General features: G+C 41.4%; 2 protein-coding genes and 1 long non-coding RNA gene across 8 annotated transcripts; 1 reads left to right on the forward strand and 2 right to left on the reverse strand.

Moving 5' to 3' along the window:
* Nucleotides 1–2214: 2214 nt before the first annotated feature.
* ALG12 (ALG12 alpha-1,6-mannosyltransferase) lies at nt 2215–16818 on the reverse strand. 5 transcript variants are annotated; one of them, XM_055807719.1, is made up of 10 exons: nt 16596–16818; nt 12373–12542; nt 12089–12221; nt 11403–11576; nt 10052–10246; nt 9442–9545; nt 8742–8965; nt 7838–8007; nt 7567–7642; nt 2215–3550 (listed from the first exon to the last, which is right to left on the reverse strand). In XM_055807719.1, the coding sequence occupies exons 1-10, from the start codon at nt 16717–16719 to the stop codon at nt 3319–3321; spliced, it is 1602 nt and encodes a 533-aa protein (XP_055663694.1). In that variant the 5' UTR covers nt 16720–16818; the 3' UTR covers nt 2215–3318. The 5 variants fall into 5 exon arrangements, with proteins under 5 accessions (XP_055663694.1, XP_055663695.1, XP_005244060.2 ...); XM_055807720.1 differs by having other exon boundaries at nt 12373–12562; nt 16596–16742; XM_005244003.4 differs by lacking the exon at nt 16596–16818 and adding an exon at nt 15166–15189 and having other exon boundaries at nt 12373–12562.
* A 181-nt stretch (nt 16819–16999) lies between these two features.
* Nucleotides 17000–30167, forward strand: CRELD2 (cysteine rich with EGF like domains 2). Its single transcript, XM_055807723.1, has 10 exons — nt 17000–17324; nt 18346–18428; nt 19357–19467; nt 21867–21958; nt 23002–23178; nt 24348–24446; nt 26104–26181; nt 26992–27087; nt 27946–28086; nt 29599–30167. The coding sequence occupies exons 1-10, from the start codon at nt 17172–17174 to the stop codon at nt 29655–29657; spliced, it is 1089 nt and encodes a 362-aa protein (XP_055663698.1). The 5' UTR covers nt 17000–17171; the 3' UTR covers nt 29658–30167.
* Nucleotides 27097–40189, reverse strand: LOC129784719 (uncharacterized). Of its 2 annotated transcripts, none has more exons than XR_008747733.1 (3): nt 40076–40189; nt 38446–38537; nt 27097–27719 (listed from the first exon to the last, which is right to left on the reverse strand). It is a non-coding gene; the product is annotated as an uncharacterized LOC129784719 (long non-coding RNA). The 2 variants fall into 2 exon arrangements; XR_008747734.1 differs by having other exon boundaries at nt 39864–40185.
* Nucleotides 40190–71447: the final 31258 nt, after the last annotated feature.

Raw genomic sequence — 71447 nt, forward strand, 5'->3', positions numbered from 1 at the left:
GATGGGACAGTGGTCTGTTTAACTCTGTTTTGAAGCAGCTTTCACTTTCAGCATCCAAAAACGTCCTCCATCAGCAAGTTCCGCAAGTTTTTTCATGCAATTACTTTATTCAGTTTTACAACGCAGAGTATCCTAAATCTCAGGCTGTAAGACGATGACTATTCACCATCTCTGGCTGAAATGACAGGGTGACATATTTGTGTCCAAAAAATTTGTTAGCCTTGCTCTTTACAGGAACAAACACTGCTTGTAAGAAATTAAGTCAAACTTCAAAAGGCAATCCATGATGCTATGCAATGTGTCACCTTGGGCAGTTTAACAACACATCCTAAAATTAATCTCATTTTACAGCAGCCCTGTACATGTGAAATGCATTTTATTTACAACTGTATTCTGTTTTATGTTACATTATGACATTTATTTATAGATGGGCGGCGCTATCTGTTTTTTTGCTTTATTCAGGTTAATTCGATCCCCAGTTACTTGAATACACTCACCCTATTTCTGCTTTTATTAAGAAAATCTGTACTCAAGTTAGGGTTGTCTGTAATCAGTCAAGACAAGAGGAATTTTTCCTTTGAGAACTTGAATAGTCATGAGAAATTTATTGAAGTCTCTTAAAAAAATCCACCAAGTCAGTTTTCAGAGCATCTGTCTTACCTGCACCACTCATGTAGTAGCTTGAGGCCTCCCTCTGCTCCCCAAACACAGAATTTGTAATACCCCACCTCAAGTTCGTAGAAGATGTGAGGAAGGGACGACTTTAATGCACTGTTATACCTAAGGGAACTTAAACCTTCGTGTTCTTTCTTCCATGGAAGAACAGTGAATATTAATCTATATTAACAGAGAAAATAAGGTCTGTGTTTCTTGTGGAGCTCAAGCAAGGCAATAGAGGACTTGGAGATGAGAAGATGCAGTTAAGAGAAAGGAGAGGTGGCTTTAGTTTCTATTCCAAGGACTTTTTGTTTATTGAAAGCAGCCTTTGGGGAAAAACTACAGTAATCATCTCAGTTTCACAGCTGCCCCTTCTTATTCTGGGTGTGGGCTACCACAATATTCATGGCCTGAGGCAGGGAGGGGGTTACCCCCGCTGCCACAGAAGTCACAGCCAGTGGTGCCGTGGTGCCACGTGCGCTGTGTGGTTCATGATCTTTGTCTGCAAACCCAACCAGGCTGCAGATCTTCGCACTTTTCAAGAACCCGTATGCAGAGCAAGATGAAACAGGTCATAAACCTCAGTTAGACACTACTCAAAACTACAATCTAGTATCTCTTTCCTGACTCCTTCTATGTGTTTTACCTTTCTCTTTTTTTTACCCCAAACACACCAAACAGGCCCACTGGAGCTGCTGATAGCTTCTGTTTTCATCAGTAGTGAGGCGGGGGGCAGTACACACTACTACCAAAGCTGAACACCATCACTGCTTTAAGGCCAACAGGTAGCACTCAGACACCAGAAGCAAAGTCTGTGGAAGGACCCAGTCAGCTACGTGTGTCTGACACACACGTAAGATTAAACTTAAGCAACATTAAACTCTTCAGATGCCAAATGCCACTTCAGGCATTAGCTTGAGATGCCTGTGTTACAAGCAGAATAGCCCTAGGTTTTCTCTGTAGTTAATATGAGTTTCTACAGAGAGATTCTGACAACCAGGGATTTGAAAAGCAGGAGTAACTACACCTAACAGCATTGTAGACATCTGTCTACAGTAGGGCAGAATAAATTTTAGTTTAGGTTCTTGAGTTGTGGATTACAGTGTGGGGGAGTTACATAAAGCCAATGATCAGGCTTAACGTAAGGGCCTCTATCCTTACTCAGAAATTTTCCTTTGCATTGTTCCAAATTGTCAGCTATTTGCACATGTACTTCCTTCTGTCTCATGTGAATTGTTTGACGTTCAAATTGGCTCTGGAGGAAGCTGAGTTTTCTTCCAAAGACAAGTCAAATAGATAATACTTGAGTGATTTCAATTTCAAGGAGAGCCAGAGACTGGACCAACAAGTTCTGCAGGTTGCCTTTGCCAGGTCTGCTCAGCCTGAGGAAGCCTGCGCAACAGCACCAGCCACCCACGGGGAAGCAGGCTCCACCCCACCAATACATAATCTAGAGGATAAAAAGAAAACACGGTCCTAAAAACTGAAACATACATAGGTAAAGGTAGATCCTGAACAAAGTATATTTTAAGAGTGAAAAAGAAAAAAAACCAACCAAACAACCAAAACCCACTTTATTCGATATGAACTTTTTACTCAAGTTTTCAGTCAACAAGGAATAATTTTATGCCCATGACTATTTCAGCAATACTGACTTTTTTTTTTTTTTACACTAATGGAGCTCCTGTCATATTACAACTGGCCCTAACCAAAATTCTTTTTTTCTCCTTAGTTTACTCCTTACTTCATTCAAATCTAGGCAGACATCCTTAACAAAAACATCTAGTAAAGAAGAGAATACAGAGCATGCTATCTTACTCTAGTTTACAGAATGCAACACATGGCACATTAGATTATTCTTCTCCAAAGGGACTAATTAATAAAAAAATGAAAGCAGCACCTGTCATCTTAAAGTGTATTCAAGTGAATATTTTCATAGGTAAAGTTTTGCACTGCAAATTAAGATATTATCATTACAGCAGAAGAGGGAAACATTTTAAAAACTCTCTTTCCTATGAAATCAAAGTTGCTGCTTATTCATGAACTGCTGGAATAAAGAAAACCATCCTTTCATACTCACATCTGTTATGAGACAGTCCTTTTTAAGTGAATCTTTCACTTTTAATTAGTTTGGTAGCCTACAGGGCACAATTGGGTATTGTGATGAAGCTACAATGAATATGGCTTTCCTATGTTGATAACATCATTAAGTTCCATATAGGCAATCTGACAGCTGAGGGGGTTACAATCCTGCAGATACATCAAGTAATAAGTCTTTGCACACACAGATTACATATCAAATTACTGGTGTAGCACAAACTGTTCCATTGCGTATCTTATACAGGACAATTAGGACATACCCGTGCTACATTATGAAAGAGACAGCTACCCAAACCAAGTAGACAGGTTTTACCACTAAACTTGTAGGTAGCCTCTCTCAAACATTTAACAATACAACTCAGTATTTGAGTACATACTGACTAAGAATGCATTGTAGTATTTATGTAAGAAACAGGACGGAGCTAAATACCAATTGGTACAAAGATTTTCCGTTGCTTTCCACAGAAGCGGAACTGCAGTGCTGCAACGACAATTTGCTGCCATCTTAAATTATTAAGTCATCAGCAAAATTACATCAAAAGACTTACTGAAAACTCACAGTCAAGACGACAGAGGAAGTTTTTCCAACAGTACTAATTTTGGTTTCAAGTTTAAAGTAAAAGGAGGTAGTGCAGTAAGGTTCAACCCAATTTTACTAATGCCAGGTATATTTGCCAGTGGCCTGTGGGTTGTCTTGTAATGCGATATTTGAAGAGGGTTTGTTTCCATCAGTATGTGTGTGTAAGAAAACATCAGCTGGTCTCCTGGTTTAACATCTTCTCTTTTGTCATACCTGTAAAAAATAAAGGCAACTTATTTACATTCCTCTCTTTAGGTATTAAACATCTCCATTATTGCAAGGGCATGTAGCATCCAAAATGAAACACAAAAGGAACGGTAACGTTCTCAGCTATACCTCTTGATTAAATTAACTAGTACTGGAGGAGGAAATCGTATTTTTTAAGAGTTTAGGGAACCAGTCATTCCATGCAAGTCTTTCTGCTGCTGTCGTATTAGAAATCAGGACTCCTAGAAAAATTCTCACTAGTCCTCTGAGTAATGTGGAAAAAGGACACGAAAGCCTAAGACTGTAGAAAACTGGACTCATTTTTGTTTTCCTCTACAGGAACTGTGGCTTGGATAAGTGTGGGAGTTTTTTGGTGTTTTGTAGGTTTTGGTTGTAGTTTTTTTATTTTTTTTTTTCTTTCAGCGTTTGTTTGCTTGTTTGAATTAAAGCACTTCGGTAGAAATTCTTCTGGTAGGCGTACACTAAAGTATGAGCCTCAGACAACAGTAGGGAGAAGACTTCCTTGAACACTTTAGGAAAGAACAGTCTTGCAGTTATAGTACCAACTTGACACTTGTTATTTCTGGGTTCAATTCCCCATCTACTAAATGTCTGGGTAGGTCGCTTTGGGTCAGCTTTTATAGACCTGTTTAGGTACCTACATACATATAAATAATGTATTAAAAGATTATATGAAAAGTAACTAGTAAGTTCCAAAACTATTTGATATGTACACTTAAAAGTTATTTCTTAAAAGGAGTTACATTCCTCATGAAGACGCTGTTCTACTTCACAATAGTTATTTATTCATTCACTGAAGAGAGTCAGGTGGAAACTACAGCCCAAGAGTTAGGATGCTCATACTGAACATGGCAGCCTGATAAAGTCCTTAATCCAACAGCTTCAAAGGGAAAGAATAAGAGAAGTTCACCCCAAAACACTCTGTGTGATTCCAAAGAGGGAGACCTGGATTCCAATCTTTGCTCTACATCCCAGAAAAACATTTTACACCAATGCTAGCTGTGTAACAGTCCAGAAGACAGAGGTTAGGATGGAGGTTACTCACCTTTAGTTTATAACAAGACAGTCTTAGGCATCTACCTATAAGACCAGGGGTGCTCAAACTACGGCCCGCGGGCTGGATACGGCCCCCCAGGGTCCTCAATCCACGCCCCTGGTATTTACAGACCCCCCCTGCCACCGGGGTTGGGGGGGGAACCAAGCAGCCGCAGATGGCTGCCTGCCGCTTCATCCGCGCGCTGGCCCCTGGTTAAAGAGTTTGAGGACCCCTGTATAAGACTGTCCATGCTCTCCAACCCAAACCAAGATCAGTGCCCGGTTCTTCACCCTTTCTGTTGCCCTTTTCCATGAACTGGTTTCTACTAGCTTTTGGAGCTCCTGTTTATAGGCACCTGATTCCTCCCACGCACTCCACGAGCAGCTTACTCAGGGATGCGGCTTTTCTTACAGGCATGGACACTGGCAGTTAAGTGGTGCAATCCCAACCCTACATACCCTTAAATGCACCTCGGAGTAAATCCAGGCTGCATCTTTCAACATATGTGTCTTTGCAGGCCTAGCCTCTTATCTGCCTGAATTCTCTCTGAAAAACTGGAAACAATCTCAATTCCTGTTATTATAATGCTCCACGACATAGCAGTCATTAACATTTCAGATATTTAAAGCAAGTACTTTACAGCAAACTAGAGGATTTGTGTGGATTGTTAACTAAAATTATGGCAACCCAGAAGAGACCCCAGGCTCAGAGAATCCAGAGGTGTCAATAAACACACTGTATAATGCAGAATTAAACTTTGCACACTGAAGTGCTTTCTTCTAAAAAAAAATAAATACTTACACACCGATTTCATCTGCTACTTCCAAAAAGATCACAATACCACTTAAGGAGCTATATGAGTCCAAGCTGGCAGAAGGAACAGCATACTTTGTAACAACTTTACCGACTACTAATTTTGCATTTTCTTCATCAGCAAATAAAAGGGCCTTTCATCTGGCTGCAAGCATTTCTGAATTTTATTATTTTAAATGCTTTAAGCTTACACAGCGTATTTATTCCTGGTTCAAAGAGACTGCACTAATTGAAGACAAGATTGTAACACCTGTTCTGTGTAAGAATCTGCATCAAGCTTCTTTTAATCATCCTTTGAAGAAAAATAATGGATCACTTGCATTTTTCTTGAGGCAAATAGATCTAATCTGAGCACACCAGTGAAAGCTGTTAACTTCAAGACACTTTTATTTATGGATTGTAGCTATCCTGATGAATCATCAGCCTTCATAGCCACTCCATCCATAAATCTGTTTTCACCTGATGTACATAGTCTATGAAGATGGAAAGTTGGTTCTCACCTATCTGAAAGGCTGTCACTTCCTTGGATGAAGGGAAAATGGACAGCTGGTGCCACTAAACTCTGCATTATTGTCTGTCAGACAAAGCGGTAGTCCTGTGTAGGATGCTCAGTTGAGGATTTTCCCTGATTTTTTTAATGTGAAACTTTATGACGAACCAGCCCTCTCTTGAGGTTTTTTTTTATGATGAGTAAAGATAAAAACGAGAGAGACAAACTGTTCTGTAGCTGCAACACTATGAAATCCATCAGTGACAGGGATATTATTCATTTGCTTCCCAATCCCGCTACACTACAGCCTTAGAAGCCCAACACAACCCAAACGCCACCACCTCAAAAAGCTCATTGAAATTATGCACGCATTCAGGGACTAGAGGTGTCTTCAGAGTAACACGTGTACTTAAGTATATTCAAAAAAAGAACGACTGGAACATTTTATCTATCATGTATGTTCTACCACTTGTACTCTAGCAGTTCAAAGTCTTCTCCTGACTGTTGGCGGCTTAAGACTTTTCTCTAGATTGAACATGCAAAAACCAATTTGGAACAAACACTGGATTGGTAACTGTCAAAGAAATTCAGCTTTAAACTGTCCATATCCTCACAACATTATCAAGAGCACACAGAAATAATACAAGGCATAGCAAGCTCGATGATTTTTGTAATTCCCCCAGAAGCACACTTTTCCCTTCTTCCTCTCTGTTTCCAAATACTTTTATCTCTAAGCATACCAATAATTAAATTATGTTTGTTCATCTGATCCTAAAGAGTGTAACTGGCAAAAACAAACTCCACACTCAAGAGTACTTCTTAAACCAGAATCTGCTTGTATTGCTTTTGTTTTGTGCGAGTATGAAGTGAGGCTTTCTGTCACTTTCTGTTGAATTACTTTCATTAAGATGACAATTTAAATTAGGAACCTACACTTCAGCTGAAGAGGTAGGCCTAAAAAACAGAAAGGTGCTTTTTTTTTTTTGGTCTGCAACCTGGAAACTAAACAATGCCACCCCATAAATGTCTCCTGCTATTAATTTCAATATTTTGATTCTTAAAACTGTATGTCACTGCTGGTCATGGTAACAAAGCACTCAAGTGCTTTCTGAGAGCTAATGAACGTGACTGATAGCCCACAACAGCAGCTTCAATGCTACCTATGTGAAGGATGTTCCACATAAAAATAAAGACTTTGATGAGTATTAATATGCATAAGTCCCACATTGCCAGACATCATTCAAAAACAAACAAAATCAGAAGATACACCCACAATTACATACACTGCTATGCCAAGAGCAGAAAAGCGTTCATATACAGCTGTGTTTTACAAGATCTAGTGACATATCAAACGTAGCTGCATTAAAGATATTGGTGTTTTAGTAAGATAATGTTTTGCACTGTTTCTGATATCCTTAAAACATTCTATGCTATTCGGGCATAGAACCAACCAAAATAATTTAAAAATACTGTAGTGCTCCACTTCTGAAATGGCAACACTGCATACATCAAAATTTTCTCAAGATTCACATTGTTCTTGACCTGGCTTAATAAATACGCTATACCAGAAATGGTATCTGTGATGCCTGCCTCTCTGCATATACAGAAAAAGGAAAAAGCAGGTTCCTGTCTTCAGATCAAAATATTTCATTCGTAACATACCTCCAATCTGAATTGATTTCTAGAAACCGAGAAACTCCTGTTTGCGCTGCAGCCACGTCAATATGAACAGAGACGTCTACACAAATGAAGAAAACAGAATTGTTTCAAAATAATTCTAAGAACACTCTGATTAATAGATTAACAAAATAGTAACAGAAAAGATGCATTTAAGCAGTGTGAAGAAGTAATATCCAATACATGTAAAAATACACTAACAAAAGAACTCTGCAATTGAAATTTGGTCAACGTACCTCAAGCCAACTTTACGTACCTGCTGTTGAAGGTACTAACTCATGCAACTTCTGAATTGCCACTCCTCCAGGATAATTGAAATGTGAAACATATAAAGATGTTCCTGAATAAGCAGCATTAACTAGAAGATGCATTATAACAAAGAAAGATCCAAGTTTGTACAGCCAAGATTTCCGGTGGTTATTCAGACTGTTGAGGGAGGAAAAAATGAGTCAGAATAAATTTATTTTTCTTTCATACTGGTCATTGACTATCATGACAGAACTTTTATGAAAACCCCACTGCTACATAATAAAGATTAATGCACACTTTACCACAATCGTGTGTATGGAATGCAATTACTATCCATTTCTAAAAGAATAGCTTCTAGCGACATTTAAATTAGAATATTCTCATTAATAAAGCTAATGCAAGCTCATCAATAAAGCTAAGTATTTCTGTGTTTAAAACCTTTAGTTACAAATATATTCTCTTTGAAAGAGGTTCAGAGTTCAATTTGTTTACTCAATATACCCAAGTTTAACTATTTAATACAAACTCCGTATTTCATGAGCCCCACCTGTGTATTAAAACTATATCCTAAGGTAAGTTACGTTGACAACACAGTCGTGCACTGGAATGTGTCTTTTTCTCTGTTGGATAAAACAAACTGAATTTTAACAGCGTAACAGTAAAATCAGGGCTCTGTTCTCAAGACTGCCCCAGAGCTGCCAAATGGTACCGTCCATTTAACTTTTCTGTGTCTCCATTTCCCTCATTAGTCGAATGGGAACAACGATACAGACCTCCTTTCTAGAACATACGAAGATCTCAAGATGATCCAGATTCCAAGATTGAAAGAACCACATAAAAATAGCAGTAGTAGTTTTGGTTTTCTTTTGCATTTTCAGAGACAAAAAAATACAATAGAATTTTGAACTTACATTCGTGAGCACATTTTAGCAGCCACTATGTTGAAGACAGGGAAAGTATATATGATGAAACGCAGCTCTTTGTGTGGGAGAAATGAATACAAGAAAATAAAGCCCAGCGCTGGCAAAAGTAATATCCGAGTTCTCTTTTCTGCTACACCTAAAGGTACAAATACAATGCTGCATCCCAAAGCACGAGGCAGGGCTGAATAGAAATACCACAAGAATGGGGAAGTCTTCAAGGTGAAAAGGAGAGTTAAGGATGTTTTCACTGCTAACAAGCAAAGTAACTATTTTTTACAGTAGTACGCACAAATTTAGCAAATATGTAGTATACTTCCTGTGTATCACATTATTTCAGGCATTTGGTTTCCTGCCTTACCCTTTGAGAAATAAAAGCAATTGCCTAACTACATTCACATCACCCAACAGAGGCACATCAGATGGCGCTAATGATGGGCAACGTGAAAAAACAAGGGGAAGAAATCTGGCTGTACATTCGTAGAACACAAAAAAGCAAGAAGAAACAGTCAAGCAGAGGAAAGTTAACATTCACAGAAAAATCTAAGAAACTGACATTGTCTCATAACAAAAAGCTAGCTGAAAAATAGAATTTATCAGTGTAACTGAGACTCAGGAATAGATTACGTCAAGTCTTCGCTTTGGCTGGTAGTGTTCAATAGATCTTTTCCCTGGATGTTTCAAAGGATACTCCCCAGCTGGAACTTTTGTTTAATATCGTATTATACCAGAGCACTTTCCCCTCAGGCCACACAAGTTGCCTCCAAAATAAAGAATCCACAGCAACTGTTAGCCCTAAAAGAATTTAAAAAAAAAAAAAAATGTATCTGTGTGAAGTAAACTAGGGAAAAGCAAACTAGCACATGCAAATTGCACATTTACTGATGAGATCAACATAAACTGGAACATGTACTGTAAGCCTCACTCAAATCCACAGAAAATGTTGAATTTGTCTGTCTTGCAGTGGAAATGCAGGGGAGGGAGGCACTTCTTAACAGAAGTTGTAACAGAAGCATGTTAGATAGAAATCTGATTGAGATTTGTCCTGCTCCAACCCCATGTGTGAAAAGCAATGGTTGAAGTTTGTTGTAAGAGTACCAGAGCATTAAATGCAATGAATGGTAAGAAAACAAGGTTAACTTCAAATGGTACTAAATGGATTTTTATTGTAAAGCTTTTAAGTTAAGAAAAACAAAACCCCAAAAAGCCCTAAGGGCCTGGTCACCAGAGCAGTCAGTCAAATTTTCAGACTTCTGCTGAATGTGTTACATGGCATTTGTTTTTTCCAAGCAAGCACTTACCCAACCAAAAAATTCCAGCAGGAACAGCATGGGAAAGCACCTTGAAAATGGAGATTCTTTTAGTTAATAACGTCACCAGGAGCATGAGGCCCAAGAATATGCAGAGCTCCGATCTGAAGACTATGATTGCCAAAGCTGAGAACCAAATGAACGGCCTTTGCTTTTGCTGTATCCAAAACGTCAATGCCAAGAGCACTGCAAATATAAATAAAACACATGTCCAACACACAGAACTATTAGTTTTCTAAAGGGCAACACTTTCCTCAAATGCTAGCATCTTGTTCCTCTAACTTCTCACCAATCCTCCCTTCCAAACAATGCTATGTAATTGCTATTTCTGAGTATCAGCTGAGGAGTTAGTTTATTCTCTTGGCTGAGTATATCCTCTGTTCATGGTAATAACAACCCATTTCAAATGTGAAAGTGAGATTACAGACTACTGCTAAGGGAGAAGGAACAATAAATCCATTTGCGTGGTTAGATGGAGACACACTATCTCTACAGATGAAGTTGCCTCTGTTTTTTCACAGTTTAAATCACGTAACACGGACTACATAGTAAAGTGGTCATGATCCTAAGGAAAACGTGTGAAATGCTAGTATTACAAAACCATGAAACAACTTGTAATATTTAATACCTGCAGAAATTATCAGAGAAGTTTATTACTACACAGTTTATCTGAGAATTCAACTGCTTTAGGTTTTCAGTTCTGATTTATACAGGTTCTTACACCAACCTCATTTTATTAGTTGAGCAACTTGCACTGAAGCATTGACTCAGCTAATATCTGTTACACGTGATTAATCTTCCCCCTCATCATCTCTGGGGAAAAAATGTTTAGAGTAAGGTTTTGGACTTTGATTCCACTCCCCCACCCCCCACCCCCTTTACTTTAATTGCACAAACTGCTTCATTTGTACATAACTCCAGAAGAGGAAGGTGGAGATGTTGTGGTGGGGGTTTGTTCCAGTCTCATGAGAAAGCCAGCTGTTTCCCGTGCAGAAAAAGTTCACAGATTTTCTGAACTTCAGGTGTACCTACTGCCTTTTTAATAGTTCTGTGTTTTATGCATCAGATATATGTACTCAAATCTCTAGTTAATTAAAGCCATCTGACAAACTCCACATATACTCAGATTCAATAAAAGTTGCTTCAACAGCCATTGTAAGCATATACAGTACAAAAAAAAAAAAAAAAATCACAACTACTTCAGTTTTCTAGTCTTGTTACCACACAGTTTAGTCAAGCACATACATTCATTTGGTCTGAGTGCACATCTTCCGTACTGTAACTATTGATACATTTGAGAAGAATTTTTAAATTTTTAAATTATTCCTATGCAAATACTTACCAAAAGGAAGTGCAAACACATTAGGGAGGGTTCGTGTGCAGTAGAACATCAAATGAAACTGAGTAACCGAGATGAGACAGAAGATTGTTGATGTAGTTGCTCCAAACTGCTTTCTAACTTCTTTCTGCAGCTTCCACAAAGTGTAAATCACACTGAGCCCCAAGCTTCCTCGGACTATTAGAATAAAAATGTGAAGTAAGAGTAATATTAGACGGACGACTGACTTAACAACCATGGTACATAATGTAATGGGAGGAAGTTATGAAGAATAATACTGAAGATATCACAATATAACTCACTCCAAACTAAAAAACCCCCAAACTTCCCCAATAGTTTATCTACCTTTAACATGTATGATACTTCTGCACAATAGTCAAATGTTTCTCTGCCCAAGTTAAACAATGTTTTCTGAAGCATACACAGAAGTACACACTGGAGTGTATTCTCTGAAGACACTTGCTTTTTCTGACATTTGTTAGCACAGACTTTCTCTGTGCTGTTAAGTTACCCCAAAGAGGGGTAACTAGAGAATTGCCATGCTGACTCTAAGTACGTACAGTTTGAAAAATCCCTCATTAAAGAAAAGAATATCACATTTCGATCACTGATGCAAACACTGAATGTTACAACACCCATTAGTCCAGTAGTAAAAACATCTCTATTCTGAGGATTTAAAGTTCTCATACCTATCAACTGGGAGTAAAACTTGGACATTCTTAGCACAGAAAGTACATATATAGCTGGGCTGGAAAGAGCAGCAATAAAAATCGGTCCAAGGAACGTTCTTGGGACAACTCCAGGAAATTCATGATGGTCATACTGCAAAAAGGAAAATCTAAGTATGATAGGCAAATCAGAAACAAAGGAAAACTGGGATAAATCATATTCACATTGCATTTATCCTACTCATATAGCAGGGAATTGCTATCTTTAACACTATCCGAGGAGGAACACCTTCTTTCCAATTTACCTTATCCAAGTCCAGTTGGTGGTACACCACATCATGGATAGCTTGTAGGTTAAAGCTTTCCTCCACTTTTGTAAAAGGACAGACAGTTAAATGAACAAAGGCCACAACAATAATCAGCAGCAGCAATGGGAATGACCGCCCACTCGAGCTCCTCTTCTGAGCCATCTTGCCTTCAAAATTGACATATATTCTATTATTATTAAAAAGAAAATCAAAAGAAAATACATTAACAACATGGCATGAAGTGTACAAACAGGAAAAAAAAAGACTGATAATTCAAGGAAAACATACTACAGTAGCGTACAAGTTTAACCAGTCTAATAAAACAAATAATCCATCCAATTATTATTATTATTTTTAATACGTTCAGTGTATCAAGTAGATCGCAAAAAAACATATTCAGGCAGCATTTCAGGATTTATGCCACCTTCTGTAAATGCAAAGGTTTTAGTTTTCACCTAAAAAAACACTCAGACAATACAGACCCAACTTAAGAAAGTATTTCCCTTTGCATTCCACACTGCCACCACTGCTGAGAGTGCCACCTCAATTACATCTGCACTTTGTGGGAGAGGCAGCTTTGTAACTTACCCTCACTTTGATCACACACTGGATTTATACGTGATCTTTAGAACATACTCTCTCATTTGTCTAGAACTCTGAAACTAGTGGGAGAGGAACCACAAGGATGAGAAATTGTTCAGAATAGAGTACTTTGATCTTCTGAGTTTGCCAGCAGCTAGGTCTGGACGTGATGAGTGAAAGATGAACCCCCTTCCACACCCACACCACATGACACTACGGCACAAGATGGTCTGAACCCCGTCCTTCGCACTCCTACCCGGAAACGATGGCCACCTCTCCCTAGTGCTTAGTTTCACAACACTGCTGAGCCATTCTTATGGGAGCATTTATGTATATTATGATGCATAATACGTATATTATGATTTGTTTTAACATGAAGATAAAATCACATGTCCAGGTGATGATAGAGCAAATAAGCATAGGTATTGTCATGGGTAAACAATTAATCTTTTCGGGTTTCAGATTATAAACCAGTAAAAAAAGCCAACACACAGTTATTTTCCGTGACCATTTCCAGCAAAAACATGGTAATTACTTCATGTTCTTTTAATTTAAGCTTCCCAATTTTTATAAGTCTGCAATTTAAAAAAAAGATGAGATTTTGATTATTGCTATTCTTGTTCTGTTCTCACAGAACTTCAGGGTACAACTGGGGTTTTGGTTAGAGATGTTTTCTCTCATGTTTTGGTCTAAATAAATCATCCATCAAACAGATATAAAATAGCCGTCAGATTTGCTAGGATCACTTAGCAACTGCCTCCTAGAGTTACTTTTTCCTGAACTGTTGTTTGTCCTGCTCATTAGTAAAAATAAACAGTGAGGTAATGTTCCTTATCTTCATAGCTTAGCACCAATAAATCCCAGCGTTTGTGTACTTCCTGTAAACTCCATGTATCTGCTTATTAATTTATACCTCAACGACTGCATCGCTTTTTCTCATGATTGCCGCTGTTAAGTCTATACCTGAAGCTCTAACCCTGCGCTCAGACAGCTCTGTCACAGGTTCTTATGATTTCAGCTTGTTCTGCAATAAACACAACATCCCAGGAAGTGGGGAGAGATCCTTTTAACCTGTGCCTGGTATTACTTCTTTACAAGGATGGACAAAAATGGGTTATGCTAAGACAGGATCCTTTTCCCACAGCAGTAATAAAAAACTTATGGGACTGACATCAGGAACACTTCAAGAAATGTTTAGCAGGAGTTAAACCTCTGCACAGGGCAATTTATCCTGTACAAGTTCTTGTCTCTAGAAAGCTCCCTTGCTGAATTCTTTCAATAAATAGAGGCTTCTCATGTTTCTGCCCCAGCTTACCCAAGAGAAAAATGGATGCTGAAGGATCAGTCCACCACCGCATACAGCAACACAGGCATATGAGTAGCTCGTCTAGCATGTGAAACAGCACATAACATACACCAGCAAGGTAGGTATTCCTCACTCCCAATTCACTATTTCAGGTATTTTAATACCCAATGAATCCTTGTAAAAGGACCCAAGTGGCAAGCAGTTCTATTTTTCCCTTCTTAACTGTATCAGTTGTATAATAAAGAGACGTTATCTTCACCTATAAATACTGCAGTCATTATACTCTGACCAATCTACAATATAGCCTGCCCCTACTATCTTTAGCTGATCACCACATGAATTAGTTCCAACTTCCTAAATCGTCAGAATAACAGTGAAGCTGCAGATCCCATACAGAGTTTATCAGAAGGCTTTTTTTTTTAATCTTGTTGCCTTCAATCTCTTTGTGTGCCTGAAGAAAGTAAGCTTGCCGGCACGCTCACACATTCTGAAGATAATTATATGCATTATACATACTGAGACTCCCCGAAGGGAAACACGCTAGAAGATAAAAACCCAAAGCATGAAGACAACACCTAGGTTTATGAGATAAAGCCTAATAAATTTAGTGGTCTTGTCAAGACTCAAGATAACTTGCTCTGTCAAAAACTGATGCCGACGAATCTCAAAATTCAAGTGGAATTTATTAAGACAGGTAGACACTGAATTTTATGTTTAGAATAAATTTACCATATAAAAGCAAATTACTTGCAATTACAGCTTTTATTTTTTAATGCCAAAACCACAAAAACAGATTTTCACTTAAATTATTTTAATGATGAAGGTTAGAAGAATATCTTAAGCACATACAAATAGTTTTATCCATTATTAATAACCTAACGTTAGTATAATCTTCCTCAGACCTGTACAACGTAGCCCCATTGACTCCCCCCCTCCAGATGTCTCCATCAAGAATGAATCATGGAAGAGTAAAGATTTTCAACACAAAGAATTCATCCCTTCTTGGGATTAAACCGAGTGAAAATAAATTGTCTTCTTACACTAAAAAAAAAAAAAGATGAAGCACTTTAATAAAAAATGGTTTATTTTTTTTTTTTTATGTATTTTTCCTGTGGAAGTGGCATTAGTTCCGATAATGGACTTTCTACTCTTTCCATGAAAGATCTACCATATTTAGCTCACTGATGTTTTCCAGACATTCGTAAGTGTAAATACGTTAAAGAGTCTGGCAGCCAAACTGCTTGTTGAATCTGCCTACAGAAACTCCATTTCACTCCCTCACACGCTCTGTACGGAGGCATCTAAGCACAGTCACCAACAGCATCCCATCACAAGGTCCTCCCTTTTTAGCTTGATCTAGCTTTGGTAAAACCTGTCATATTTTCTTCAATTTTCATGGTTTTTTTCCTATGCTTTAATTTAATAGCTCTTGCAACTTCGCCCTATAGCTAACTTCTGAATGAGGACAGAATTAAAGCTTGTAGTTGCCGGGACTGCTTTTTCTTCATTTGTAAGAGGGAACACAACAGTTACTATTCTTATATACATTTCCTCATGAGTCGGGGGGGGAGGGAGGAAACAAAATCTTAAAAATAAATCGAGACAAAAACGAGAAGAGGAAGATGAGGCAGGAAAGGCAATCCGGACAGCACCAGATACGAAGGTGCAACCAAGCTACGCAGCGTCACTCTCCGGACGGGGGAGGGCACACGCAGAACGCTCCCGACCGAAAAAACCCTCCCCGCAGCCCCCCGCCCGCCCCGCCGCGGCCCGACCCCTCTAGCGGCCGGCAGCCGCCCGCCGCCACGCCCGGAGCTCCGTGCGCCGCCGGACCCGCCGAGCTCCACGCCCGGGCGGCGTCGCGTTCGGATGGCCGGCAGCCTGCCCGCCACGGCCGGCGCGCCCCGGCCGGATTTACGGTTCCTCCCTTGGGGCGCTCCGGGACGGCAGCACGACGCCACCCGCCGCTCGCGTGGGCCACCGCGGCGGACACCGTCCGTCCCGCCCGCCCGCCCGCCGGCCGGCGCCGCGCGCGCCCCCTCAGGCGGCGCCCGCCCCGCCCTGCCCTGCGCCGCTCCCGCCCGCCCGCCCGCCGCAGCCGGGAGCCGGGCAGCCGGGGGCGCTGGCGGCGCACTGCCGCGCGGTTGCAGCCGCAGCCCGGCGGGCGCCTCCGCGGCTGCCGGGGACGCGCTCCGCCCGGTTGCGGCGAACGAACGGGCCCGCTGGCAGCCGCTGTCCCGCTCCGCGCACCCGCGGCCGTTACCTCCCGCCGCTCCCGCCCCGCCCGCCGGCCCGGGCGCAGCGCCCTCGGCTCGGCCCGGCCCGCACTCACCGCCCGGGCGTCCACGTGGCCGCCCCGCAGAGGGCGCCGGCAGGAGGGGGCTGGCGGCGGGAGGCGGGAGGGGGGAGGGGGGAGCCAGCCCCGTGCCCACGTGACTGCCCCGCCGGCCAGCCATATTAGGTGAGGGCAGGGCGCCCCCCCGCCCTCCGCCCGCAAAGGCGCTCCGAGGCGGCGGCCAGATACAAATGGCGGATGGAGCTGAAGCCGCGCCGCCCCTCGCGCCTGCCCATTCTTTCGGCGGCGGCGCGCGAGGCCGACGAGCGCTGCCCCCTCAGACCGCCCCCCACCACGCCCCCTGCGCGGCTCCCGGCGCACGCGGGGGGCTCCGATTGGTCCGGAGCGTGGCGGGCGCCGATTGGGCCACGTCCCTGCTCTCCCCCGCCGCCGCCAACGCGCGCCTGCGGCCGGGGCGTGCGCGGGGCAGACGCGGAAATCTGAATGGGGCTCGCGGGCCGGTCGCTACGGGGGCCGGGGCGGGGCGAGCGCGCTGCGCGCGGCCGGCGCTGACGCGGGCTCGGTGCGGCGGCTGGGGCGGCCCCGCTCCGCGTCCCCGGGGCTCCCCTCGCCATGAGGCCGGGCCCCGTGTCTCGCCCGGGCCGGGCGTCCCTGTGGCTGGCGCTCTGCGCTGCCCTGTTGACGCTGCCGCCCGCCCTGGGCGCTGGCGAGCGGCGGCGCCTGGCGTGCTCCACCTGCCGGGGCATCGTGGACAGGTTCAACCAGGTGGGCTGCGGGGCCGCGGGGGGGCGGCGGCGGCCGGGCCGTGGGGCAGGGGGGCGGCAGGGGGGGTCTCGCCGGCAGCCCGAGGCGCGGCGGCAGCGGTGCAGGCCGCTCGGCGCCCGCCGCTCTGAGGGGCTGCCCGTCGGGCGCGGTGCGGGTCTGCGGCCCCCGGGGCTGCCCGGCGTTACGCCCCGCAGCTCGGAGCCCCGCGCCCGGACTCGGGGAGCGCTTCCGCCGGGTGCCCGGTCAGCGGCAGCAGCGCTTGGCCAGGCTGACGGGCGGCAGCGGTCCGCGCCCGGCTCCGGTAACGGCTGCAGCCGCTGGGCCGCGGAGCCGGTTGGGCTTTGCTGCCGGCGATGGCTCGGTGCCGGGGCTGGCTGTGCGGGCGGCGGCCCCCGGAGATTCCGCGTCCGCTGGCAGCGGCCCTGCGCCGTGGCAGTGCGGGCTGTGTCGGCAGCGAGGGGCGGCCTCGGCTTGTCTCCGGTGCTCTGACGTGCCTTGGGTGTGCGCTCGCTGCTGTAGGCTGCTGGGCCGCTTGACGTGCAGCGGGTGGCTTTTGTAAGGTGCGATGGTTCCACAGGTACTGACTGTGACTTGGGGAAGTTGTGTCGATCGTGGTGAATTACAGTTGTGCGTTGAAGTTACAACACGGTGAAATTTGGGCAAAGTGCTGTCAAAACAGAAGTAGAGGTGCTGTTCAACTGATGAACAAAGTTCCTGAGAACTTAAAGAAGGGTGTAAAGTTTTGTTCGTGTATGGTGCCCGACATAAGTGGAGACTGTAACAAGGCCTTGTTCATGCATTATGAAAATTCAGTCCTGTTATGCTGTAACATATGCTTTCTCACTTCTCATGTTGTTACTAGCTGTTTCTTTCACTTAACAGTTTGATCAGTAGCATCAGAGCTTTACCAAAGTTTCTGCGTGGCACTTTTCACAACTTTTGTATAAACCTTTACTATTGCCCTTAATTTTTGAGAAACAAACTCTGCAACTTACGCTCTTTTTGTACTTTTCATTTGTAGGGATTAGCAGATACAGCTAAAAAGAACTTTGGTGGTGGGAACACTGCTTGGGAAGAGAAGACACTGTCGAAGTATGAGTCCAGGTGAGCTATCTCAGTGCATCTCATTCAGCTATGTTTTATGTCCACTGCATTACTTGAGTGTACCGGTGTTTGTCTGGACTTAAATATTGAATGTTGCAGCTAAAGTTTCACATGTCCAAGCCTTAAATTCTTATTGCTTAAAAGGTAACATTACATTATAACGTAAAGATTACAGTAAAGACTGAAGCCTCCTTATTACTGCCTTTATTTGCCTTGTTTGTGAAAGCAACAAAAGTAAATACCAACATTGGTCGCAATAGGTTTTTTTCTGTTTACCTATTAAAACCCTAAAATTGTTATTTCAAATAATGGTCAATAGTTAATCAATAGTCATAAAAGGTGTGGAGCATTGCAATAGTTGTTTTAGAATTAAAGCAGTATCTGCTCCCTAGAGTTGTCACTATTTCAGTGCCAAACAGAAAACTAGAAAAGGTGCAGATTACAGTACTCTTGTATACATGTTTGATTACCAAGCAAAGTGATCTAATATCTTTCTTCCAAATTTCAAATTCACTTTTTAATATTAATTGGAGCATTGAGGTGTAAGGGTGCGATTTCTAAACTTGGGTTAGTGAGCTTCATGGGCTTGTATCAAGTATGGACAATACGTGAAATGTATCATTGAACTTAAGAGAAAAATACTGCACTCAAAATTAGCCAGAAAGCTAAAAATCTGTCGGTCTACAATCTGCAGACATAATAAATGCAAGCAAGCCAAAGTGGTTCTTGTGGACATCCTTCTAATTTTTCTGCTTGAAGTGATGTTCATTAGTTCTTTATTCTGATACTTGCTTTGTTTTGGGATTAATTCAGAACACACAGTAAACTGATAAAGTATCTAGGCTTCTGGAAGTCTAGCATCTCTGTCATGTCTTGAGTGGTGTCAAATGTTTAAGTTAAACTTACGGTTTGCATTCTCCACTTGCAGCGAAATTCGTCTTGTAGAGATCATAGAGAACCTGTGCGACAGTAGTAACTTTGAATGTAATAACATGGTAGAAGAGCATGAAGAATATATAGAGAAATGGTGGTTCAAACTGTAAGTATCAAATCTTTTTGTGGAGATCTTTGTGTGGGTAAAGTTATCGAAGAGGATGAACAATTAATGTTAAATCTTGTGCCTGAACAATAGCACTAGGGGTGATTCTGCATTGTCCTTCAGGAGTTGCCATTGAGTGCAGGTAGGTTCAGGCTGACTTCTAATAGCATGTGCTGCTGTATTGTGTACTTTTTTGTTTTCAGTTCTGGAAGTGTTACACCAAAACATCCAGTCTTGCTTCTCCTATACTGTCTACTCAGTTACCACTGGGGTTTTGAGGCAAACTAATACTGGAAAGTTTGAGGTTTACTTTTTTGTTTTCCTTTGTCATAAAACTGCAAGGGATTCTCAGGTTCTTGTGGGTTTTTTGTTTGTTTGCTTTTTTTTCTGAAACATTATTTTGTTCTCCTGGCAATCAAAGAAATAGTTGCTTCTAATAAGTCTAGAACTCAAAACTCTTGAGGATGGTAGTGTAGCAGCTGACTTTTCTATTTTCTAAGCTAGCCTGTGATTTCTGTTACAGCTAAGCTTTTTATGTACTGTTATAATTAGCGAAAGGATGGCATTGTAGAATTTAGATCTCTTAAGATCTTTTTTTTTTCCAATTTCAAATCATGTTTCTTCTAAGTATTTTTTTTTTAACTACTTTAGACTGTCAGCATTCCCAATCAGCTGGAATTCAATAGAGTAAACAGCCATTATAACATTTCATAACTGGATAGGGAATTTTGATAACTCACTTTGCTCTTAATGACTGCTTTATTGCTTTTTATATCCTTTTACCTAACTATACAGGATTGTGTATACTTTATTCTGCTCCCTTCAATTGGCATGTTAGACTAGCATAGAATAGAATACTTCAGTTGGAAGCGATCATTTAGTCCAACTGCCTGATCATTTTAGGGCTGACCAAAAGTTAAAGCATGTTGTTAAGGGCATTGTCCAAGTGCCTTTTAAACACTGACAGGCTTGGGACATCAACTATGCCTAGGGAGGCTGTTCCACTGTCTGACCAGCCTCTCAGTAAAGAAATGCTTCCTAGTGTCCAGTCTGAACCTCCCTTGGTACAGCTTTGAACCGTTCCCATGTGTCCTATCACTGGATACCAGGGAGAAGGGATCAGGACCTGCTTCTCCACTCCTCGGGAAGCTGCAGAGAGGAATGAGGTTGCCCCTCAGCCTCCTTTTCCAAACTAGACAAGCCCAAAGTCCTTAGCTGCTCTTTATAGGACATGCCTTCCAGAAAGGCAAGCTGTGCAACCCAGAGTCTTAAATTTGCAGAATGAGAAAGAAATGAGTCTTAAAGTGGAGAATTTGACAAAGTAGACTTCCTAAAATAAACAAAACCATTCATAAAATGCATTGGGTTTTTTGATAGTTTCTGTATTTAATAGATCTTTTGAGTGCAGTTGATTAACTTTGCCTTCTGTCCTTTAACCTGTGATACCTGAATGTCATTCTGTTTCCGTGGTAGTTTCCAAAGAATTTTCTTTGTCTGTGAATACCTTTTGATGCCTTTTCACAAGGTGTTACGTTACATGTGGTACCCAGTAAATTTACTTTTCAGGGCCTAAGCTTTGGAGTCAATATAGCCAGATGTAATAGTTTGGAAAGAGAAGCTGTACGCGCCTCGGGAATTGCTGAAGACTTCTGTTGGGCTACAGAGTATCTAAGCCTTTGACTTCAGCATCAGTGTGATGCTGAGATCTGTCCATTGTTGTTTAGAACTGTAGTAGTCCTCATGCTTGCTTGCAAAATAATACCTAGCGAATTCATTGTTAATTGGGGGTGTGTGTGCTAGTGCTAGAGTAGCACATAACTAACTTCTTAATGTTAAAAAATAGCCTTCTAAAATAATACTTGAGTTATGCTAAAAATAAGAGGAGAATTTAACAGGCAGCTGTCATCAGTTTGACAGTAATTTGAGCAAACATTAATATGGTTCCTGGGTTATCTTCTGCACAGTTGAGACAAAGATGCAGCAGTTATCTTTAAGAGGAAGGAGTAAACAAGACTGTAAACTATATATATAACCTTCCCTAAAAATTGGGTGTTAAAATACAAAAAGGTGTTGTGTACCTATCAAGACGAATTGATTTTATTGGTTGCTCTTATTTCACATCTTTCCTAAACTTAATCTATAAAATTTGAGTATGTTAATCGTATTGTAGTAGTTTAAAAGGTAAATTCATCCCATATTGGAGGACGACTTCTAGAAAATGGTTCCTGAAATAAGATCATCTTCAGAATAGAAAATAAATAGAGAGATAGAAAAGATACGTTTGTAATTTGTCATGTGTGATAGACTAATCTACTGGATTGTGTAGGTTCAGTTGCACTGGTTGGCTTTTAAAGAATCTTTGTTCTTTTTATTGATAAATTGATGTCTTTCATATACAGAAAGAAGAAGTATCCTGATTTGTTTAAGTGGTTTTGCATAGAAACAATAGAAGTTTGCTGTCCTGCTGGAACTTATGGACCAGATTGCCTCGGTAATTTTTCTTTTGAAAAATACAGTAGCAGATAACGTTCTTTTTGCCTGTTTCAGTCTTTCATAACATGGACAAATACATGAAGTATTGGTGTTTTGCATGAGATACCAGGTACTGTGTAGTATGTACCTGCCAGCTGCCTGATAGTTAGGTAGCTGCCTTGCGAGCATCCTGCCTGGAGAGTAGTTTTCTGGGCATGAAATACTGTACAAAGTTATCAAGGGTTACTTTCATGTGCAGAATCCATCTGATCTGATGCTCACATCCACATCTGACCCATGCTTGGAGCCTCTCTGTGACATCAAGTTTATTGTTTAGGTGGCCTTTCAGAAGCTATTTAGACAACAGTCCTTGACCAGTTTCAAGAGTAGAATGGCCAAAATGCTGTTGGGGATTAAATGAAGAAATTCACAGCTGAGGATTAGTTAAAAAAGCAATGGGAAAAATTGGATAAAAGCAGGTGGGAGGCAATTAGGTGAAACTAAGGTCTTTGATGCAAAAATAGTAAAGGAGGTATTTTGACCCCTGAAGTTTGTACAATTTATAAATCTCTAAACCCTTGCACCTTATTAGAGATTGGCTTTGGCCTCTTATATTGTTAAAAATTAAGTGCCAATTCCTGGTATTAATCTAAATGATTGCTAGTAGTTTTTTTCCAACTGTAGTGTGAACATCCTCAGTAATCCAGAATAAATAAAGATACTAACTTTAGCCAGGAAGCTAGGAAAATAGATAAAATTCTAAGCTATGGTGTTTACACAAAATTAAATTTATAGCTAAACTTCCCTGGAGATTGTTTTGAGTTACTCTTATACTTGAATGCATTACTGAGCATTCCTTGTGGCAAACCCTTCAGTTGCTCTCAAAGGAAAAAAGATGTTGGAAATTACATCCTGGTTTTGTGTGACTGCTTGTTTGGTTTTGTTTTGTTTTGTTTACATTTTACTGCCTCTGAAGAGGGAGGGATTTCAGGTGCTTGTGGCTGAGAATAGGAAGTAATTTCCTTTAACATCTGATTTTAAAGTATTTTTGATGCTTTTTAGCTTGTCGTGGTGGATCAGAAAGACCTTGCCATGGAAATGGCCACTGTGATGGTGATGGTACCAGAGGTGGAGATGGCTCATGTAGCTGTAACAAGGAGTACACTGGAGACTTTTGTTTGGACTGTTCTAATGGTTACTTCAGTTCCTTGAGAAACGAGACGCATTCTGTTTGTACAGGTAACAGTTTTTGACAGGTGCTTAGATCTTTGCCTTCCTTCTTCATTTTTTGTAAACAAAACTAGAAAGAATTGAAACTGACAAATGTGAAAACAAAAAAGTTACAGTTTTGTTACTCAGCTTTAACCAGAAACGACATGTCAGTTTGGTGAAATTCTAAGGTTTTGCTAAGTCATCTGTCCAGACTGCCTTCACGCACACCACTCCACCCCCCACACCCCAATACCCCCCTCCTTTAAATTGAGAAGCGGAATTCATCTATGTCATGAGGGAGGGAGAGCAAGCTTTGTCCCCGCCCGTAGCCCCCAAGTATTATACAAAAATAATGAGCTAGAATCGCTGCATAGGGGACTACTTTGAAAGCTAGCTTTTCCTCATGTCTTAGATAAGCTTAACTGGATGGAGTAAATGGGCATGGAAACAGCCGAATTGTACTATGGACTATGTAGATTTTTTGAAACGAGTCAGGTTCTAGGAGAAAACTTTTTAAGTTAGGCAGATTTGCTTCTGGTTTTAGATCTTGAATGAGATTCTGCAGCAGCTAAATCCATGGGGTCTGATAAGATTGTTTTTCGACACAATCTGTGTTGGCTTTTTGGCTGTATGATTCTGTATGATTTATTTTATATTACAATCTATAACATGCATATATTATATTTGTGTGTTGCTTATGCATGTAATTTTTATATAGATATGTATATATAAATATGCATATGCAACTGGATTTCTAGTATGTTTCCTTCTGAAATTCTTCAGATTAGTATTATTTCACACATTGCGCTTGTGGTTAGTGGCAGATGAAGTAGCCTGAGGATTTGCTAGGTGGGAGTGTGGAGTCTCATGTAGTTCTAGTCACTAGAGTTTCATGGCACTGTTTTAAGTGGTGCAGATGACTGTAATTGCCAGGTTTGGCTTTCTGGCTTTTTTTTGGGGGGTGTGTGAGTTGGGATTGTTTTGGGTTTTTTGGTTGCTTTTAGGATAGAGTTGCGTTTTTGTAAATGATACCTCCATCACATCAAGATTTAATCTTGTTAGTGGGGAGGGTCAAGCTGCTAAAATAAGATAGCTTCCAGAAGATACTAAATAGGGTTTTCTTTGAGAATTTGTGTGCCCAAACTTGCCTTGGAATCTCTCAGCAAAACTCAGATTGTAGTTTTCTCTTACCTCAGCCTGCCACACTGCCTGTAAAACTTGTACTGGTTCAAGTAACAAGGACTGCCAGGACTGTAAAGAAGGCTGGATTAAAAATGAAGAAGCAGCTTGTGTGGGTGAGTAATGTTTGGTAGACTTCAAACAGGTTTTGTAGCAATGTTATCTAGTGAGACTAGATGACCTCACATTGACTTTTACTGTATTTTATGGAAGTGTTCTGTCAGTTTAGATTTTTATAGATCATAGTCTCTCTTTTCCTAACTTGTTTCATGTTGCAGGAAAGCAGTATTTCATCCCCACTGATTGCCTGGTGAATATAGTTGTCTTTATCAAACTGTTCACTGTGTTTCTTTTTAATTTAGTGGAGTACAGATAGCAGCAAATAGGTTGTTCCTTTTAAAACACATTTTTTGTGTTGATTTGAATGCTAAACAGTGCTCTGCTCTTGATTTTTAACTACTTTATCAACTACTGGAGGATTTCTCTCAGCTTATCTACATATTTTGTAGTAATTGCACAATTATCTTCAGATTACTCTATGTTTATAAATGCTCGGCCCTGCAAGAGTTCAAATATTTCACTAAAAGTCAGGCCCACTAACTCTTCCTATTACTGGAGGGAAATGCCAGGAGACATTAAGCTCAGTACTTCCATTATTTTCTTACCTGTTTCTAACTTAGCATTTCTCTTGGTTTATGAGGTATATGTGAAACACGTAAGGAAAAACCCATTAATAAAAATAGTCCCAATGCAGGAATGCACTACGGGAAGAGTAACACATTCTGTCTGACTGGTTGAATGGGACCCATTAAAGACCCTTAACATGATGTCTGGGAACAGTATCTTAGAAGTTATGTGAACACTGCTTCTTAAAAGTGATAATGAGAACTAGGACTTGAATTGCAGCTCCTGTGGTACTTGCTTAGGCAGCTGCTGAACACTTCTAAGAGCATTTTTAAGATGATCTAGTATTGTCTTCTATGCAGCTGTTTTTTTTCCAAACCATTGCAATTGACAAAGTATAAATTGGTTCAGTAATTAGTACGTATTATGTCTGCAGCAGCATGATGAAATAGATAGCAAGGAGACTGAAATAGCCTTTCTCTGTCTGACTTTTAGTTTTGAATACTGTTGTGCCTTTTCCTTGAAATGACAAGACTGGCATATTTTAACTTCCCAGGTAAAACTGGTTTTCAGCTTGACTGGTCCTAACCGTAACCTGGCGTTCTCTCCAATTTGCTTTGTGTTGAAAAGTAAACAGTGTATGTGTATACATTTGTGTAACTTTTTTAATACTTAAAAAAGATCCATAGTTTGGTAATACAGGAGTAGAGAAATCAACAGTATTCCATAAGAGGAGTCTGTCTGCTTGTTTGTTATGCTATTTGTATAAAAAGCATAAATGCATGCAAAACACTGACTTGAAAATGACAAGGATGGGCAGGTATTCTGGAAGTTTTATTTAATTTGAACTCTTGAGTTTCTGGTATGTCTGTTACTGTCATCACAAAATATCTTCTGAGGATCAGTTTTGATTTGTTAATGTAAGTTGAAGCTGAACAAAATGGTGTATGTTACCATGTTACTCATGTGTCTGACGTGTTGCATATCTGATTCTGAATTCACTGTAACAATTACTCTCATTGCAGTCAGTTGAAGTTTATAGCTTCTGGGGACCAGTTCTTAAGAGATCTCAGAGCAAAGTTCTGAAGTATTAATCTGGCTATTTAATCGTGACTACTATTTTAAGTAACATCACTTTTTATCTTTCAGATTTAGATGAGTGTGCTACTTCTCCTTGCAAAGATCACCAGTACTGTTTGAACACAGATGGATCTTTCTCATGCAAAGGTTTCTTTTTAATCTGCTATTGCACTTTATCATCTAGAATCCTAATGTAATGCTAGAAAGGGCATGATACCAGGCTTTTAGTATAGTGTGGTCCAGTCCTGACTGGGCATGGGGAGGATGAGGCTTTGGACCTATTTTATGAGGAAAGCAAGAGATTTCTGGGTATTTCTACTCTGCTCTTGTGGCACCCCACCTGGAGCACTGTGCTCAGCTCTGGGACCCCCCCAGAATAACGAAGACATGGACTTGCTTCTATGGGACTGGAGGAGGACCACAAAGATGATTGGGGGCTGAAACATCTCTCCTACAAGGACAGGCTGAGAGAGCTGAGGTTGTTTAGCCTAGAGAAGAGAAGGCTTCAGGGACTATAGCAGCCTTCCAGTACCTAAAGGGGGCCTACAGGAGGGGTGGGGAGGGACTCTTTGTTGGAGTGTGTAGTGACAGTAGGACAAGGGATAACTGTTTTAAGCTGAAAGAAGGTAGATTTAGATTAGATATTAGGAAGAAATTCTTTACTGTGAGGTGATACAGACATACTTTACAGGTGAGACACTGGAGCAGGTTGCCCAGAGAAGCTGTGGCTGCCCCATCCCTGGAAGTGTTCAGCCCAGGTTGGATGGGGCTTTGAGCAGCCTGGTCTAGTGGAAGGTGTCCTTGCCCATGGCAGGGCGGTTAAAACTAGGCAGGCTTTGTCCTTTCCCACCTAAACCATTCTGTGATTCCTTGTGTGGCTAAGATGACTGACTTTAAGTGTGGTACTTTAAGCAGCAGATACCAGAATTTTTATACTTAAATTTTTTTTATCTTTAGCGTGTGATGCCAGCTGTGTAGGTTGCACAGGGGAAGGTTCTGACAAGTGTAAGACCTGCGCATCTGGATACATGAAGGAAGATGAAAAGTGTACAGGTTGGTGGATTTGGCAGTACATGGTAGAACACCAGTTGGCTCACTTTTGGTTAGCCACGCTTGGGAGCTGTTAAGTACATGCATGTTTGTCTGCTCCAGTTTTCAAGCCTATCAAAATGAACCCAGTCATTTTGGTATTAGCAGCAATGACTTGCTTTATAACTTCCTTTATATTATTGAGCTAATAGGCATGACAGGGCTTAAAGGTGAAACACTCCTACAAAAGGAACAAAGTATTTTATAGCAGATTCAGGAAACAAATACACGAGTCTCTTGTCGGTTATCTACTACTTCATTAGAAGTGTGCATCTGTATTTATTTTGTAACAGAAAGGCAGGAGCATAATGTAGCTTCTGTTGCCTTCCTGTTAATTCATTAATGTCTGTTCAAACGATACTAATTCATAATGATTTTTTATGTGAAGTGATAGTAAAAAGAGTGAAATTAGAGTTTCTTTCTGGGGAAGATCAGAAGGTACGCACAATCTGAAGTAGCTGTTAACTCTGATGTAGTATTTATAGACTCCCTTCCCTTTACTTGTACTTTGATGGCATCAATAGAAAATGGCTGTGGGAACTCTTCAGTAGGTTAAGACAAGTACCGTTGCTTAATTCATTTCTCCACATAGGGGCCTGCAAAACATAAAAAAACAGTAGTATCTGAATAAATTTGAAGCACAGTCTAAATCATGAAGAACCATAACAGATTATTTTAACAAAAGTTAAATCTGTTGAAGCAGTGTTCTGCTCCTCGGTGTTTGTTATATTTGAATAGAATTTTGTTTATATGACTGAATACAAGTAAGTTTTATAACAAGATAACAGCAGTGGACTCTTTCTTTCCCTATCCTGTCTCTAGATATAGATGAATGTAGCCTTCCTGAAAAGGTCTGTGTGAAAGAGAATCAAGACTGTGTTAATACTTCAGGTAGTTACAAGTGTGTATGTTCAGAAGGGTTTGAAGATAAGGACGGAACGTGTGTTCAAACTGTAAAAACAGGCAAGTGGCTTTTCAATGACAGATTTTTTGAAAAACAGTCTGTATTGACAACTTGGAGCTGTATTTCTGTCAAAGGGTCTAGTTGCATGTAAACTCTCCTGTATAATTCCTGATCTTTCTACTGCTGTGGTCTATGTCAAGTAGTTTGTGGTGTAGGCCACATTCTGACATGCACGCTTTCTTGCTTAAAGATAGTGGAATCTTTAAATGTCTGTCTTGTTCATGTGTTGGTATTTTTTTACTTACGGTTGTGTTTGCAAGTCACTGAAGTGTCTAGCTTCATTACATGAAGTGAACTAGCAGATTACTGCGATGACAAAAAGGACGTCTTCCTCCTCCCCACCTTTTTTTCCTTTATTGTTAATTGTAATGGCTCAAGAGTTTATCTGATTGCATGCCAGCTGCTTCAACTCACTGAAATCTCAGAAGATTAAGCAGAACTTTTTGCTGGATGAATGAGCTGAATTTATTTGTTTTGTGATCCCGTAAGTGGCAGAGCTGGTGTGAAGGTGAATATGGAGAAGACATCTATCTTTCAGTAGTAGGGATCCATTTTGCTTGACTTAATCTATATCTTCAGTCAAGAAATTCATGTGTAATTTGCTCTAGGATGTATGACACATTATGGGCAGAGTTATGTTCATTAGTGTTTCATTACTCTTGTCAAGGCTTTTTTTTTATAATTCCAAAGTGGAAGACAGGATTATTTTGCAGTAAAGGTTGTAGGAGAATACATGAGAGATGCTCAATTTCATACCTTTTATTTTCTTTCTACTTCTTAGTTTGTTTGGGTTTTTCTGTGTCCCCCCCAAGACTGCTTTTTCCATCTTGTACTAGTAAGTTGTAAAGATCTGTGTAGCATTGCTACTCAAGGCCATTCAGTTCAGACCTTACACTTTCAGTACTCATTGTTAGTAGTTCTTTAAAATCAGTTCCATGCTTTTCCTGTGCAGGTGCTCACGCAGTTACTATGATTTTTTTTAAATGTGGCCTGACATTTTATGATAATAACAGCAAAATGAGAAGTTGACAAATTGGCTTGGCTTTTTCCTTAGGTTAATGCTTTTGCTGATATAATAAAATTGCTCAGCTTTTTTAAAGGCACTTTTAACATCTGAACTGAGTAGTTTGCACTATAGAAAACAATTCTGAGTAATACTTGCTTTTTGTTTTTAAATACCAGAATTTCTTTTGATAGGTCATGTGAAAAGGAGGAAGGTCACTGTGAATAGCTGAAAACAAAAGCTTAGAATAGAAACAGCTATGCTGCTTTTTTCTTCCACTAACAATGTCGTTCCAGTTTATTTGAAATGTTTTGTTTGCATCTAGAAAAAAAGAAAAAAAAAAACCCACACAAAACCAATAAGCTTATAGACTAGGAGAATGGTTTCATTGCTTCTCTAGTCTTGATAAATATGTTGATTTGGGTTTCTGTTTAAAAATTTCCTAATGTCAAAAGTTATGTTGTATAATAATACATTTGTATTTTAATTATGATACTTAATTTCACAGGAGAGGAAGTACAGAGTGGAATAACTGAGCCATCACCTACTGGACATGATGACTTATGATCTGCATTCAGAATGAAAAGACATTCCTATCTAAAGTTCTAAATTATTGGACTAAGCCTCTGCTAGCTGACGTACTGTGGAAATGGTATTAAATATGCAGGTTGCCATTAAGATTTTGTTTTTTAAATGGTGATAAACTGCTCTTTAAGCTGCATTTCTTTATTCTCAAATGGCACTTTTTATATAATTCTTCAAGAACAATACTCTAGATGGGTTGGTACAAAATTTGAATTAACATAACACTGTTCCCAGCAATTGCAAACAAATTGCAGGCCTCTCCTTCTAGTGCCTACTGAAAACTATCATCAGTTGGAAGGACTTAGTTGCACTTCATAAATCAAGAAAAATTTAGACTCAAGTTTGTTGTTTCTTGACGTGAGAAATATTTCTTTAACTGAAATACAGCTTTCAGAAACTGTCAAAGGGAATCTCTTTGGGGGGGAGGCACTGCTCCCTTAAATGAAATAGAATGCCTAATACTGCATTCAATAAAAGTTTATTTTGTTGGAATGTGCCTTAAAATTTTTTAAGGTGTTAGTACCTTGCTGGGTTGTGATGTCTGTTTTTCATTTAGGCAGTGGAAAAAAAAAAAAAAAGAAAAGAAAAAAAAAAGAACCTTGTAAGCACTGTATTTCAATGTAGCACTGAATTCCAGCACTCAGTTGTACTGGAATGTATATGGGGAGGGGAAAATAAAAAAGAAGAAAGAAAAACACAACAAACACACACTTTCCTCTGAAGAAAGAATTATGTCAAACTTGTCTTCCTACCTTTGGAAACTTATGTCTTTCTTGCAGATACTTGCATAAAGTACATGAATTATTTTATACAGTGATGAAAAGTAGGTTTGGCTAACACCTGTACTCGGTAGCTCCCAGATGTTACGCAAGTACGCTAGGACTGAGGGATACACGACTAACTACAGTCTGCTGCTGCATGTAATAGCTTCCTGTCTTTTTCAGAGCAAGCATACTATGATCAGTTTATTTTATCTCTTTTGCCATTTTAGAGGCAAAGATAATAAGCACAGCATAGACACAACTTCCTACATGTGGTCCCTAAGCTTAAAAGGCAGATAAAGAGCTAAAACTCTTATATTTTGCAGGCCCATCACAGCTGTAAATAAGCGAAGGACCCCCAGTACTTAGAAGTCTGACGGAAGTGAGTGAGGTTTGGAATACATTGCAATGCTGAATACAGGGAACAGAAGGTGGGATTGCAGAATACAGCTAAGAGCAGCATATTTTGGGCTTGGCTATGAAGAAATTAGAAACAGTATCCTGAGGTAAGGGGAAGTTTAAAAAAAAAAAAAAGGTATGAACAGGATTGACCTGTTGGGCAGTGCAGGCCAAAAACTTGTATACTACTGAAGACTTCTTTGTTCAGACTAAGTCACGGTTCAGTTTAGGGACAGCAATAGATACTTCTGTGAAAGGATTCCATTGGATTCTTATGTTAAAACCTGTCTAAGCTGATCTTGTGTGCTGTAGTTTAAATACCCAGAATTACTGAAGTATCTGTAACGATTTTCTTTATTTTCCTTCAGCTATTACATCTTATTGTTTCTTAATTTGCCAGTCTGAGAATGAAAACTTCATTGCTTTCTCAGCTGCAATTGCCAGAGATGGGACTGTGCCATGTATCTTGCAAGTTGTAGGGTAGGTGTTTTATTTAGTAAGTGCTAAATTAAAAGGAGGAAAAAGTAGGCAGTTTGGGGAGCGCAGGGAATACAGCTGGAGGATCTTTAGGGTTTTTTTAGTACATGTGTAGCCGGTTAGTAATAATAGGCTTTAAGGATCTTATAGGAGGGTAGTTTGTCATTGTCGCTCAGTCACTGACACTTAACTCCCTGGTGTTCCACATAATGGACAAAATGGTCCTTGTTAATAGTAATATGAAATGTCAGTTCTGTTTAAGAACTACCGTCAGCTCATGATCAGCAGAATTGTCTCTCAAGTACAAACTCTTCTATTAATGTTACAAACTTGAAATAATGTTTCCTCATATGAAGAAGAACTTGGTATTCTAAGCTCCCTTCAAGTTAGTTGGGAGTCAGAGGGATACCTGGTGAAGTTCTTAACTACACTGTGGAAGCATTTACTTTCCAGTTCCTCCCCACCCAAAGCTCTAGACAAAAAGCCCTAACTGAATCTGTTCTAGTTAAGCTCAACTCTGGGATGAAGCAATGAAAACAAAAACTTCAAGAGTTTGTTTTTTCTTTGGTGAGAGAGAGGAGAAACTCTTCCTAGTCTAACCTGCAAAAGCAATGAGAATAGTCCGCTGTAACTAAACTGTTGTTCGGTTCCAGAGAATAATGTTTTCAGCCTTTCATTACAACAGTAGAACCATTGTAGTGTTGTTTCCTAGGAAACATATGGATGTGGTACCTGGGTATTAGTAGTCACTAATATATTTTTCATCAATTCTCTGACATCAATTCCTGCCCCCCAGTTGTTAGTACCTGTTGCTCTGCGTTGAATCATTTTGAATAAACTTGCTAAGTCAGGGGCCCAGAAGGGTAAATTCAAATATTTAGAGCTTTCTCTGAAGGAATATTGACCTAGTTGCATAATTGATAAATACTTGACACTATGCTACTGCTTTATGCCTCTCAGTGCTGAGTTTCTAAGGAGTTAGTCCTCTCTCCTCTGGTTTTATTCTGTATCCTCATTTTACTGCTTCAGACTGTGATTACTAAGGTTGGAAATAAAAATTTTGATTTGATTTATTCCTCCCCACCACCAACCCCCAACCTTAAACTGGACTCTCGGCTGTTTTGGGTTTTGCCCCTCATAATCAGTGAGGGGGATGGGGGAGCAGGATTTAAACTGATTAGCAGAAACAGAGTGCATGCCAAGTACTTTGGGTTAACTAAACCAGTCCAGGGTAGGAACGCTTTCTACTGCATGTGTCAACAGCCTAGCGCTAAAAAAAAGCGAGCTGTTCCCATTAAATTTTTCATTACCTTGTAGGGAGATCTCGTTTTGTAGTATAAGACTTTGTACTTAGGGTTGCCTGGAATTACAGGTCTCATGTCCAATTATATGAATAGGTTAGTAAATACCTCAAGTGATATGAGAGATCCCACAAACAAGATTTATGCCTAAGTGAAGTATTGGTTAGGTACTTTGTCATAAATACCAAGGTAAACCTTGAACTTCCAGATTCACGCCTATTATTTTGTAAACTTCATACTGTGAGTGTCAACTAAAAATGGCATCCCTTTTGCTAGTTTGCCTTGCTACTTCTTTGGGGTTTCTTAACCTTAGACTAAGCACTTTTTGCAATGGGAAATGCAATGTTTTGGTACTCTCTAGCCACTTTAAGGGATAAGGTTATAGCTGTACTCCACAGAAGATCCAGGAACAAGCAAACCTACAGACCTGCTTGTTTCAATTAAAGCTCTAAAGAGTGCCAGTAAAGCACTCTCAAGTATGCCACATGTATACCAAAATCCTCCTGCGGTGTCTAAACTTAGGAATCAAAGCATGTGCTGAAATGTTTTTCATGTGAGTATTGGGATATAATACTGAATTTATTCTTTGGTGTGAATTCCCAGCATGTGTCTCATAGGCACGGAGTTCTATGCAAAGTGTAATACCATCCATTCACAAGTAGGGTAAAAGTAGTCTGTTTTGCAGAAAAACTTGATGAATTAGGTAATTCAGGAAGTCAGAGATCACCTGAAAGGCTTCAAATTCTCTCAGGAGATGTGCCAAAGTCCATAGGTTATAGACAAGATCAGGACAGAGGTCACTAGAACATGTGGGATATATTGTACAAACAGAACACTTTTTATGATTGACAAGGACTGATCATACATCATGCTAGTACGTATGGGAGAGGTACTCTTCAGTAAGGCAATTGTCTTTATTAGCCTTTGAACTGACATTTGAAGTTGAAAAAGCACCAAGAATGGTGAAAATCACCAAATCACATTTTGAATGTTAAGCTCCCAGTGCATACAGCATTACGTGCATGTTAATTCTTCTTGACAGAGTGCAACTTGTCTTTCAAGATGCTTTCAGACTATTCTTAATACAACGCAAAGTTAGCATTACAAATAATTCAAGACTGCCTTAACAAGTGACTAATTGAAAAGAATGCATGGGGAGAGACAAAAAAAAAATAAATATAAAAAAAAAACCTTTAAAAAAACCCCAAGCAGTTCTGGATCATACATTGCAGCAATACAAAACAGTTCTCCATAATGGTCCTAGCTGACCTGATACTCCTCCCTTTCCTTCCCTGGCTATCAGTCTGGCATGAGTTATTTTCTTAGATTGTAGTTTATCTGTTCTGAAAGGAAACTTCTGAGGTTATTCAAAGCAACTGTCTGCTTTTTTTTCCTTCCTTGGATCAAAATGGAAATTTTCTCATCTTTTTCAGCCATTTCACACCATATCTAACTTTCTGGTTTCAGTTCCAATATTAATCCAACACCATATCTAACTTTCTGGTTTCAGTTCCAATATTAATCCAAATATGATCTGCAGATAGAGCTCAAATGCATTTGCAAGGATTTTTTTTTCCTCAGATTTCTCTTAGAATTAAGATTATATTTCCCTTAGATTTTAATGGATGCTAATGTAGTAGTCTTTCTTTTGCACTAGTATTATTAGATTTTCTTTCTTAGAGTCATGGGATTGTTTACATTGGAAAAGACCTTTAAGATGATCAAGTCCAACCATCAACCCAGGACTGCCAAGTCCACTAACCGTGCCCCTAAGCACCACACCTACATGGTTTTTAAACACCTCCAGGGATGGCGATTCCACCACCTCCCTGGGCAGCATGTGCCAGTGCTTGACCACCTTTTCAGTGAAATTTGACCTGATGTCCAGTCTAACTTCCCCTGGCACAACTTGAGGCCATTTCCTCTTGTCCTATCGGGTTTTATCTGGGAGAAGAGACCCACCCCCACTTGCCTACAACCTCCTTTCAGGTAGCAGCAGAGAGCAATAAGATCCCCCCTGAGCCTCTTTTTCTCCAGGCTAAACAACCCCAGTTCTCTCACCCGCTCCTCATAAGACTTGCGCTCCAGACCCTCCACCAGCCTCATTGCCCATCTCTGGGCATACTCCACACCTCGATGTCTTTCTCAAAGTGAGGGGCCCAAACCTGAACACAGTTATTTGAGGTGTATATACTCACCAGTGCTGAGTATAAGTGGACAACAGCTTCCCTAGTCCTGCTGGCCACGCTCTTTCAGATACAAGCCTGGATGCTATTGTTCTTGGCCACCTGGGCACACGGCTGGCTCATGCTCAGCTGGCCATCAGCCAGCACCCCCAGGTCCTTTTCTGCCAGGCAGCTTTCCAGCCACTCCTCCCCAAGCCTGTAGCACTGCGTGGGGCTGGTGTGACCCAAGCGCAGGACCCGGCACTGAGCCTTGTTGAACCTCCTACCATTGGCCTCGGCCCATCGGCTCAGCCTGCCCAGACCCCTCTGCAGAGCCTCCTGCCCCCCAGCAGATCAACACTCCCCCCTCAACTTGGTGCTATCTGCAAACTGACTGAGGGTGCACTCGATCCCCTTGTCCAGATCATCGATAAAGACATTAAACAGGGCTGGTGCCAGCACAGAGCCCTGGAGAACACCACTTGTGACCAGCTGCCAGCGGGATGTGACTCCACTCACCACCACTCTTTGGGCTTAGCCATCCAGCCAGTTTTTAACCCAGCAGAGTATACCTGTCCAAGCCACGAGCAGACAGTTTCTCCAGGAGAATGCTGTGGGAAACAGTGTCAAAGGGTTTACTAAAGTCCAGGCAGACAGCATCCACAGCCTTTCCTTCATCCACTAGGCAGGTCATCTTGTCATAGAAGGAGATCAGGCTCATCAAGGAGGACCTGCTTTTCATAAACCCATGCTGGCTGACCCTGATGCCCTGGTTTTACCTGCATGTGCTGTGTGATGGCACTCAGGATGATCTGCTCCATACCCTTCCCTGGCATCAAGGTCAGGCTGACAGGCCTGGCGTTTCCCAGATCCTCCTTCCTGCACTTGTAGATTTCTTACTTGAAAGTACCTTTGAAATTGTATTTTTGTTGCATTAGAGCTCTTTTTATGTAGCCTTACTGTCTTCGTTTTAACTTTTTTTAAAATTATTTTTAAAGGTATCCAAGGTAATACTTATTCTTACAGGGCTGGAATAATAAAACTTAATTTCTAGTCTGCTGATTGTTCTGTGTTACACACACTGCTATATGTAAAGTAGTTGAAATGACGGGCATGTCCTTATTACCCTGTGTTTGTTGAATTTCTTGGGGGTGAGCAGGAGTCGCTGTTAATCCTGTTGAATTCAGACCTCTTAAACCTACAATCTGGAAGGCAGACGAATCTCCTGGGATAATCTGCTGGGAGGCGTAAGAAACCTAGACCTGGATTTATTTCTCCTGCTTTCTGAGAGGGCTCTAACCACTAGGTCAAATAACAACCAGATGTGCAAGGCTACACCTGGCCACACATCAAAAGAAACAAGTGAGGTCACACAAGTTTGTGTGTTCTTTTAGGTGTGTGGGGGCTTTTTTTGGTGGGTGTTTTTTTGGGAAATAGGTATCATCAGTAGATGGAACTTGCTGATTACATGCAATTTCTGTAAAAGGAATGAAAAGTTAGGCTCATTCGTGTCCTGGATGGGGGAGGTTTGAGAGGTGTTTTTGGCTAGGAGCACATATCTAGCTTGCTTGACTTTGGCTATCTAGAATGTAGACATCAAAGTCTGGCCCTTAGAACAGATTAGAGCTGTGGTTGGCACCTTGCTCATGCCTAGTAGGTGCTGGGCTCCTAGAGTGGAATCTAGAAGTCCAGACTGCAGAGAGCGTGATTACATAAATCTAAACTGTAATGTAAACCTAAATACATACTGTTTTACTCTGCTCCTGGCACACTGTGGTGTCCTGTGCCTTGAGCTAAGCGGGCCTGGCCTGGCCTAGCATCAGCCTGATTTGCTAGTATGGGGTTATGACCATGAGCTGCGAGTCCTGATCACATCAGCTGTGGTTGTCCACTGAAGTTGGACTGTAAGGAAGTTGGCGACCTGTCTCCTGAATGTGCCTGAGACCCAGTTAACTCTTTCACACTTATACTTGCTGCTGACAGAACTTATTCTGCCACTTGACCAAAACTGAGCTTTTCTACTGCCAAGAATGTAAGCAAAATGATTTTGAGACAAAATCGCAGAATGGTTGAGGACAGAATGTGCCTTCAGAGGTTGTCTAGTCCAACAACCCTGCTCAAAGCAGGGTCAGCTAGAGCAGGACCTTGTTGCTCAGGACCATGGTTACTTGGGGTTTGAGTATCTTCAGGAACAGACACTCAACGACCTTGCCTTCTTCATGTCCTCAGGAACTTCTTCCAATTGGTATGACTTTCCAAAGTTGATCACGAATGGCTTTGCAGTAGCCTGGGCTAGCCTCCACAGCACTCAATGGGTGCGTCCCATCAGGCCCCACGGGCTTGCGGTCTGTCCAGCTTGATTAAATGTTCCCTAATCTGATTCTCCTCCAGGTGAGTCTTCCTTGTTCCAGACATTCCCACAGGCCTGGGAATCCTGAAGGCAAATCCTACTAGTAATGACCAAAGCAAAGAAGCCATTGAGTACCTTGGCCTTTTCTGTGTCCTTTGTCACGTGGTCCCCCGCTCACAGCAGTGGCCTCATGGTTTCTGCCATCTTTCATTTGCTGCAGGCATGCCTGCAGCAGCCCTTGATGCTCTTCAGATTCCTTCCTGGTTCTACTGCAGGTGGGCTTTGGCTTTTTTGATCCCATCCCTTCATACTAAGACAGTGTCTGTATTCCTTCTGGGTCACTTGCCCCTGTTTCCACCTCACATGTTCCTTTTTACGTCCCGAGTTTAGTCAGGAACTCCTTGTTCATTCATGACAGCTTCCTGCCACCTTTGCTTGATTCTCAATGCGTCAGGATTGGAGAAGGCAATCACTGACAATCAACCAGCTGTCCTGGACCCTTCTGTCTGGGGCTGTCTGCCTTAGTTTCCCTTCCGAACAGATCCCTGAACAGGCCAAGGTCTACTCTCCTGACATCAAGGGTTATGATCCTGCTGTTGCTTTGATGGCAATACGGTATTTGGTTATACTAGTTGGTCTACTGCTGAGGTAAAAATATTCTCTACTTGATGATCCTTTTTTCTTGAATTTGACCCTCCTAATTTAGCTTTTGTCAGTAGGGAAACTGTAGGCTCTTTGGGGCTGAGGGTCATCTTTTTGGTTTGCTTTTGTTAAATAGAGTCATTCCCTAATCCTCATCCATTCCCCAGTTTGCATCACAGCATTCGATATGTAGGATCCACATCTACCACTGCATCCACTAGTGAAGGAACTGCTTGAGTAAGTAGCTAGAAAGTTGTGCAGCTAGGAGGAACATTCCTCTCTTGCTAAATTCTTCTGTGTTCACAGGGCACAGTAGGTCCAAGAGGGAAATAATTTTTTTTTAATTTTTTTTTTTAAAAGGAAAAAAGTAAAAAGTTGGATTTCATACTAGCTGTAAGATGAATGCTCAGGTTAAATTTGTTAATGTTGGAACAGTCATCTTTAAATACATCTTGGGGCTGCTATGTCAGTATTTCTAAGCATACCTGAGAAATTATGGATACTTTGATGATGGTACTTCAAGTTTTGCAAATACATAATGTCCACGTAGTATATAATTTTGGTGGACTATATATGCAATAACTGTATAAACCCAGTACTTTCTGTCCTCTTTTTGACAGATATCATACCTGTACTAAGGATATTTATAGTCCTTCAGGGAAAAAGAAAAGGTACCTTAAATTAAATCAGTTCTGCTTCACAATAATTTTTTCAGTGTCTTCGAGGAATCTGGTCTGGATCCTGTTATTCTTGCGCATTCTGTGTACCTGTAAGAAGTTAATTTCTAATTCAAAACAATACTGTTTTTCTTTAATATTTCTTATTGTTTTTTTAGAAAAAAGGCGCTTTTTTTAATAAAGGAGAAAGAGGAGGAGGAAGGAGGAACACACAGTTTAAAACAAAAAAAATAAGGTGACCTACATTTTTTTTTTTTTTCCCCTAGATAAAGAAGGCTGCCCCAAAAAGGGATGCGTGAATAAATTATTTAGTATTCTAACAGGAGAGACCTTGCGGGTCATCTCATTCTTCCCTTGCTAGTGTGGAATTATTCGCTCTATGCCATTTGGAAATGCAGTATCTAGTTATGAAATTGCTGAGGTAATGTCTTTTCCATCATTCCCTATTATTTTATCTATCAGAAGATATTGTCAGGTGCTCATTTGATAGTAATTCTGTTTAATGACTAGCACAATAAATAAAAACTCTCCTGAATGCAGGTGTATTCATGGCCTCATTTGAGGTACAGACATACAAGATGGTCCTATATAAGAACTTTGCCTTGTAAAAGGTGGAAGAGAAACAGATTCAGGGAACTGAGATTCCTCTTTGACATTTAACATAATATGCAGTTTTTCAGTCTGCTTTCGAATCACTTGGTTCCTGGACTAAGCAATGTCACATTTTCCAGCAGTGAAGCAAAGAGGTCCAGAAACTACCATTTAGAAAAGCAAAACAACAGCTGACATTTTCATATGAAGTGCAGTTATGTAAAGGAAATGGGTAGCCATAACTCCTGGCAGCAACGAAACATGTAGTTTCAATACTAAGATCAATTGTGACTTGCTCTTGAGAAGTTCAAAATTCTTACTGTATGAGTGTGTCCCCTCAGTGGCTTTGTGACATACTTTAAGAAAGTTATTGTTTCATTTATTTATCAAGTAACAGCAAGGTCAGCTGTGGCTGCTCAGCATTGGCAAATAAAAAGCTCACACATCACTGGGAATGGAGAAGAGGGAATGAGCAGTTGTCGGGTGCAGGAAGCAGCCACCAGAAAGGGTTGGCATGGTAGCCGCCATCAGTGGCAATCTCTTGGAGCTCTTCAATAATTTTGCCCAAGAGCCTAGACTGAAGCACAAGCTTCTCCTTAGCAATCAGGTTAGGAAATAAAGAATTGTGTCTCCGCTGCATTTTTAATTTATTCATCTATACATCTAAATGCTTATGTTTATAAAGAAATACTTTTGTAGGTAGGTATGTATAGACCTATGTGCCATATATAGATTAATAAACACCTTTCAATTGAAGTACTTCGTAACTTTCTTTTTTCATTACACATTATAATATATGCAGTGATTAAAATAAATTCTTCCTACCTGATGTCAACTTCGCAACGAGAAATTTGATTTCAGTGTGAGCTGGATAAACTCTTCCCGTGAGCTCGCAAGGGAGAAAGATGAGTCATTAAGACACAAGCTGTTCTGTCTTTTAGGACGTAATTCTGTTATCAATTCATTGCACACTGTTCATGTTCAAAACAAACAGAGTGTCCCCGGAATAAGTTTTCTTTTATGTTAAAGCTCCTCACACAGATGGCGTTTGACAGGCTATTTGACAAGACAGGCATCCTAATGGGATGACAGCTCTGGAATTCCAGTTGTTTGGGGAAGAGAGCTGTGCGGCGGGCGTGGTGCGGTGTTGCTTCAGGCGCGCCCTTTGTAGATGATGAATTACTGCACAGCTGTTTGCCCCTGGCAGAGATGCACAGCTGTGCGGCGCTGCGATGGGGCTGTCCGCGGTGCGGCTCCCGTGGCTCGCGGCAGGTTCTGGCAGCGCCCGCCTGAAGCCGGCAGAGGGTACTCTTAACCTGCCGAGAAGCGGTTGGTGGCTGCTTCGGGAGCCCACGGTTTCCAACGCGGTTACAGTCCTGAGGGAAGCGGCCAAAACTGTGATCTCTTCATTTATACGGGCCGGATTGCGCGTAGGTAAAACTGATAAATAGGTCGTATGCTTCTTCGAATAACTCTTCTAGGCTGCGTTCTTTCCAAAAGCACAAACAACTAAGATCTTCTCAGTCATAGAAGATGTGGTCTTAGGGAACAGGAAAACTCAGGTTGGGAGGGACTTCAGGATGTCACCCATCCGACCGTCTGCTAAAGCGGGGTCAGCCACGAGATCTGAGTAGCTGCCTTACCCACTCTTGACAACCTCTAAGGATGGAGACTGCGCAACATCTTTTGGCAGCTGTCGTCGCAGTCAGAACATTTTTCTGTATATTCAGGCCAAACCTGTCTTGTTCCAGCTGATACCTGTTGTCTCTTGCCCTCCTGCCATACACTGCTGTGAATCCTTGACCTACTGTCTCTGCTCCTGCAGCCCAGGAGGTGGGTGGCCCTTGCTGCTGCCAGGGCGCCGCTGGCTCATGCTCTTGTCCCTGCCCGGCAGGGCCCCCAGGGCTTTTTCCACAGAGCTGCTCCCCAGCTGTCAGCTCCCAGCCTGTATCATTGCAAGGAGCTGTGCCTTCCCAAGTGCAGGCATTTGGGTTTGTCCTTGTTGAGGTTCATAAGGCTCCTGTCAGCCTACTTCTCCAGCTTGGATAGATCCAAATTTTCTATGAATTCTTACATTTACACATAATTTTCATTCAGATCAACAGTTCCACTACCTTTAATAGAACAAATTACATGTCTAAAGATTAAAAGTTTGTGTGCTTGTGGATCACAGATTTATAAATAAAGTTACTACAAGCAAAACTGAAAAATTAGGTTGTGGATTTCTAGCCTATTCAGCAAATCACAGAAGAACAGAATTTTATCTTTTCTTTGAAAAACATACTTAAAGAAGAAAAACTCTTGCTTATGTACCTCTTGTGTGATGTGTTAGTCAAAGTACAAGGCACGAATGCGCAGTTCACTGTACTTGACAGGATGTTGTAAACCTCATTATAAGCAGGACCTATATTTTTAAAAGGTTCGTAATCTTTCTCTAAAAACCATATATATTTGTGTTATTACTCACCTGTACAAACACAGTTTATTTTAAGCACAACTGTTGCTCCCTCACCAGTTTTCAGTCTTTCCCTCTGCCAGTCAGCTATATCACCAGTTGTTCCTATTGCCCACAGCTGTACGATTTCTGCAGATTAGAAGCAGAGCAATGAGGTGGCCAGGAACACCTGGAACCTCTTCAGGATTCTTGCTGTCACATCTGGAGCTCCTGAGATCATCTAAGAACTGAGACTAATCAAACCACTTTTATGATCAATTTGCAACCTGGTACCACCTGAACCAGATGAGTTTTAATGAAAGCAGATGAGTCATTAGGTGCAGCATATCTGTGTTTTGTACAAGACCCTTGACTTCACACTACAGCCAATTAAATTCTACCTCTTTCTTCCCAAAACCTTGTGGAAACGTACTGGGTCAGTATAAATGTATGGTTTTGTGAAGGTCACAGTCTAATATACTTCCCCTTTTATTTAATTTTTTAAGGTTTGATAGTTAGAAGAAGTAGGATATTAACAAGGAGGGAATTATGTACTGGAATATGTATAGACCAGACAGCATTCTTGTTTCCTGAAGAAAGTTGAGGTCAGTGTTCTGCTCCTTAGAACTCTTCTATTTTTCCAGCCATCATCACACTAAACATGCAATTTTATTTTTTTTGACTCTTCTTTGTAACTACCATGAAGACCATTCAAACGATACACTAGAAATGTCAAATATAATTAGAAATGTCATTTCAGTTTGGTATGAGGAATACACATTGCTTCAAGTGTAAAATCCTTGTGGTTTTGTTTTCTCTGTGTATATGTGGGTTTTATTCCACCTGGTGTGAGCACTCTTCAGAGAAAGTAAATCCATGCTAATATATGCAAGTACATCTTTATTCAGTAAAGTGTGTAAAGCTTAAATAGAAAGTACTCGATGCCAAACATATACATAGTCCTCTTCCCATAAAGTTAGTGGGATTTAAGCAGAGGTTTAACTGATTTGCTGAATCAAGTAGATCTACATGGCTGTGAGCTTGATGCTCTTCAAACAATAACACATACACTTTGTTTTAAGGTTATGAATATTCTCACTGTCTGTGACTGGTGCAGTTAAAATTTAATACACACGTGAGAGGGTTCGGCGCTGGCCTGGGGTGTTCAGGCAGTGCATTGTGCTATTGAAGAGAGAGACACCTGCATGATGGCTGAAATGTTTCAGTCTATGGCAGAGGTCACCGATGTATGGCCTAAGTGCCAAAGGTGGGGGAGAGGTAGATCCTGAATGTCACTCAGGTATAAAGAGCAGGGGCTACTGAGTCCTGACAAGACATTTGCTGCCTCTCCCAATTCTTTCTGAGTTCAGGACTCAGACGTTCTTGCCTCACAAAGAGGAGAAACCTTGATCGGCTGCATCATCCCTTTCAGAGGCTTTATTTCCTAGTTCCCACTGAGCTCCTTCCAGTGCACTTAGCTTCTTGTTTGGGAAAAAAAACAGCTTGAAAAGATGCTGACCCCTGTTCTACACCTCACACTTCCATGGGAAATACCTGTGTTGAATTTAGCGATATCCAAATCCTATGAACTTGTTTGTTAACACCAATTTAAGGACCTGCCAGTTTTCATAGTATTCTATAAGCAAGAATATATAATTGTTCTGAAGAGTGATCTGCTATTACTCTGAAAGCAGTATGATATTTACCAGCATCACCAGTGGTAGCACACGCTCTCTATTGGCCTGCGTTCTTTATTGTAATAATATTTGGGCTTCCCACAATGTGAAGTACGAACACAGTGTTTATGTGCATTAGAAGCACAGTACTGGAAAGAAGCAACTATATGAGTTAATGTTCTTTGAATAGCAGTTGAATAAACTTACATGGGAAATTTGTTTATTTCTGAACTTAAAAATGGTTCCAGGAAATACTCGTGCTGTGACAAAGTTTCACTATTCCCTGGGGTAGAGAGGGATTTTATCATGGGATCATGGCCTTCTGAGTTTGCCAGTGAAAGGATGGATGTGCCATGCTTTTTATTCTGAGTTTACAAATACAAAGAAAGAAAAAAAAAATCAAAATTCTGCAAACTATGCTTGGCAGTTGTATTTAAGGTTCCAGGAGAACCTTAAAAGCCTTACAATTCCTTGTAGCAAGCTGAAGGAGGAGGTGATGGGGATTTGTAAAAATAAGCAGTTGTGGGAAAGAGTCACTGCTGATCTTTGTCATGGCACATACTGCTTCTTCTAATGGTATTGTCCTCCATAAATGAGCAGTAAACGTAAGATTTTTACCAAAGCATCCAAACCGTAGGTGAGCTTCACCTAAAATTTTTTCTTAAAACCAATGGGACTATAGGAAAAACAGATGTGGTGACATGTAGAGCAAAATGGAATCTTTGGCAAACTAAAATAATCCTGAATATATGGTGAAGACGATGCCAGTGAAATGGAATGAGCAGGCCCTAGACACAGAAGACGTTTCAGTGGCACACTGACATTTTGCTTTCATTCTTCCACAGCAAGAACTGTGGAACACATCTCCGAAGCTTTTTGATTTAGACCTGTCAGCAAGGACAGAATGATGGCTGAGGAATTAAGATGTGTGTAATGGTAGCACACCAAGGTGTCAGTTCAGGTGCGTCCTGCAAAGTGACAGCACAGATTGCTGAGTTTTTCCAGGGACACCTTTGAGACACCTTTTTGAAAGTACCGGAGGTTCAGATAGAATGTCCATGAACAAATCCATGGGAGAGGACGGTCTGGTGGAGTGCAGGCAGTGGTGAGATTTCAGAGTTCTAGGTCTAGCCTTGCTGTAAATTGCCTGTATGATTTTTGGATCATTTGCTTCATTGAGCTTTGTTCTTTGGGCAGGTCTATACTTGATAAGCTGGCTTGGGGAGTATTATCCCAGCATGAGGTAGGAAGGCGTCCTTCTTAACAGAGAGGCTGAAACGACTCCAGTGCCTACCATTGATTTTGGAGGCCAGACTCAGGACTGAAAAACTTCGACCTTAATGAGAAAACTCAGTAGGCATAGTGACCACCCATATTCAACGGTTATTCCAAGTATCCTCATGGTTTCCAGACTTGCTCTGGAGAGCCTGACAGGTCCATAGCAGCCTGGGCTTTGGATAAACACAGTGGTAGCTGGTGCAAACCAAACACCTCTAGTGGACACAGGGATCAAAGTGATTTTGTGCTTTCTAGTGATTCTGTGAAATTCGTATCACCACAGAAGTGGGAGAAGCACTCAGGTGCCGCAATGAAAAGTGTCCATAATGATAAAATAACTGCAGGCTTTGGACTGTGGAGCGTATCTCATACCAGTTCAAACAAAACTGAGAATTAATGTAGATTTTGCAGCAACAGGCAGCTGCATTTTTGGCAAGAACTCAAGCAAAATACAGGCAGGGAGAAAAAGTTGCTTTTGATTATACAAGGTTTGGTCGTATGGTCATAGCTGGAATTTACACAGCCTCTTGTTCAGGGAATCAGCACTTTGCTGCATTCCCACAGCAATAATAAAATAGATGTACAGAGAACATGATAAAATGCAACATGATGAATAAATACTATCCCCAATCCTTCCCTTTTTCAAAAGCAAATTTCTGAATTTTTCCTTTCCCCCCCTAAGAAGTACCAGTTCTAATAAAAACAAAGCTTGTTAGGGGGTGGCATTAAGAGCAGGACAAAATGATCTTTCTTCTTAGCATAACCAACTTTTCTTTTGAGGACATGTGTCAAGAAATACTAAACTTCATTGAACTTCTTTAACTTCTCGTTCTTTCATAGTGACTGACGTTTCTCCTGGTGACAAATGATGAATGATTTTGTAGAATACTTGTTTCTGCTAGCAGGAGACATGACGTATTTTCCAGGATAAAAGCTATTAGATACAGTGATCCTTGTTTTAAAGTAGAAACTGATTTACAGCATCTTTACTGTAGTGGAAATCACTGAAACCAGACAAAAGGAATTTTTACTCTTCTCCAGCTGCAAATGTGGCTTAAGTTATTTTACTTGGATGGCCTTCTCCAGCTTCATAGTTATGTACAAACATTTAGCTAATTAGTAAAGTGCACACAGGCAGACAGGCAGGAGTGAAGCTGAAGGATGCTTTCCAACACCAAACAGATTTTGGAGATGACTAGTGATACTGATCAAGTGATGCAACGATCATTTTTTCTGGCTAACTCCTTGCCTTTCTCTGCCCCTCCCTTACCCACCTGCTGCATTCCTCCCCACTCCCTCCTTGCTTTTATCTGCAGCCTCTCTCCTTCCTCAGACCACAGCTGTCCAAGGGCCTTTGCTCGCTGCTTACATTTTTTCCACTCTCAGTCTCGGCTTACCTCACTTCTGTTGGCATCTAAAGAGACATATCGGCTGCTTTTCCTCGCCAGCAAAATCCCAGATGATCCCCAGGGATTCAGCACCCCAGAAAGGGTGGGACTAGGCAGCACATAACTGGTCTGAATTGTGCAGCCAACCCTGTCATTTTGGGGTGCCACTGCAAGTAAGATTGCTGTGATCAGTGGGAGACTCACCCGCAGCTTTTAACTAGTCCGTGACTGAGACCTTAGAGCACTGAGAATGAGAACAAACAGAAACCTTTCTGCTAATGCTTTAAAGAGGTCTGTTGCAAGGAAAACATCCTAGTCCCCTAGTCATTGGGGACTCCTCTGTACCGAAGCGAATGAGCTTTCAGAAAGGAGCAAAAGCTCAAAAAAGAAGAAAGAGAAATAGATTTTATCTGAATACTTGACTTAGAGTATTAGAGTAACAGAAAAAACTTTATTTTTTCTGGTCCTCTCACAAAGAAAAATCTCAAACTCCAAAGAAGTGCAAGAACAGGGGTTAAACAAAGGAATAAATATCAACTATTGAATAGCAAATGGTTTTGCTTGCCCACATGTAAGAAAAGGCAAAGTATCTTCATAAACCAGACCCTCACATGGGAAGTTCTTGCGAATAAGGACTAAGTGTGACCGGTGGCAGGAATTTAGATTATATTGGTAACTGCATTTCTGGGCCTGCAGGTGTCCGATGCCTCTGAAAAACATTCTCCTCCAAAAGCACTGGGCTGGGGTGCCTGAAGTTCTCTTGGTGCAGTGCCAGTCCACATTAGATGCTTCACAGAGCTATTACAAGTTGTTTATTGCGATTGTAGGCTTTCTCTGCAAGCATTGAGCAGTGCTGAGCAGGGCTGGCAGTGTCTTTATACACTTTAACCAAAGCCTGGTAGTCTGCTGAGTAAAATTGCAAATTAAAATATTTATGAAATGGTTGCCCAAGTAAAACATAGATAATATTTTTGAACACAAGGGCTATTACCCATCAGTGAATAAAATGCTGCTATCTTGATGATGATTTCTTGTTTTGGATGTGTCAGTGCCTTAATGCAAAGTCAGACTATTATATCCCAAATGAAGCTGAGAAAACAGAGTAAGCAGTACTTGGCAAACAAAATCAGTCCCTCCTGTTTTAGAAATTTATAGTCCTTTGTCTTGCAGAGAGGTTTAATTTGGCTTGAATTAGCAGAAATGTCATTGGAATGGGTATGCAATGATGGAAATCAAGTCTAGCTGTGGAGTACTGCACCACTTTGAATGCAGGTTATCACAGACTAAGGGTACAAATGAGCCTTGGATGCAAAAGCACTAAGGCTTCAGAATCAGCATATATTTTTTAAGGCAGATCTGCATTGCAGTTTCACCATGGAAAAGAACAGAAAAATGTGTCCTTTTTTTATTGGATGTAGTTCTTCTGGCAGATGGAATACCCCTCAGTCAACAGAGAGACATATTTTATAAACTCAGTTTTATCACATTGGTAAGAATTTATGCCTGCAGAGGTGTTATGGGACACAGCAATGATAATTAATCCCAAATCCCATCAGTTGTATAGTAGTTTTAGTGCTACGCTATACTACTAATAAATAACATACTATTTCTCTAGGGTGAGGCTTCTCATGCAAGGACTGTATTTTCAATGTAAGATTCTATTGTTATACTGGTTGGGTATGTCTACCAATTCAGTAAATAATATTTCTCAATCTAATTTTCCATTATGATTAATGAAATAATTTACTATTCAATTATCATTGGTAATAATTGTCTGTGAAAGTCTGCTTTCTGTACCAATTTTATTGTTTCGCCAGAAATGACAAAAGTAATTACAGGGGACAGTTTATGGTAAGTCATCAGATGCCTTAGGTACCAATCAGGACCAGACCTGTATGTTGCAATTAAATTATTTGGTAATTGCGACCACACCTGCTTAGTATCTTCCAAGTCTTCCAAAAAGAAAACATGATTTTTTTGTGTGTCCAGCTTTGTGTGTATGAAATTTGTGGTGTCCAGCAGCAGTAGCTTTTAGGGCTACTTAGGAATTCTCTACTCCTCTATCAAGTCTCTCAAAACCCCCCATATCTCAAGCATTTTTGTCATATATAGTTTACAATATCCAGGGTGCACTGTGTGATGAGAACAGATCCATGTGGCTCTAACCTTACTGCCAGGGCTGTTTTTTAAGAGAGTCAAGAGGTGCTGGGCATAATGTGCTCAGGGACTTCTTGATGTAGATGCGTTGACTCTGGCTCAGCACTCATGTCTGGTACAGTGCTGTGGGGTCCCTTCAGAGCAGGAGCATGGGGACCCCAAATCAGCTTTGCCGTGAGCAGCAGCTGAGTTTGAGCAGTCTTCATCTGGATGTTCAAGACCCTCATTCAAAACCAAAACCTTCAGGTTCAGAAGCTCTAGGCAGTTCCCATTGTCTGGGCTACACTTACTTCCAGGCTAGGCAGGTATTGATTTACCCATCAGGGCAGCCAGGGATTGCCCTGGCATAGGAGCCACCAAAACGGGTTTAATACAGCGTAGCAGCAGCAGGAATTTTTTTTGTAATTAGAAACATAGCTCTTAGCAGCAGGTCTCAGCCCACTAAGTTTGAGGTAACCTATGTGCTGTTATAAACCCCTGTAGGAGTCACTTTGGCCTCTCATTGGGCTGAAGGTGGTGGCAACAGAAAACTACATCATTATTTCCCATACACCTCCCACTGGAAAGGCTGCCCACTCCTTAACTAACGGCAAGCTAAACCCTTCCTCGTGAGGCCCCTGATGCTAAATGTGTCAGTCAAACCCCATAAATGACCCCTATCTACTGTCCTACCTGCAGAGCTGCTTTATAGGGTAGGGTTAGGACTAGTTTAAGGAATGAAAACCACCTGTGAAATGCTAGAGACTCATTGCTTATACCCAATCATAACAGGAGACTATTTCTTCTTAGGATATACTCCTTTCCTGGACTTACAACTAGGTAAAACTGTGGTATGAGATGCCTGCTCAGTGAGACAAGAACTTGGTGAAATACAGAACAACAGCAGTTTCTTAGGTCTCTTAGACTTCAGAGTAACTAAACTATACTGGAAAAATGCTGTCTGTGTTCATGTACCCAGTACTTGCTGAGTGTTCATTTAGAAAAAAAAAGAAACAGAAAGAAAAGCTTCCAGAAGACGATTAGGTTCTTGCAGAATATAGCAGTTCATCACACATAATCCATAAAAGTAACTGAAACCACTTGTTTCCACTTCCTTCCTAAAAGAGAGAGTACCACAATGCATAAAGCACAGAACAGTGAATGCAGCAAGTCCTGAAGGTGAATCATGGCAAACAGCCACACACAACTTGTTTAGCAGGGAAACGGCATATCCCCTTCTTTTTCACTTTAAATCCAAGCATTTGTATTCACTATCTTCTGTGTAGCTTCAGCCTACTAGGCAATAAACCTCACCTACTAGAAACCTGACCTCAGATTATCTGTGCTGTAGAATTTTGTTAAGTTTTAGGGTTCTTTCCAGGCTTTATCTTAATTGAGTTGTGTTTAGTTTGGCATCTAATGATGAAAATGGTCATGGGTTCTCACTGAAGAGCACAAAATACATTTTATTCTCACTCCAGCTGAGGAGGTAATGAAAGCTAGCATTACAAAAATTTCCATTTCTTGTGGTCCCCTGCTTAGGTACAAACTTAACACTGATGTTAGGTGGTGCTTTATCCTGTGAGTGCCCTGACAGTTCACGTTGACTAGATCTGTACACTCACTGAGTAATTTGTGCCTCTGGCCAGCAGATGATGCATTCGTTCTGTGTGGTCTCCTCTGTTGCTGACCAATACTGAGGTGTTTTGAAACTTTACCCTCCTCGCGTCCTTTAAACCACTATAAAGAACATTTTCAGGTATTGGATAGATAGCTGTCATTATTACTGTTGCCTTTACCAAGACAATTTAAACACTTGTTTCCAGAAATGCCAGGTTTTGTTGTTTCACATCAAATACAACCTTTGCCTTATATACAATAGGTAACTTTACTAGTGTGCTCCTAAAACTGCAACTGATTGTTGCACTAATACTTAAAGCCACTATGTCTCCAAATATCTAGACTTCATTATGTAGACCCTTTATGTTTTGTTATTTTAATTAACTTAATGGCATGAAATAAGTAAAAGAAAAACAGAAAAAAACCTTGTCATTGTAATTGGCTAGATCCTCAGCTGGCGAAACTTCAGCAAAGTTGCATCAGCTTATGTGAGTTGCATCAGCATCAGGGGTGAGGCTTTCAGATGCTGAAGAAATTACCTCTGAGAAGGCTGTAAGCTATATACTTTATGCATATAATGATTTGCTGTACGATAGCTGCTAAATGATCATTAAAAAACACTGTTAGCAATTCAGATAACGAATTGTATTGTAGATTTGCACTTCTTGATCTTCCTATCCTGGGCAATTACAGTGTCCTCCTTTGATTGACATTTATGTTGTCAACACTTACTCTGCAGCATGCATAGTTAAATAAGCATTAATGTTATAGAATCTGGTTTTAACATCTGCTTGAAAACCACAATTATCCAGCCTGCTTTGTTACTATATCACTGGCCTGAAGTAGAGATGCAGGAGCTTGCTGTACTAGATGGTGGTATGAATTCGTGATTTGATTCCCCAGAGCTGGTTTCCCTTCAGTCCTCCTGTAACATGAAGGTGACTCAACAGTGTTGGTAGCCAGTGCAGCTATGCAGAGCATGTTTGTTTGGTGTCTCTTTGCAGTTCTCTTCAGGTTTCCCTGGGGGGACAAAGCAGTTCAGGAACAATAGTGAAATGACATATGCTTGAACTAGGAGCACATGGCATCTGTAAAACTTCCACCCTTAATGGCTTGGCAGTGGATCATTTGGGAATTAGGGATGAAAGCAACAGATGTTATACATTCAAGCACCTGGATAAAGAAATGGAAACCTGAAAACTACATATATTATTCTGACAAAGCAAAACGGTGAAACTTACATTTGTCTGTGATGTCCCATCCTATTCAGATAAGGTGGTGTTTGTTTTTAAATGGAAATATGGCTTGGCATAACATGACAAAAACATAATGGCCCTTGTGGCCATGTTACATCTGGGTCAGATGTATTTGATGTTCTTACTTTGATCTCCTGTGTAATCAGTGTGTTTTCAGCTTAGATCTTGAATCCATGTCTCTTGTAAACATGAACAATTCCCAGACCTTTTGATCTGCAAAATGACTCATTCTTCCACAACTCTACTCCAGGACAGCAGGGAGAAGTGATTCCTGTTCCTAGGGGTTTCTTTGGCATGCTCCTCTGAGAAACATAAAGCCCTCTCCTAGAAAAATTAAACGGGCTAAGCAAGGTCTCTGCTGGATCTCTTGGAGCTTTTTCTTTGACATTCTTCCCGTGTCATCCCTTGGGACTTCAAAAACTTGGATAAAGTTCCCTATGATGACTAGATTCATTGACCACATTGCCTGGGACTTGTTTGATAAGGAAACTGGGACTGTGGAGTATGAAAGGAAATAATGGACAGTACAGAGGCTGATGGGTTGTGAAGGAAGCAAGGAAACTGGACAAGGACAAGGAAAGCACAAGATAAGGTTGGACAGAGGGAGAACAGAGATGGCAGAGCCAACAAGGACTTGGTGACAGATGGAGCTTTGAGATGGGCTAGGGAAGCACATGAGGACAAGGGACGAGGGAAATTAGAAATCTGAACTCCTGGGATCAAGACCTGTGGAGTTGGCCTGGCTAGGAGGGCGAGATATGAGCAAGTCTTGGAGGCAGGGATGTGGAAAAGACAAGAACTGAGGCCAGCCCAGAGAGAGAGCCTGAGCAAAACGAGTGAGAAGTGATCACTAAAAACATACTCTCCACCATACAACCACACTCCTGGCCTTCACCATTCATCCACACTTACCACTTTTTGTGGTACAAACTGGCAAAATGTCCAGTCCCTTTCAGAGCTGGTGAAAATCTCGTACTCTCTTCTATGAATTTAAGGGATTAGGTTTTGTGTTTAAACCCCCACATAAGCCTTATTAAAAGTGTGAGGGTTCATTTCAGTTTTTTTTTTTTTTTTCTTTGAAAGCTTACAACCATTTTGGAAAAACATTTTTCCCCACCTCTCTCTATCCTATTCAACCTGCGACTACTAAATAAGATATGAATCTTGCCAAAAATAGGATGAGATCATGTCAGGAAGGGCAATGCCAATGCATTTACAAAAGTCTGAATTACAATAATCCTTTTTGCTGGTGAATTTTGACTTGTCAAATCACCCTTAATAGTACTCTTTCAAAACACACTTTTCCATTACTAGATAGAAACACGTTTTTTACTAGATAGAAACATTTTTACATAATATACTGAGGCATTACCCATGATTCTATTTCTGTCTCCCTCCTCCATTGTGCTTCTTTTGTGTGATATACTCAGAATGTGGGTAGTAGCTGTGAGCTATTTTTGGTATGTACTACTATAGATATGAGCAATGGATCACGTTTTAGACTGGAGGAGGATTCTGCAGAAGATGTCTCATTAGGTGCTATTAAAAGTGTATAACTCACAAATAATGTGAAAGGCAGCAACCTCCCAGGACAGCAAGGTGCAGAACCTGTTTGTGTGAAGCAAACAGAAAGCAGTGGTGTATGTTTCTAATTGATGGGTGCTGTCCACCTTCTAAACTGTTTTTTTTTGACACAAAGTCACTACACAGGCACAAATCTTACGTTTTACTTTAGCTTCCCAGTTAAATTCCCTTCTGTTTCTGAAAAGCACTTATGGAGAAGCGTGCCGGAACGCTTGCTGTGATGTGTCATCCCCCAGTGTTTCGGCAGCTGCATATCTGGGACCTGTGCAGCCGGGGAGGGGGGGTCACAGAAATTCAGGCGGGTGAGTTTCTGTGGCATGGCTTTCACATCATGCACAAACACATGCTTGAAATGCACAGTGTGGGCCGTGTCAAGGCACCCCCTTTGCCCTTTTTCTTACTAAAGGTGCCGCTGGCTGATCGGGTCATTTTTAGCTTTTGGCTAGAAAATCGCTGGGGCTTCCTGGGAGGTGCTAGGAGTTCCCCTGGTGTTTTCCGCTGGAGAAACCTACATCCTGTTATTGGGGTGCTTTTCCTTTTCCCCGCACAAAGCAAAAGAGGTCCGGGAATGCGATGTTTATCTGTTCTGAACCCTTTCTGGCTCGTGTCTGTCTATGAATAGCAAATGCCTTAATAAAAAGGAAAAGCTGTCTAGTAGAGTGCTGATTTAAAAACCAACACAGAGTGAACAGTACTAAGAAATTTATATGTACATGTAAGTATGCACATATGTATAAATGTATTAAACACTGTGTGATTGATCCTAAAAAGCCTCATCCTTCAGGCTTAAAACATTTATGTTGATAAGTGAAAATTTCTTGCGTACGCCTATCTTTACCTATTTCTTTACGGTATGTGTGTACGTGTGTGTCTGTTGATTTCACTGTATTACGTATACTTACGTGGACCTGACCTTTGGTCTTCTTGAAATGCTGGTGAGGTTTCCATGGTTTCAGAGCCACTAGCAGCGACTGGGACTCTGTGGCCTCTAGTGGCTCTCTGACACCATGGGAACCCCACCAGCATTTTAAATAAGACCAAAGATCCCTGTGCCGGAGGAGCTGGATGGAGGGGCTTTTGGGCATGGACTTTCTGTTGCTAATGCATATTTGTTTAGTGTTTCATTGCCAGGTATGGCTTGTGTCTGTGGTAAGTCCCGCACAGGCAGGAGGCAGGCTGTGCCTGGAGCTTTCCCTTTCACCCAGTTGGATGGCAGAGGGCGAGGGATGGTGCTTCTGGCAGCGGCTCCAGGGGTGAGAGTCTGGGCTGGGGGAGGCTGCTGCCCTTGCACTAGCACTAACGTCTGACCCCCCCATGGGAGGGTGAGGGTGGCCCCCAGACCCCCGCTGGCCCCCTGGATGTTATATTCTAGAGAATTACAAGTGCTGGAGTGTTGTGTTTTCTGTGAGACTGCTGGATTCACAGGGAAACCTGGTAAGAAAATGAAATCTGGCCGGGCCAAAGTTTGATCTATATGCACCCCCAAGCCCCATTTCCACAACATCAAGGCAGAAGCACATACACACTTGTCTTTGCACAAGATACCCATTTAGTGATACTCCTTTAAATGATAAAGAAATTACTGTTATTTTTTTTATGGAAAGGAGAAAGCTTAAAATATGTGTGCATTATCTGGATGCATTTGGGATACATACAGTTATGATATTTTTTCAGAAACAGCAAATAAAGTAAGCCTGGACAATAAGCATCCCGATAGAGTTGAGACAACTGGTTCATGTCCACTGTTATTTCCGTGCCCTGTAAGTTTATTACAGAGATGTGTGACAGCTTAAAAGAATAAACCCATGTTGATGAAAACTTTTGCTTCCCTTGGGGCAAAGAGAAGGCCTCTGAAAGAGCAGAGGTACGATAGTAACAACACTAACACCTCTTCCATTTCTTTTCAGAGTAAATACTACCATCTCCTCCTTTTGGGAGATGCCCTATTACAGCTGAGTACTGTGCCAAGTCCCTGGCACATGGTCCAAAACCACCAGAAACCTCCTCACCCTCCCAATTTCTCCCAGCTTGCTTTACTGCACTTTCATGGTATGTTGTTCCCTTAAAGCTTCCCAGAGCTCTCAAATACCTTGAAAACTTTTGGGGGTAGTCCAGCCTGAAGGTCAGATGAATCAATTAGGATTTTTTCACTGACTTCAGTTAATTTGCATAAACCTTCCATCCTGCTCTAAAATTTGTAATCTTTGTCTTATGTTTTTTGAGCATTTGTGAGATGGAGAAGGATGCTGATTAGCTTGGAATAAGCTTCCAGCTGTGGGAACCGTTACACGTACTGTTGCTAGAGTGGCTTTGATTTATATAACTGCCTGAGCACGTGGCAGTTGACTCTCAAAAGTCTCAGCTGAACAGCAAAGCCAAGAGTACTCCTAGAGTACCCTCTGTGCTCTCAGAGTGCACTGGAGATTTGTTTGTTTATAAAAATCAACCTGAAGACTTCTTCGTCTGAGCTCCGTCTGAATTTGATTCATGTGATGGATGAGGTGTCTGACCGTGAAGCTTTCAAAGGGTCTGGCATAGCTCTGGGAACATATGGCATACAGTGTACTGGGTTGGAGATTCCCAGCCAGGAGCTGGCTGAACTGGTATGTAGGAGACTCTCAGCTGGAGAAAGGGACCCGTAAGCAGAAGTATTAATCCTCTCTGGTTTGTGCATCTTTACTCTAACATACATTCAAAGAACCAAAAGCACTGGCGAAATCTGCAAGGTTATTTAGTAGCTTCTCAGAAACCAGATGATACAAGAAAATCAACTGGAAAGGCCTTTTCTTACAAAAAAAAACCAAAACAAAAAAACCGGCAGGCAATTGCAGGTCAAAAGTGCAGAGTTATTAGAGATGGCAGCAAGTCCAGGAAGGGGAAAGTGAGGACAGCCTAGAAACAGCTCTTTTTAAAGCAATAAATAGGAGAGGGAATCCCCTGAGCTCCAATTTATATAAGGAAATGTTAGGAGGCAGGAAGCAAGCACTGTGGTTCAAACACATTGAGAAATAGGGCTTTTGTGGCTTTCAATGGTCACCCAGGGTCCCTGTGAGATGACTTGATCTTTTAAACACTGATGGTAATTGAGGTGAATCACCCCAGGCAGGAGAGTGAAAACTCCGCGTCATGCGGACCATATGCTCGCCTTCTGAATCCAGCTGGAAATCTGCTACTCTGTGCACTTCCAGGAAGCCCAAGTCCCAGATAATGTCATTTTCTGTTTCTTGACAGTGCCTCAGAGGCATCATTAGGTATGGTGGTGGCTTTAAGCTTACACCAACCACACTACGAAACAACTTCTGAGTAACTAGGATATGGTGAAGAAGTTTCAACCCCTGGCTCTGAACAGGCAATGAAGTACTTTATAGCCTGTGCTCTGCACACCAGCCCCCATCCTACTCATATCCACACTAAGCAACAGACACAATTTTGCTTTTTTCGCTTACTTATCTTCACGAGTTTTTATTGGGGTGTTTCCTCTGCTGCTTGGTTACAGGTTTGTGTTGGACTGTGAGTAATTGCTTTGGTTGGTTTCTTGCTTGTTTGGCCTAACTGATCTCATTGATTTAAAATAAAATAAAATAAAACAAAAAAATCCAAACAAATATAAAAAAGAACCAAAGTGACTGCAAAGCAGGACATTTTTTAAATGTCCTCTTTTTCACTTGCTGTTTGACTTTGGTCTGCCATGAAGGGCCAGCCGTCAGCGTTTGTGTCTGCACACACACACAGATACAATGAACTCTTTCATAGTCAGGCTTTACCAGTAAATGGAGAGCAATGTTGAGTGCCCGCTGTTCTCATGTTCATACAATTAGTTTGGATTTGGTCATACACACTTTTGAATGCTGCCTGTAAAGTGCTTCATGACCTCGGATGTCACACAACATCCCTCTCCTATCTGATGGTTAAGTACCAAGCTGCTAGAGCATCTTTGTCTGAAGTGGGTTTCAGACACTCTGGAAAAGATTTTTTTAATCCAAAAATTCCTGTAAGTATGCTGCAAGAAATGTTCCCTTTAGTTTAGACAAGGGTATGGAAGGCTTCACTTAACAGTATTACTGAGGCGTGAAAAATGTAGCCCAAGAATTTGTTTACAGCAGGTTTTTTAACAAGTTGAAAGTAAAAAGTATAAAAAAAAAGTCAGTGCATATAAATACTCCTGTATATACATTTTCTAGTGCAAGAGTTCAAGAAAGATCAAATTCAACACACATTTTATTCTTTAGATATAAAATGTCAATTTATGAGCAATATTTTAGCCAAATCGTATAACTGTGGAAAGACAAGGGCACTCATGCTTCCCATGTCTCTCCAAATTGCCCGCAATGAGTTGTGCAGACATATATAAATGAAGCCCAAATTAGTAATTTTCTAGGTACATTGCAAAGCTCAGGTTTTATAATTGATAATCACAAAGGGCTGGGAAGTGAGAAATGAGCTAGATAGAGGGTTAGCTGAGGACATAGATGTCAGGCACGACACTATACTAGTAAAATGTGTGTATGGAATAGAATTATCGCAATTTGCATATCTGGCGCTGTTTATATTCTAGTTCCCTAAAGCATCGAGGACAGACATATCATATCAGCCAAATCTCATAAAATTGGCTCCTGCCTTGCGCTGGCATGCTGTAAAACATGTATTTTAAATCCTAGCAGCAATCTCCCTTCTGCTTTGTAAGTACAATGCCAGCTGCCACCGGTCAACCTGCTCTTGCACACTTGCAGAGCGGTCACTGAGTAGGAGGCAGGCCGTAGTGCCGAACAGCAGCTGGGGTAAGCATGTACTCACCCTGGAGCCAAGATAACAGTGCTGTGAATGTTTTTGGAAGCGTAGTGGCTGATCTGACTAAAGCTGTATGGAGACTTGGACATGCACCTCCTATTCATGTTGAAGCCACATAAAAGGTGTGTGTATTTAGTTCCTGTGAATCCAGTGTCTATGATCTTGTACTCTGCCTGGCCATTTGGGAGCAGGAGATCACCAGTAGTTAAAAACATATGTGTAATGAGTGCATTTAGTGATTAGAAAATGCCGAGTAAACATATATTCATTACATGAACAAGTATGGTAGGAACAAAGTTTATTTTACAGAAGCTGCTAGAAAGTTAGTTATTTAAATCTAAGATGTCAAGAGTTCAAGTTTATTTCATCCTAGATTAGACTCATGTGCATCGAGATTCAGTTATTTAAATGTAGGTGCTGTGTAATTTTAAGTGTTTGTGAGACATCGCACCTGCTGTTCCAAATGTGTCATATGTGTTCCATCTGTGTCATATGCTAGCCTTGTGAGGATGCCTCACATGCCTTAGAGTACCTAAGCACTCTAAAGTAGCACAGGGTACCTACAAGTATTCCTTGAATACATTAAATGCTTTTGACACCAAACCCTAGTTGTTTTAACCCAGAGCTAAATCCCACTCCTAAAATTCACTGACATCAATTCCAGTAAACAGACTTCAAAACTTCAGCTTTGCAAATGTCCATCAATATGCTTGTACTAATAACTGGATGATCAGTATCACACTGATTTAGTAATGATGAAGGCTTTGGACAGGAGTAACTGCCTTAAACTAAGATGAAAGACAGCAGACCTAATTATTATTCTTTGAAAATATGAAGGAGTTAAGAGTTTTGCTTCCTTGAATGGCTCAGGGACAAAAGAGCCTCACAACTCTTCAGATTTGGAAACTAAAAAATATTGCTTTACGAATAATTATGAACAGAACAACACTCAGTATTATCACACATAATAAGCTGTCATCAGTTTACTGAATCCAATCTGGAAGCTGGGGATGTTACTGTGGTCCTTTATGGAACCTCTTTTATTTATGTAATGCAACATTTCATCCAGCCGTGCTGCAAGGTCTCCTTGACCCTCAAGTTTGTTCTGAAATATGGCAATTTGTGATCGTGAAATGAAGGTTGAGATCCCTCCCTAGATATGGGACCATCTGCTGTTATGATCTCATGAATAGTGGCCTTTCCCGTGAAGGAGTAAAGCCTTGCCTGCATGTGAAGTCCTCTCCTACACAGCCATGTCAGTAAGACACACTAGTGCACATGCAGCATGTTCTAAAGGGGGGGTTATTTTTTTTTTTAAAGGGGAATTTCAGGCTTTTGCTCAGATCAGTGAAGCCCTTCTGTGTCTCCATCAGCATAGCACTTGACTACGTGTAAATCTTAGGATGATCTGGAAGCTTTGGGATTTCACTGCACACTTGCTTCTCCGGGTCATTGATGAAGGTGTTGGATAAAACTAGTTCCAGCATCCATACCTGGGGATGCTCCAGTATTTTCTCTGTTCTGTAAGTGGCACTTAAGCCACATTTTTTGCTTCCTGTGTTTTAACCATTTCTCTAACAACTAAATAGCGCTTCCTTCAGAGCAGTGGCATCTTGGTAACCTTTAGTACAGAAGAGCTTTTGGTTAGATTGTCTGTACTGCTGGTTGTGTAATTCTGTATTTGTTGCTTCTGACCTTAATTAAGTTCGTCAGATTTCCATGACAGACACTAACTCCTGGTACTGTGTGAATGGCATGTAACACAGACCAACACTCCCCAAGCAGTCCCAGTATCCTTTTTCATATTACTGTCAGATGATCAGCTCCCACTAAAAGATTTTTTAAATGCTGTGCTGTAAGATTTTAACATTTCACAGAACTGCCCAGACACAGGTCTCTAGGAAACAGACATGGACTTGGTTTCTATCAGAAAGCACAAAGGAGAAAAGCACTTCAGGACCTCCTGTTCCCCAAACGTGCCCAGAAACACGACTGCTGGAGTTCACCTCATTACTTTGTGGTGACTGTGGCAATTTCTAGCTTGAACTAAATATGATTTAAGCAATTTAATTTGTCAATAAATGTGGTGCTACTTCTCACCTCTGATTCACCACTGAATATCATAGTGTCTGTTTTGGACACTGTGTGGAGCTGCACATGGAATATGCTTCATGGTGTCAGTCAAGCCATAACTTTTGCTTCTACTGCATCATTTGATCATGGACAACTCAGAGCCTTTGACATGAGAAGAGTCTTCTGCCTTTATCACTCATCCTTTTATTGTCTTGGGTTTTATTTGGATAGCGTCAGGTAACTAATTATGGTTTCAGTAAGGTGGCTGGTTTCTGGGGACGGGCCCCGTTTGTATACAAAAGCAGTCATCCTGAGCCTCAGTGGAGCAGCCCTATCACCTGGGAGCAGCCACACTTTAACAAAGCTCCTCATCAGCTACTCCAACCAGATACACAGCTGAAGGAGTATTTCACACCAGTTTTTAGACTTACTTGAGAATGCCTCATAGTTTGTTGTTACCATTTAATTTAGTCCATTTAATCTGTTCTATCTGATGTTATTTGTTATAACAAATGAAACCTTTAACTTAAAAAATACGTTTCTAGCTATGAAGTATAGGGTATGTGGTTTTATTCTGCTTTTTGTGTTTTCTAGGAGGCAGTCTGTCTCTTCCTTTCAAATGTTCCTGATTTATTGTCATGGAAAAACTACACCTCTAATTTTGTACAATAGAGAAAAACTTTTTTTTTTTTTTTTTTACCTTGACAGAACTTAGGGATGAATGGCGGAATTTACTGAAGTGTCTTCAGAAATATTTCACCTGGGGACAGAAAGTAGAAAGGAAAGATTTAGCCTATTGCAAAATGCAGGGTGTTTAACCCCTATGTAACTGTGTATCTGTATAGGCATAGCAAACAAAAACCAGTATTTGCTAACAAATCACCGTGTTTCTAACAGTGCATCTGAGGTAGCTGCATGGCCCCATTATCGAAATGTCTGCAAGCTTCACAACATTGAATGTTTTCTCTCATAACATCTCTGCCAAGGAGAGAATGCCTCTGTCCTCCTTTTGCAGACAGGGAACCAGGAGGGAGTTCAAAGCATTGTTTTGCAAAGTCCGCTGCACTGAACTTGAACATCTGAACTTGTTCCTGAATTTGTTCCAGCACACAAACTGCTGTGGCTCAGACCTATGTGCTGTGCTGTTTAGCCCTCCCTGCTGCAGAGAAACGCCCAGGAGAGAACACATCTGTGTAACACCGCTAGTCATACAGATAGGTATAGCTGTGTAGCTGCATAGCTCTGCTAAGGCAGACATCATTCCTGGCTCATGCGAAGCAATGCCAGTTGGTCCAGACAAACTACAAGGACCGCAGAACTTGAGCCAGGTTGTTCAGAGCATGCCCGGGTGCCTCCAGGTGACAGGGCCATGTTTGTACCACTGCCCTCCTTGCGCTTGCAGAGGTGGTCAAGGCTCTGCCGCTTGTGCCCCAAGGCACTGGCTGTCACAGCTAGCGGAGCTTTCTGACATCTGTCTGAAATCTAAGCCAACTGGGGACCAAATCAGACCCCATCTATCACGCACTGTGGGTATTGAGTTCAGCGCAAAGCAACGCAGTCTTTTCCAAACCACAGCTAAAGAAGACAGTGTTAGTACTGCAAGACTAGAGATGTTAATCAAAAAAGGGGAGATCTGGTTTACTATTCCTCTCATCCTGATGGGATTCAGATTGTCCTTCCCAGGAGACTGCACTCTTTGGCAGTCTACAGACAAGCCTGTGGTGGTGGTCTTCTACTCTACAGACAAAACGTGAGACCTATGTGAGCACAGAAAGTAGAAAAGGGTCTAATTTTTTGGGCTACTATTTATAGGTACACCCTTAGCAAGGAGAAACCCTGGATTCTGCTTCCTGCTTCCATGTCGGTTTGGGCATTTGATCCAATGACCTTTAATGAGGTAAACTCAACACGACATGTCAAGGGTTTTATGTTGTATGAGGCAGTCATGACAAAGTGTAGAATGGAGCAGTGTTAATCAATAGTTACCATGACTGGCAAGTTGTTTCTCTCAGTCAGCACTGGAGATCGCTGCTAAATTATTTCCCGTAGTTCCTTCTCACAGGGAAAGGGGCAGGGGGCAGGGGGCAGGGGGAGGATTTTTAAGGCATACAAATGGGATGAGGGCAATAGGTTAGAAAATTGCCTGGCAGGAAAGCAGGTGCTGAGAGTGCTGGAAGACAGAACTATTGCTGCTGGTGGCGGTGGCACAGGACAAATAGGAAATGAGAGCCAAGAAGTAGCTGTGCCATGCAGGGTGTTTGCAGAGAGAGTGGGCTGTGCAGTGTGAGGAACAGCATAACGGGGAACTGCTGTCACCTTTCCCTCTTTCTTTAAGTGAAAAATGAGAGCAGTGATCTTTGCAGATGTCTAAAGAGACACCTAATCTTTCTTTTATTCAGTGTATGTATCATTTTAATTGAGAGCTGCATGCCTCCCAAGCTGGGTCATATAATGATAGCGCTTCTGCTCTCTCTCCTCAGTGTTGGGTCCTGCAAAAAGGGAAGGATCTGGCTGTGAGGCTGCTGCCCCAGCTCTGGAGCCTTCTAGTGGTTTCTTGGCATTCGGGACCTCACTACCAAGGCTGTTGCCACAGCTTCTGTTTGTCTGCAACCACTCGGAGATCATGCGGGAAGCTTCACTCCTGTGCCAAGGACATGCAGGCGACTGGGCAGCAGAGGTGGGCGAGTGTCACCTGAGTGATTTTCAGCATGTAAAGTTAGGTACCCAGCAGGGCTGCATGAAATCAAAGAAGTTTTCATTTCCCAATAGAAGGATTTTCCTTGGACCTTTCCACATATCCCACCCCCACCCCCCCACCCCCCCCACCCCCCCCTCCTATATAGAAGTCCTTCAAAACAGATGCTAGTCTTGAAAAGGTTTGAAGAAATTTCAGCAATTAAGGCAGGTGATGTTTAACGTTAATTGTTTTCATACCAAGCCATGCTCATGGTGCTAGTCATCTTCTGTTCCATGGACTGTTACGAAAGTGGAGGGAATGAAGAGTGTACTATGAACTCACCGAGTTTCCTATCTGTTCTTCAGGTTTGTTTCTCTTCTTCACTGGGACAGGAGAGGTATTCTTAGTTTTAAACTTTAATCCTTAGTTCTTTTAACTCAGATTTCAAAACTGCAGAAAGCCAACACAATCTTTACAGCTCCAGGCTAGCAGAGAACAGAATGTTTGAGGCACAAAAGCAGGCAATTCAATCCGTCAGTCAATCAAATGGCTAGTGTCCTTCTCTGGTAGGAAAATAATCCATAAAACATCACGTCAAATGTTAGAAATTAATGGTCTCCCCTTAGTTCGGGGAATAGAGCTGGGTGTGCTGGAGTTTCTCTTTATACAGGGTAATATCGCTTGCTAGAGTAGGAGACTTTAACGATTAATTTTGGCAGTGTCTTCAGTTATAGTCAGCCGTCATTTATTATCTACGATCATAGCAGCGTGACAAGTTTTTCTTGGCATTGTAGACATTTTCAGAGAACATTAGAAAGATATCTAAGTTGAGTGAGAGATACAGCACCTAATGGGGGTAGGATTTTGAAGTCTAGTTTAAGGAAAGGGATGTGCATGATGCCTACAAACTTCCTATCTCCAAACTGCCAGTGAGTAGTTAAACAGAATTTAAACCAGTTTCCTCCCGGTTGGTGGGCACCAAAGCCTTCCTTTTGGTGGTCACTGAAGCCTGATCCAGGAACAGGATAATGGGTCATCTGCCAATTATTCAAAAGCATGCTAAATAAAAGATGCAGAGCTGAAGTGTTATGAAGCATTAGGATTTGTTATTGACCAACATTTGCACAAAGAATAAACAGGGTTGTTGGTTTAGGAAAGTTACATAAACAATATTTTGCCTTACCACCACACTTGAAAGTAGTTACAATAGTTCTGTTAAAATATGTCAGATCAATCATCCCGAATTGGTGAGTTATAGAATAGCCCTGACTGGTATTCCTTGTCTCAGGTAGCATCCTATGACTGTTTCTTTGTACTTTGTTTCTTAAATAGTCAATTATAAAAAATAATTACACTTCACAGTTTGCAAATAATTTAATAATTTAAAGAAGCACTAAATTTACTTCAGGAATGATACCTCAGCTTTGAAAGCTTACTAGGAAACTGGATTTCAATATCTACTTTTTTTCCCTCTCTGTAAAAAATGTGTCTAAGTGCAGAAAAAATACTGTGGAACTAAAGCAAGTACTTTTACAGTAGATCTGGTAGTGAGCAGTGAGTAGCTGAAGCAGTAAGTTAGACATCAACGAAGTCAGCATTTAATTTCTGATTCTTGAGCTTTAGCCTGCCACTAGTGAGGCAAGGCCAAGCTTTGCAATAGTACACGCTCAAGAGAGCCTTGAGCTAGCTCTGAGTGAAAGCTGTGCCTACAGCTGCACTGCGTACGCAAGTTGGCTTGGTCATAGGAACAGCACCTTGCTGTGAACACTGCCTTGTGCCCAAACTAATTCTGCGGGTCCAGGGCTGCACAACCATCGCTACACCACTTGTGCTCTCCTGGCTGCGAAGATCAGCTGCACAGCGGCTCTGCACTGAGCGTGCTGACACACTGCCAGCATACCCTGGGTGCTCTGCTGGCCTCAGATCTTGCTTCTGCAGGTCTGCACAGCTCCACTTACCTCTTGGTTGCGGGCCAACAAATGGGCAAGGAAGAGATTGTCTGGGCTTTGTTTTGGTTTGCTGCCAATGCTCTGTGAAGGTTTTATGGACAATTCAGCCTCAGGTTATAGTGAACCGTGGTGAAGGACATCTCCATGGCTCACTGGCTGTGTGTTGGTGCCTGACCTTCCTATGTAGCTATGCAGTGGTCACTCATTAGCACAACTAGCTGTTCTCCCTTGCTTTACAATTTGGCTAGTCAGAGATTTTTAAAAATAGAACATCTTCATAACCACAGTGCATCAGAGGAGAGTAACTGCCTTCCTTCTTTCAACTTTGAATGAATCATGGAGTTAATCACGGACACTTAGAAAGCTGTATTTCCAAATATCAGGCAGCTATTTAAAACCTGTGACCAGCTGTCGTTGTGTCCTGATGGAGGTTGGATGGCTCTGAAATGTTGACAAATGCACTATTTGAAAATAAAAGCAAGTTATAACACACCAGACTGCAAGCATCTGTACTGTGAAGGCTGGATGCAAAGCTTAGAAAAGAATGCGAAGTGGGATTGCACACTGACAGTTCTCAGGCGTTTTTATTCAAATGTTTCATTTAGGATGATTGAAGACCTCCATGAGCAATGCCATCAAAATAAATAAATAAATGCAGACAGGCTACGAGCATGCAGCTATCGTGGGAGAATGACAAACAAATACCCACATATCACTCTAATGAGGTCCCAGCTTGTCCACTGTGTTGGTGTGACAGGCTCTGTGGGTTTCTGAAATGGTATCAAAGCCGTCACTGACTCCTGATGGTGTACAGATGTGACATCCCTAAACACTTGCAAGTGTGTGCCTGTGTGCACACATGCAGACGTGCACGTTCCCATTCCTCTGTGAGTCTGTTTGTGAGGACAACACATTAACAGAGAATAAACATCATGGGAAACCGCCTTGAGAGCTGAGGTGGCAGGGAAGGGAAAAAGCAGAAGGCATAGCTGTTGCCTGGTGCCTTCACCCTTGCCTCCTGCCCCAGCAGTACCCTTTGGTACAGTCCTCTGCACCCACTTACCTTCCAGTGAGGTCAAGTTCAGCACTATCACAGTGAAGAGGACTGTGAAGCCCCTCCTCACCTTTCTTTCTTTCACAGCATAGCTCAGATGCCTGAACCACTCTTCTGCTGATGATCCAAAGTTTGTACTAGCTCTCTTTGCCATGGACTGTTGGAAGATCCCATGGACCATGCAGCCGATCTCTAGCCACATTGATCCTTCAGTGAGGGCACTTGAATGTCTTCATAACCTCAGCAGCATCCTTTCATCCCTGTATGGTGTCATAAAAATGTCTAAGGAAAGGTATAGGAACAAGAAAATTATCCAGTGATAAACTGCAGAATATTCTTCCAGCCGGCCAGGGGCCTCCCGAGGTGGACATAGTGTCTTTGCCTTAACAACCTTTTATGGATTTTACTTCCATAAATTTTCTCTAAATGATTTTTGATCCTATGACAGCATTTAAGATCTACTATAACTTGAGACAAAAAAAAATAAATAAAAAAAATTGTAACTTAACTCTGCACTGGGTGGAGGCGTAACTTCTTGTGTTTGTTTTACACTGCTTTTGCTAATTGTGTGGTCTTCAGACATGGATCTCCACTACAGAGCCTCACTGCTGGAGTGCACGGCCAGCATTCCACATTTCTAAGGGTGTAACTTTGTACAGGTCTCTGTTAATACATGTTTTGAAAGGCATTAGGGAAAAGTGTTATACAGCGTCTAGCAGTGGTGTTATGGCACCTCTGAAGGATCCTGATCCAAGACTGTGGCTGCAGTGTGCTAGGTGCTGTACATAGATATAGATATGCAGAGCTTTGATATGGTGGGTGAGTCTTAGCTTTGGGCAGCTCTTTCCAAGGGCAGGCAAAACCAGAATGTTTTAAAGCTAAAAGGACTTTATGTTTCTGTATGGGTGTTTCCTTGTATTTACATCTTGTAGTAAGACTGAAACCTTAAGAAAGGCAGATAAAAGAGTAGAAATAGGAAGTATTATTAGCCACATTTTACAGGTGGAGAAAGTACAAAAGAGTGCATGAACTGCCTGGGGTTGCCCAGGAGATGTTTGTGCTTCTGCTGACCTGTGACTGTTGATGACATGAATGTTTGCTGAAACATTTTCAGCCTGGGAAGCTCCTGAACCTCAGGTGTGTCAGGATGCCAGGGAGTGTGAGAGAACAAGCATCCATGGGGAGGAATGGACACTCATGGCTTTCATACTGCCTGGTGGGGCTCATCTCTCAAGGGAGAACATGAGGGCAGAGGGCTTGTAAGTTTGTGCAGAGCTAGAGAAAACGGCAGAAGGCTGAAGCTTGTAGGTCCAGCATAACAAAATCAAAAGAGAGTGGGCAGGTATCTCAGGGGAAGATACCTTAAGAAGCTCATGACACATCCCTCTTTCTCCCTTTCACAGTCCCATGACAACTCTTTCCTCCTCCCATTTTAAACTGAATTTCTGTTCTCATGTTACTAAACAGTTACCAAATTTCATCAAAGTGGCTGTAATAATTCAGCACTGGATGAACTGATTTCTTTGTCTTGGTCTTCATCTCATTTTATGTGTGAAAAGTGCTGCAGGATCTGTTAAAGAGGGAGAGACAGGTTAGGAAAAATCAGGGGATTAACCCTGTGGCCTGATGGGTGAGGCACTCATCTGTGTATGTTCGAAATTTCTTCTGGTCTCTCCTCAGAGGAGTTTGTAATGCATAATACCTACCACAGAAGTGATTAAGAGAATTCCATGTCTTTATGCTTAGGGAAAAATCTCCTGGATGATGGAGATTTAAATATCAAGGACAGACTTGAACCTGGCATGTCCTATGGATGTCCTGCTTAAGTATTACCTTTTGGCTTAAATAAACCCACTGTCATAGTCATATCATCAATCTCGTCTCTCCTGGTTTTTTTTTCCCAGCTGACAGTAACAAAGCAATTCAACACAACCTGCAGTATCTCCTGTTGATATTAGATAAGCCATTGCCATAGGAGGCCATGCAGAGTAGTCTAAGGGGAAGAACACAAGCAGATCAGTAATTCAAGGTTTGCATTGCTTTAATGTTTTCTTCCTTACTGTTATAATATCGATTAAGTTGGTATTAATGTATGCTACAGTATCTGGACCAAACTAAATAGTTCTTTTTTTATATTGCAAACCCTTGCAGTGCTCAGCCCTTCTGAAATAGGATACGTGAGAGCAAGAACTTCATTTGATCTTATTAACTCATCTGGTTTTACAGATGAGCTAAAACCTCCAACAATTTACATTTTTAGTTAGGAACAATCCAAACCTGATCTTTGATGTTCTTTGTTATAATCAAATTGAGACTGGAGTATATCTGTGTGACATGTTACTCTAGATTTTTAGTCTCTCTTCTTGTGTATTCCCTCTTCTTCAAAACCTAAAACCAGACGGAAACTTGCTGGATCAGGGACCGCATCTTCCATTTAGTTTAGCACAGTGGCACCTGTGAGACACACATCACAAAGTACAATTGTAATAGTGACACTGCAGAAACTCAGCAGGAGTCGACCAGATTTACTTTTCCAGACATTTCCCTCTTCTCCCAGTTTTTGCTTCTGAAGTGTTTGAATTAATCCCTGTCATAATGCAAAAACAATCTGGGTTGATAAGAGAAACAATTTTTGGATTTGTGAGAAAGATGTGCAGTAATTTATAAGAAATCTTCTAGTGAAGACCTCACCATACTTCTGCTCTTTGGCACTGTGAACATGGAAGCTATTTATTTTCTCTATAGTAATCGGGGATACATGACTGTAATCATTTCAGTCAATATAGCTATAAGAGAGAAAAAGACGTTTGTCAGTCTCAGTCCCAGTGTGAAAATACAGTTTTTGAATCAATTTGTAAATTGATTTATATAATCTGGGACTTGCTCCCTTTTGTAAAAGCTTATCAATCTGTCTCAGTGTCTAAAATTAATATACATCCAATCAAATACATTTCTTCAAGCAGCATATGGGAACTGCATGGGTTTTAACTAAATCAGTTTAAAAAGTTTTAGTTAAATTAGTGTAATCTCTGCACAGCCCTCAGTCACGGAGTTAATCGAGGTTACTTTCATGGGAACTTTGCTTCATCTTTTATCTTCCTACCAAGTCAGTAGAAAATAGTGGTTGCATTGTGAGGTGACTCAACAAAAGTAAGACAGCATTAATCAGTGGGAACAAATTTTAATTTGTATAAATGTAAACACAGTTCCTGAAATAAAACAAACTATCTTCACTAGGCTGTTGCTCCCACATGAACAGGTTACAGCACCCAGCCTTCTCACAGAAGTGACGGTCTTCCCGATGACTTTGCATACACTGCTTTCTTCAAGGACCTGTGTGAGGCAAGACAAAGAGAAGATGGCATTAGCACCTAGCTGTGAGCTAACCCAAAAGTATTTGTGTCCCCAGTTCATGCATGGAAACTCAGTGTTATATGGTGATTCCTCATGTGTGCTATAGCAGCACAGCTAACTCGGGCACTTCATGGCATTACACAAATTGTCGTGCTATCGAGTGCTGACAGGTCTCCTTTTTTCAGGATCCCTGATCCCAGTGTAAGTTACAGCAAGATTCTTTAATGGGTACCTGCTGAAGAAAAGTTTCCATGGGAAGTTAGAAAAAACAGAGGTCTACCCTGGCCTGTTACCTCCCTTTTGGCATGTTTCAGATCTTAACTCCCAAAGCATCACCTGTCAAAGACCAGGCAGCTGCAGGAAGACAGGCAGCAAAGACATGACTGATGCAATCACGGGAAGGTTCGTACCAGTGGAGGACTCCACAGCTCATCAGTGGCCTTTTGTGACCACTTTCTCCTGAAGGTGATGCACACGCCCCATGCTGGAAAAGGTACAAAGACAGTGGAAAGACCAAAAACTGCTCTTGGTGGAAGTTCTGTTGGCTTCAGTGGTGTTCTGTGAGAATACTCTGACTCCTGGGATAAAAGAGTCTGCTATTTATATTTGAACTGCTATTTGAAGTCACTATTGTATACACAGGAAATGCAGAGAATAGCAAGGTTAGCAACAGAAATCATTTCAATATTGTATCACACAAAGGGCCTTGGATGCTAGTGAGACTTTGATTTCCCCTATTATAAACAGAATCACTGACTGAGCTTCAGAATAGTTTGATCTAAGTACTGAAGAGATGAGCTCAGATTTGGATCTAGCTTCTGTGTTTGGAGGTAGTATTACCGCCAGCTGTGCATTCCCACCTCCCTCCTCCTGGTCTAAAGGTGGAGCAACAGGGTGCAGGCTGCGACAATTGTCCCTTTGCCTGGTTGCAGGAGCAGCAACCTTTGGGAGAAGGAAGGAGTCGACGACTGCATGGAATAAACAGCTTAGCTCATCTTAGGGCCTTTGAGCACTTCTTTCAGAGCCCTAAATTTAGATATTTGAACATTTAAGAAGGGTATGTTGATAAAATGTAATGACCTGTAATGTGTGAGGGTACCGACCAGATCATCTAGCCTTTTCTATAGAACAACAGAGCTACAAACGTTGTATATACTCATGAATGTTATCATTGAAGTGAATGGTTTAGATTTGTTCTGGGCACTGCTTCTGATTCCCCAGAAATGCATGTGTGTTTGGTAGGGAAATGGTGTGGTAGAGTTTGGATTGTGTGCACCTGGAGGGTGGATCTATTTTGTGCTTATAAAGTACAGCTGGGATGCAGCAATTTCATATAGTTTGTAAATGAATCAGCCAGATAGAAATAGGGAAACAGCCAAAATAAAATATGGGGTTCTTTTTCCAAGGACCTGCTGGAACTAACAAATTTTTCTAAACAGTAATGTATTTATTTATTTTTTTTTTAATTTGAAAGAGATCATTGGTTAGAAATGAGTGCTACCAATAGCCAAATATATAACTGATAAGAGCTAAAGCAAGACAATCTAGAGCAAGAGACACAGAAACAGTTTGGACTCATGGAAGCTAAAGATTAGCGTTTGAGATCCATGAGCTGCTTCTGCAAAGCCAAGAAGGTGCCCAGTGGAAACACCTTGGAGGGACTCTGTCATGAGGGCTGTCTCCTGAAACCTGCTCAAGCTGTATCTTACAAGCAGCAGCACTATCACCTCCACACAGGTGGTCTTCTTGGGGCTTGTTCTTCCATCTCAACAGGGGAGGAGGTGCATACCTTGTGTGTTGTGTGCAGCAGACTGGGCTGGTGGGAGTACAGCAGAATCAGGCACAGCCCCACAGATGGAAGGCAGTGAAAGGCCAGCCTGCCTGGCAGTTTCTGCTCTCTTGCATGCACCAGGCTAACTCTTGCAGGGCGAGCCCTGGGCCAGGACAGATGAACCCGGCAAGAACTGAACCGACTTTATATGCATCTGCTAGAACATCTCTGCAATACGCCTGACAGCAGACATAGAGATGCCTGAGCAAACGCACCACAGAGGCAGCTTAAGTTCATGGCTTACTAGCTGTCGTTCCCTGTCACCCAAAGCCACTCCTGAGCAGGGGCTGCCCCTGTGGCACAGGTCCCCCTGGTCCGGTGCTGGGTCGGTAGAGCCGGGGTGGGTGTCTGTGCATCCCGGACGCCGTTCAGGCAGTACGCACAGGGCTGAGCACGAGCCCCATCCTGCCTTGCACAGAACTTGCATTTCGTGCTCAGCAGATTAAAGCCATCTGAAGTTAACTTGCATAATGCTAAATTTTCTGGCTTAGAATTAAAAGGACAAAAATGTGTTGAGCCTCGTTCCACAAAGCCATTGATGAAACTCTCCACCAGGCCTTCGCTCAGGAGGGCTTGTGACTGCATGTTGGGGCTGATATTTAAGTGAAGGAGATTTAAACACTCACTTAAAGGGGGTACATTCCTTAGCTGGCCCTAGTGGAAACACTAGTGTGGCTTCATACACATTATTAGTTGTATCACGTCCTAAATATGGCATAAATTGAGAAGTGGTGAAGTCAAATAAACTACAGAAAAAAAATAACCCTTCCTATAATTAGAGACAGACTGCAAAAAATTCCATCACACAAATAAAACATACGTGCTAGTGAAACAATATTGTCAGGTTTAATGATTTATAACCTATTATTTTACATATATCCTACAACATCAAAACTACCGCACGTGCTTAAAAACAAAAGAAAAAGCAACTTATGAAAATATTGGTGATTAAATAGCATAGACACCGTGCTTCTTATGTGCCAAATAATTTAAATATTTTTTTTGATAGTTCATCTCTCTGGATTTCATCCCCACCTGTTTTTGGTTTTATATATATACACTTGTATTTCAGCTCCAGTCTTGCAAAAATACAGACTTCAATGGAAATGCAGACACACAGGAGTGCTTTAAAAGGGTTGTTTTGTTTTGTTTAACAAGATTTATGTAATATACTTTAGGCTATTTTAACATTTTTGAGTCTTCTGCTTGATTTAGTATTTTCCATTCTTCTCAACATTTAAATAAACCTTCAATTTATTTATCCCTATTACCCAAACATTCCCTTATTGAAACCAAATTTTTTTCTGTGTA

Source organism: Falco peregrinus, chromosome 6 (genome assembly GCF_023634155.1).
Source record: "Falco peregrinus isolate bFalPer1 chromosome 6, bFalPer1.pri, whole genome shotgun sequence".
Classification (NCBI taxonomy): domain Eukaryota; kingdom Metazoa; phylum Chordata; class Aves; order Falconiformes; family Falconidae; genus Falco; species Falco peregrinus.

What these genes read in the sequence shown, in the direction of transcription:
- CRELD2 (XM_055807723.1), top strand. Translation starts at nt 17,172, where the DNA reads ATGAGGCCGGGCCCCGTGTCTCGCCCGGGCCGGGCGTCCCTGTGGCTG. An exon ending in TCGTGGACAGGTTCAACCAG is followed by an intron (nt 17,325 to 18,345) that starts GTGGGCTGCGGG and finishes TTTCATTTGTAG; the next exon opens with GGATTAGCAGATACAGCTAA. An exon ending in GAGAAATGGTGGTTCAAACT is followed by an intron (nt 19,468 to 21,866) that starts GTAAGTATCAAA and finishes TTTCATATACAG; the next exon opens with AAAGAAGAAGTATCCTGATT.
- ALG12 (XM_055807719.1), bottom strand. Translation starts at nt 16,719, where the DNA reads ATGGCTGGCCGGCGGGGCAGTCACGTGGGCACGGGGCTGGCTCCCCCC. An exon ending in ACCAACTGGACTTGGATAAG is followed by an intron (nt 12,222 to 12,372) that starts GTAAATTGGAAA and finishes TCCTTTTTGCAG; the next exon opens with TATGACCATCATGAATTTCC. An exon ending in GCTAAAATGTGCTCACGAAT is followed by an intron (nt 8,008 to 8,741) that starts GTAAGTTCAAAA and finishes CTCCCTCAACAG; the next exon opens with TCTGAATAACCACCGGAAAT.